At 44.4% G+C, this 69,011-nt stretch overlaps 3 protein-coding genes across 15 annotated transcripts; all 3 read right to left on the minus strand.

The window, feature by feature from the left end:
- Positions 1-1,010: 1,010 nt before the first annotated feature.
- LOC128938436 (myosin-1B-like) lies at positions 1,011-13,982 on the minus strand. Of its 6 annotated transcripts, none has more exons than XM_054278653.1 (38): positions 13,779-13,982; positions 13,548-13,691; positions 13,300-13,456; positions 12,953-12,980; positions 12,740-12,854; positions 12,562-12,654; positions 12,369-12,432; positions 12,174-12,272; positions 11,979-12,082; positions 11,760-11,898; positions 11,399-11,517; positions 11,153-11,302; positions 10,296-10,466; positions 9,767-10,053; positions 9,584-9,674; positions 9,025-9,112; positions 8,814-8,931; positions 8,480-8,603; positions 8,261-8,397; positions 7,904-8,159; positions 6,774-7,016; positions 6,491-6,667; positions 6,260-6,405; positions 6,082-6,172; positions 5,602-5,991; positions 5,364-5,490; positions 5,009-5,127; positions 4,537-4,733; positions 4,101-4,284; positions 3,849-4,014; positions 3,551-3,675; positions 2,969-3,277; positions 2,614-2,817; positions 2,238-2,363; positions 1,973-2,143; positions 1,777-1,881; positions 1,542-1,637; positions 1,011-1,166 (listed from the first exon to the last, which is right to left on the minus strand). In XM_054278653.1, the coding sequence occupies exons 1-38, from the start codon at positions 13,980-13,982 to the stop codon at positions 1,011-1,013; spliced, it is 5,820 nt and encodes a 1,939-aa protein (XP_054134628.1). The 6 variants fall into 6 exon arrangements, with proteins under 6 accessions (XP_054134628.1, XP_054134629.1, XP_054134626.1 ...); XM_054278654.1 differs by having other exon boundaries at positions 9,584-9,661; positions 9,763-10,053; XM_054278651.1 differs by having other exon boundaries at positions 9,584-9,661; positions 9,751-10,053.
- Positions 13,983-24,507: 10,525 nt separating this feature from the next.
- Positions 24,508-37,593, minus strand: LOC128938444 (myosin heavy chain, skeletal muscle, adult-like). Of its 5 annotated transcripts, none has more exons than XM_054278683.1 (38): positions 37,390-37,593; positions 37,159-37,302; positions 36,911-37,067; positions 36,566-36,593; positions 36,353-36,467; positions 36,175-36,267; positions 35,982-36,045; positions 35,787-35,885; positions 35,590-35,693; positions 35,371-35,509; positions 35,010-35,128; positions 34,761-34,910; positions 33,891-34,061; positions 33,363-33,649; positions 33,180-33,270; positions 32,621-32,708; positions 32,410-32,527; positions 32,076-32,199; positions 31,857-31,993; positions 31,501-31,756; positions 30,322-30,564; positions 30,040-30,216; positions 29,818-29,963; positions 29,640-29,730; positions 29,160-29,549; positions 28,923-29,049; positions 28,569-28,687; positions 28,097-28,293; positions 27,644-27,827; positions 27,392-27,557; positions 27,094-27,218; positions 26,512-26,820; positions 26,157-26,360; positions 25,779-25,904; positions 25,514-25,684; positions 25,318-25,422; positions 25,083-25,178; positions 24,508-24,663 (listed from the first exon to the last, which is right to left on the minus strand). In XM_054278683.1, exons 1-38 carry the CDS (start codon positions 37,591-37,593, stop codon positions 24,508-24,510), a joined length of 5,820 nt encoding a protein of 1,939 aa, XP_054134658.1. The 5 variants fall into 5 exon arrangements, with proteins under 5 accessions (XP_054134658.1, XP_054134659.1, XP_054134657.1 ...); XM_054278684.1 differs by having other exon boundaries at positions 33,180-33,257; positions 33,359-33,649; XM_054278682.1 differs by having other exon boundaries at positions 33,180-33,257; positions 33,347-33,649.
- Positions 37,594-53,131: 15,538 nt separating this feature from the next.
- On the minus strand, positions 53,132-68,735 carry LOC128938439 (myosin heavy chain, skeletal muscle, adult-like). 4 transcript variants are annotated; one of them, XM_054278665.1, is made up of 39 exons: positions 68,532-68,735; positions 68,303-68,446; positions 68,055-68,211; positions 67,719-67,746; positions 67,507-67,621; positions 67,321-67,413; positions 66,488-66,551; positions 66,242-66,340; positions 66,037-66,140; positions 65,823-65,961; positions 65,066-65,184; positions 64,817-64,966; positions 63,935-64,105; positions 62,932-63,241; positions 62,874-62,887; positions 62,749-62,802; positions 62,164-62,251; positions 61,953-62,070; positions 61,619-61,742; positions 61,400-61,536; positions 61,043-61,298; positions 59,853-60,095; positions 59,488-59,664; positions 59,257-59,402; positions 59,079-59,169; positions 58,601-58,990; positions 58,235-58,361; positions 58,017-58,135; positions 57,551-57,747; positions 57,005-57,188; positions 56,753-56,918; positions 56,455-56,579; positions 55,995-56,303; positions 55,071-55,274; positions 54,580-54,705; positions 54,315-54,485; positions 54,119-54,223; positions 53,882-53,977; positions 53,132-53,287 (listed from the first exon to the last, which is right to left on the minus strand). In XM_054278665.1, exons 1-39 carry the CDS (start codon positions 68,733-68,735, stop codon positions 53,132-53,134), a joined length of 5,820 nt encoding a protein of 1,939 aa, XP_054134640.1. The 4 variants fall into 4 exon arrangements, with proteins under 4 accessions (XP_054134640.1, XP_054134639.1, XP_054134638.1 ...); XM_054278664.1 differs by lacking the exon at positions 62,874-62,887 and having other exon boundaries at positions 62,749-62,831; positions 62,947-63,241; XM_054278663.1 differs by lacking the exon at positions 62,874-62,887 and having other exon boundaries at positions 62,749-62,829; positions 62,936-63,241.
- Positions 68,736-69,011: the final 276 nt, after the last annotated feature.

Raw genomic sequence — 69,011 nt, forward strand, 5'->3', positions numbered from 1 at the left:
ACATCTGCATGTAGAATCTTCCCTCAGCAGCTTCCTGATGTGCCAGGCTCTGGTGAATGGTGTGTTAAACTGCCTCTTACTGTGCAGGTTGCCTCTAAACACCTATTCCAGACAAAGGAAGCTCCAATGTCAGAGTCAGTGTGATGTCCCAGTGGGCACTGATCGCTTTGCTTCAGGGTGGAGGTACCTGTGCTCTCCAGACTCACCACCTGCTCAGCCCCCATTGGAGCACTGAATGAGAATGCCTGGGAATGGGAAACATCCTTTCTGCCTTGCTCTTCCTCATGGTCAGCTTTTCCTCATTTTTGTCCTGCTCATGCATTATATTTGGCAGTGTTACCCCATGTGGGATGAATAAAGAAAGCCAGGGTCTATCAGCTACTTTTTTCCATCCAGTTTTCAGTTTCCTTATACAACAAAGCTCATGCACTGATGCAAAAGGAAGATAGGAAGCACTGTTTGGCAATGTCGAAACACCATGTTAAGAACTTCTCTGTATTCTCAGGGTGCCAGACTTGTAGATTTCTTCATGGTGATAACAGAGTTGCTCTCAATTCCAGTGTTAAAAAATAAAACCAGTTCCTTTTGATATGCATGATTGTAAATTTGTAAAACACAGGCTTAAAATTTCTCTTCCTAAAAAGCATTATTTATTTAATATTTATTTATTCTAACTTTAAATCACAATTCCATTTCTGGGAAACACTCTAGTACAGTGTAAAATTTTTTGTTTGCTCTCATGTATGTTACTTTTACTGTAGTTGCAGCTTCTGAATCTTACTCCAGAAAATTCAGGAGTTTACTCCTGAATATTGTTTGAATATTGTTTGAACACAATCAGCACCTAAATAACTGCAAAACTAAAATGTAGCTACTGCTTTTCATGCAAAGGAATCTATGGTCTTTGTCTTTAGACATTGACTAATTTATAAAGCCTCGTTGCAGAAAGAAGTGACAGAGGTCTCACATTTTGTGCAGCCCTCAGGTCACTTTGCTGCCTCATGCAATTTTCACTCTTCCTCTGCTATTTTCTTGCCATGAATCTCGCGGCTCTTGGCTCGGAGCTTGTTGACCTGTGACTCTGCAATGTCAGCCCGCTCCTCGGCCTCCTCCAGCTCGTGCTGGATCTTGCGGAACTTGGACAGGTTCACATTGGACAGCTCCTCCTGTGAGAGCAGAGCCAATCAGGGCTCAGGAGCACAGGGCAGGGGTTTCACTCCTGCTGCAAGTCAGCCTTGTGGGGCTGCAAATCTCCATTCCCTTCCCACTACTGCTCACACATCAGCCTCACACACAGCTCCTCATCCTCCCCTTCTCAGGACCCTACTGGGGCAATTTCACCAAGATGATATCCTGGTGTCCTTGCTCCAGGTGAGGAGCAATTTCATAATTTCAATTTGTCATTTCTGTACTTATTCTCCCACTTATTTAATGCTCATGCGCTGGGGGGTATATCTGGATGACACAGTTCCTCTCCTCAGCAGGATACTTGTGTGACACTCAGAGAAAGCAATGATTTTATTTCCCTGAGCAATACTCACAGCTTCCTCAGCTTGTCTCTTGTAGGATTTCACTTTCATTTGCAGCTTGTCCACCAGATCCTGCAGCCTCAGCACATTCTTCCTGTCTTCCTCGGACTAGAGTGTTAGCAGATTGGAAAGAATGAATTATTGCTTTCTGCAAACCACAATAGAGCATTTACCCTTACAGTCCATGAGAATCTCTTTTAATTGATGGAATAAGGGTGCATCAGCCCAAGGAGAGCTCCTGCCTTACCTGGTAGGTGAGTTCCTTCACCCTGCGCTCGTACTTGCGCACACCCTTCACGGCTTCAGCGCTGCGCTTCTGCTCAGCATCCACCTCCCCTTCCAGCTCACGCACCTGCAAGGACAAGCCCAGCCCTGCAGCTGCCCTGCCAATGTCTCTCCAAGGAGGGACACGCTCCCTCAGGCACAGCCCCAGCCCTACACACCCTGGCCTCCAGCTTCTGGATCTGCTTCTTCCCTCCCTTCAGTGCCAGCTGCTCGGCCTCTTCCAGACGGTGCTGCAGGTCCTTCACCGTCTGGTCCAGGTTCTTCTTCATCCTCTCCAGGTGGGCACTGGTGTCCTGCTCCTTCTTCAGCTCTTCTGCCATCATGGCCGCCTGATCAGAGCAAAGGGTCAAAGTCATTTTGGGGCTGGAGATATTTTTGGGAGAGTACATTCATCATCAGCAATGCCAGGATCGCCCCACTCACATCTGTGATGGCCTTCTTGGCCTTCTCCTCAGCATTGCGGGCTTCCTGGATGGTATCCTCCATTTCACCCTGGATCTGGGCAATGTCTGTTTCCAGCTTCTTCTTGGTGTTGATCAGGCTGGTGTTCTGTTGAAGGAAAAAAGCATATTTTTTTTCTCCAATTCCTTCACACTATTCTTAGTAAAATCAAATTGCCTATTTTTATTTCTGTTTTTATTACAGTTGCATATGAAGAATACAAATAACTGATAAATGAAAATGGTAGACTGCTGAAGACTAATTGTGGTACTTCAATTAAAATAGGAAAACAGACCTATTGTTAACTTTAATTCTCTAAATACTGTCGGTGCTATATGTCTTCAATTCTAGAATTTACCTGAGTGTGGAGGAGCTGAACTCTCTCACTGGCATCCAGAAGCTCCTGCTCAGCCAATTTCCTCGACCGCTCCGTCTGCTCCAGGGCTGCCCGGAGCTCCTCAACTTCAGCCTGCAGCAGGTTTGCTCTGCGCTCCACCATGGCCACCTGCTCCTTCAGGTCCTCCTGTGTCCTGAGAGCATCATCCAGGTGCAGCTGGGTGTCCTGGAAAGAAAGGTAAGAGAGATTGGAAGGCATATTCTTCCTATTTACTTTTTTTCCATTTTCATATTAGCAGGGAAAACATGGAACCGTAGAAGAGAAATATTTGCAGCTGTATAAGAAATCCATGAGCACCTGGTCTGTAATGCCATACCTTGAGCACAGCCTGGGTGTTCCTCAGGTTCTTCTGTGCCTCTGCAGCCTGGCGGTTGGCATGGCTCAGTTGGATCTCCATTTCATTCAGGTCTCCCTCCATCTTCTTCTTCAGCCTCAGGGCTTCATTCCTGCTCCTGATCTCAGCATCCAGGGTGCTCTGCATCGAGTCCACAATTCGCAGGTGGTTTCTCTTCATTTGATCAATCTCCTCATCTTTCTCTGCTATCTTCCTGTCAATCTCAGCCTTCACTTGGTTAAGCTCAAGCTGCAGGCGCAGGATCTTCCCCTCCTCATGTTCCAGGGAGGCCTGAAAAAAGCATAAAATCCTGTTAATTATAAAAAATCGCAATGTCAATAACTTTACATGAATTGCTATTTCAAAGAATAATGTATAACCACAGGTCTGAGATTGAAAGAAAGGAAAGAAAAAAGCATACCTGTGGTTTCAAAGATTTTACCGGTGTGAAGAAAACCTGCTTCCTATGCCTCCACTCAATTCTCAGTGCATAGAATTATTTAAATGTTACCTGAAGTTGCTGAGCTGCGTTGTAACTTATCAGGTAAAAACAGAAGGCTTTACCTCAGCTTCCTCTAGGGAGGCTTGCAGTTCAGATTTCTCCTGCTCAATCTGCTTCTTCACTTTCTCCAGCTCATGAATCGCCTTTCCTCCCTCCGCAATCTGCTCCGTGAGGTCGGAAATCTCCTCTGCAAGAAAGGGAGAAAAGCGCCATGGTCAGGCACAGAGCTGAATGGTGAAAGGCTCTGGCCTACCAAGGTGCCAAGCCAGGTCTTATCCCTGCAGGCCCAGAGCTGTTAAATGTGGCAGATAGAGAAGCTTGTGAGAAAGGCCAGGGAGGAGCAGAGGGCCAGGGACTTACGCTGCAAGTTCTTGTTCTCCCGCTTCATTGTTTCCAGGTGGTCCAAGGACTCCTCATAGGCATTCTTCATCTTGAACAGCTCCGTGCTCAGAGAGCGCGACTCCTTCTGCGAGGCCTCCAGCTCGGCCTGCGTTTCCTCATACTTCTGCTTCCATTCTGCCAGGATCTGAAGAGAAACAGGGGGTGAATAGGGCTGTGACCATCACAGGGCCCTGCTCTGGCCAGGAGTGCTGGTGCTGGAGGCCAAATGACCTTGTCAAAGTTCTTCTGCTTCTTATCCAGAGCAGCACAGGCAGCATTGGATCTCTCCACATCAATCATCAGGTCCTCCACTTCATTCTGCAGCCTCTGCTTTGTCTTTTCCAGGGAGGCACATTTGGAATTGACAGCCTCAACATGTTCCTCTGCATCCTGCAGGCGCTGGGCCAGCTTCTTCCTGTGTTAAACGTATCTCATGGTTTAAGAGAAAAGGGAAAGTCGGGGCATGTGGTTGATGGGCTTTTCCCTGTCTTCTACAGATTTGCCTGTGACTTTTTTTCCAACACTACATGCATTATAGAATTTATTTGCTATTCTCCTTTTGCCCCAACCCCAAGAAGAACACTGACTTCTTCCCAATAATGTCACAGTGGTATCCAAGAATTTCTGGTCTTAATCTCTGCTAGCCTTCCTCACTTTCCCCACGTACTTGGCCTCCTCAAGCTCCTCCGTGCGCTGAATCGCGTCCGTCTCGTATTTGGTTCTCCACTGGGCCACTTCACTGTTGGCCTTGGACAGGGCTCGCTGCAGCTCCCCCTTGGCCTCCTGCTCCTCCTCATATTGTTCCCGGAGCAAGTCACAGTCATGGCGAGCGGACTGCAGGGCATGGGCCAGGGCATTCTTGGCCTGGAGCAACAAGGGTATTGGGTCATGGAACAGAATTATCCCAGAAAATCTGACTGAAAATAAAGGGACATTGGACCATGCTTCTATGCAAATGGACAACCATGCAATCAGTGAGGAAGGAAATTGGGACTGAAAAAAGGAATAGTGGATAAACTTGAGGTAAAAATTAGCATGAGACGACTTGCACCAAAAAACATAAGATTTTTTTTCCCTGTCTCATCATATAATTCAGTAGTCACATAAGTGTTTGGAGCACCTCTGAGAGGAGGAATCACCTTTATCTCTTCCTCCAGATGCCTCTTGAGTTCCTCAATCTGCTGGGTGAAAGCCTGTTTGCCTCTTGACAGCTGAGAAACCATAGCATCTTTCTCTTCCACTTGACGTGAATATTCACCTGAGAAAATTTGCAGATACACAACAGTTTTAAGGCCACTGATGGTGACACTGCAAATATTTGGAGATATAAAGCCAGATAGTTGTCATGCAAGCCAAAATTTATTATCTGATTGCAAGCATTTCACATTGGATGTGACACAAAGTGTGCTGAAAAAACCACATGCCCAGAAGTGTAATTTTTGCAATAACTCCGAGACATTATTTTATCTGCATGTGTAGATGTGAGTATCTCACCTGACTCTGTCTGCAGACGAGCTCTTTGAGCAGTGAGGTCATTGATCATGCGCTGATGCTCTTCTTCCTTGGTTTTAATTTCACTCAGCTGATCTTCCAGGGTGCGGCACATCTTCTCCAGGTTGGCCTGTGTTTTAGAATATGGAAAAAAATGTATTAACCATACACAAAAGAAAGCAAGGAGCAAGGGTTGTGCTGTATTCCACTGGGTCAATGAACCAATAACATAATTGTGTACCTTGGCTTTGGAGACAGACTCCATGTTGCTGGCCAAGTCATCAATCTCCATCTTCAGCTCACTCTTCTCCTTCTCCAGCTTCTGCTTCACACGTTGCAGGTTGTCGATCTGCTCGCCCAGCTCAGCTGTGCTGTCCGCGTGCTTCTTGCGCAGGGCGGCAGCCGTGGCTTCGTGCTGCAGCGTGGCCTCTTCCAGGTCACGGCGCATCTTCTGGAACTCTGCCTCACGCTTCTTGTTCATCTCAATCTGAGCTGATGTGGCCCCTCCTGCTTCTTCCAGGCGCTCGCTGATCTCCTCCAGCTCCCTGGACAGGTCAGCGCGATGCTTCTCTGCTTTAGCGCGAGAGGTTCGCTCGGCCTCAATTTCCTCCTCCAGCTCCTCAATGCGGGCCTGCAGAACAGCAGAGACCCTTCACAGCCGTGCCCTCCTCCTGCCTGAGCTGAGCCTGAGCAAGGCAGGGCAAGAGGAACAGAGACTTGCCTGCAGCTCCTTGATCTTCTTCTGAAATTGTATAGCCACTGCTTGTTCATCCTCTATCTTGCCCTGGATCTGGCTGATTTCAAAGTCTTTCCTTTGGGACAAGTGAACCGTGTTAGAGCTCCAAGAAACAAGACAAGTGCTGCAGCCCAGCACTCACGGGCCCCAGAGCCACACTTACTTCTTCAGTTTCTCATCCAGCTGCTGCTTATCATTCTCCAAATCCATGATGCTGTCCTGGGCCAGCTTCAGGTCTCCTTCCAGTTTCCTCTTTGCTCTCTCCAGATCCATGCGCAGTTTCTTCTCTTGCTCCAGGGACCCTTCCAGCTAAACACAACAAGACCATCAGGGCTCTGCCAGCCAGCTTGGACTCCATACCTGTCCTCTTCCTGCTCTATGTCTGTGTGCTTACATCATCCACTTGCTGTTCCAGCTTGGTCTTGGCTTTGGTCAGAGTATTGACTTTGTCTTCCTCCGCCTGCAGGTCATCCAGGGTCTGCTGATGCGCCTCTTGGAGGGCTTTCTTCTCCTTTGTCAGCTTGGCAATGGTCTCGTCCAGAGCTGCCATCTCCTCAGTCAGGTTTTTCACCTTTGAGAAGAAGGGAGCAACTATAAATAAAGCAAGTAGCTATAGATTTCCTGCAGTGGCACATAGTCCATTTTCTTAAATGTGAGTGACAGGTTCTACCTCATACCTTGTTTTCAGTGGCATGTTTTTCCTTCTCCACCTTGGCCAGTGTTAGCTCAAGGTCATCAATATCTTTCTTCAGCTCTGAACATTCATCCTCCAGCTTCCTCTTCTTGGCTGTCAGCTCAGCATTGATTTCTTCTTCATCCTCAGCCCTTTCAGTCACTTCCTTAATTTTGGCTTCCAGCTGGATTTTGGTTTTGATCAGCTGGTCGCACCTTTCCTCTGCATCGGCCAAAGCATCAGCTTCCTAGTAGAGAAATGTTCATTTGTTTATTAATCACAACTGTTTGCAAAATGTGAATAGAGAAATGGTATTTCTCACTGAGAAAAAGAAACATGGAATTACTCTTCTTTGTTTTCTTCTAGGAAGTTGGTTTTTGCATAGGCTCTTTTAAATCAGAGTAGAAGTTCATTCTATTTCATTTTTTGCTTCATCAATTATTCCCTCCTATTTTTCTTATGGATAAGATGATAATATCCAGTAGTATTTTGATTTTCAATAGTTGTGATTATTTTCTCTGAAAGGTAAATACTGTATATAAATGTGTCGGTTTTTTTTTTCTTTATTTTCTTTAAAAGCATTTCTTGGCAAGACTGACATTGAACTAATTTTCTCTGAGCGAGGTAAGTTGATATATAGTCTAGGTGGAATCAGAGGTTTCAATTTGAGCCTGAGTTTATTTTGAATATGCGTAAATACAAAAGGTAATCTTTAAATATTGACCAATTCCCTGATCTCCCAAAGAACTTAGGAGGTACATATAGGGTTGGGACAGAATGCAGAGGGTTTTTTGTTTCCTCCTGGAAAAGTGGTTGCAGAAAGACAGGTGACATAACATGTAGGTCTTTGAGCAACTGACTGAAACAGAGAAAGTTGTCAAATTAATTCCTCCACAGACTCTGCTAACTAAATTCTAAATCTCCAGTGACTGCACTGGATGTTGTATTGTGAGCCTGGATAAACAGACCTATGCGCATACATGCTTCAAAAGCCATTCCCAAGCTAGAACCTCCTATTATAATGGTGACACTGAATGGTCTGAAATAATATTAAAATATTTTCTCAGACAATTGTCTAACATTAGAGTAATGTGCGTTGAGGATACCTGGAAGAAATACACTAATGATACTTACAGATTGCACTTGGAGCTGCAGGTCATTTTTCTCCTTCATCAGTGAGGCCATTTTCTCTTCAATCTCCTTCCGCTTTGCCTCAGACTTTGCAAGCTCCTCCTTGGTTTTCTCAAATTCCTCCTTCATGTTGGCCATCTCCTTCTCAGACTCTGCACTCTTCAGCAAGGGCTTGATCTTGAAGAACAGCTTCATCCATGGCCAGTGTTTGACATTCATGAATGAGCGAACGTTGTACTGGATGCAGAAGATGGACTCTCTGAGGCAAAATTAAAATGTACAATGAATATTCTCAGTCTGACAAGTGTCAACACTTTTCCATGAGCAAAATGACTTTAACTGAAGAAGAGGAAGGTGTACCTTCTCTCCACCCTTCTCTGGTACTCCACCCTTGCCAGGTAGCCCCTACACATGGCCTGGGTGCGAGTGATGAGCTGTGCCAGCTTCTCATCTCTCATCTCCTCCAGGACCCCTATCAGCCCAGCTTTGAAGAACACCTTGAGAGAGACAATATTGCAGGACATCACTGTCAGATGGAGAGAGCAAAGCCCAGGCAGGCAGTGAATGGGGGGTTTGTACCTTGGTGTGTCCAAATTTGTACTGGGTGTGATCCACATCGATTGAACTAAGAAGCTTCTCAGAAGCCTTCTTGCTATCGATGAACTGTCCCTCAGGGATGGCACTGGCATTAAGCACCTTGTATCTGTGGAATTGGAGCAAATAGGAGGAAGACAATGTCCAGTCATAAGAATGTTCTCTTTACTGAAACTAAGAGCAGTGTTTGCAGCAGAACCAGGCTGAGGAAGTTGGAATTTCATCTCTCCATACTTAAAGACCCTGGCAAAGCTCAGTTGTGTGATGGAGAGCAGTTGGTGAGGACACCTGACTTATCTCTTCATTTCATAGCTCTCACCTCTGTTTGAAGTCAGCATAGAGGACTCTGCTGGGGAACCCTTTCCTGCAGATCCTGATCCCTTCCAGCACGCCGTTACAGCGCAGCTGGTGCAGCACCAGCTCGTGCTCCATGGCACCTGGCAATGCAGAGCACAAATGAGGGGCACAGATTGCATTGCAGAGGGGAATGGATGTATCAGAGCAAGGATCTTTCATCTTGGGCTTCTTACCAGGTGTTTTAGTCTCATTGGGGATGATGCAGCGCACAAAGTGGGGGTGGGTGCTTCGCAGATTGGTCATCAGCTTGTTCAGATTCTCCTGTAGGATCATGATTTAGTGTGTATTTATAAGAGAAATGGCAAAAATAACCCAGTGCATTCCTTGAATTTAACATAAAAGACCAATCAATGGAGATACACTGTGCTCAACATTGTCAGCTGAGCATGCCTCAATTGCTCTGTCCCATCTGATTCCCAGCATTTAACCTCACCTTGTAGGTCAAGAAAAAACTTACCATCAACCTAATAAAGGCTAGAAAGTGGGCATGTTTTATGACAAAATTTTATGTTTATATTAAGTGTAAGTTTACAGTTTTACAGTGCTATTTTTCATTCCATAAGATTTGATTTTAATGGCGATCTAAAGACAAGTTATATGTAAAATATTTTTTCGTTGTTTGGTTGGTTGGTTTGTTGATTTTTGGGGGGTTTTTTTGCCATTTTTTTCTGTGTCTGAGCCAGCTAAAAATACAGAATAACTCTCTGCAGAAATGAAAAGTTGTTTACATACCCGGAAAAGAGCTGAGACGGTCTGGAAAGAAGAGCCCTTCTTCTTGCCTCCCTTCTTGCCACCACCACCACCACTAGCCTCTGATAAAGTAAAGATAATGAGACATCTGTTGCTTTGGGGACCAACCACCATGCATCAAAGAGATTAATTTCAGAGAACTGACCTGCCTCTCCTCCAGCAGAGGCAAAGAGTAAAGCCAGGGTCTTCACAGATGATTTCTGGTACAGCCCAATGACAGTTTCATTCAGAGGGTCCTTGTTCTTCTCCAGCCACCCAGAGATGTTGTAATCCACTGTGCCAGCATAGTGCACCAGGGAGAAGTGAGCCTCAGCCTTGCCTTTGCCTGGCTTGGGCTTCTGGAAGTTGTTGGACTTGCCCAGGTGCTGGTCATAGAGCTTGTTCTTGAAAGAGGTGTCAGTTGCCTTGGGGAACATGCACTCCTCTTCCAGGATGGAGAAGATGCCCATGGGCTGGGAGAAATCACAAGGAAAGAGGGACGACAAGGTGAAAAGGTCGAAAGACTCAGAGATGAAAAAACTTCCTGAGTGGGACAATATTGCTGCTCTCAGGGATTGTTCTGTTCAGCAAATTGTAAAATAATTCAAACGGATCTATCTGCACTACCATATTTACCATTTCGAGCAGCATTTAGAAATAGATATAAAATTAATGCCTTTCTGAAAATACCTGACATTGTGAAGTACAGAAATACCTTCTCAATGAGCTCAATGCAGGCAGCCAGGTCCATGCCAAAGTCAATGAACTCCCATTCAATTCCCTCCTTCTTGTACTCCTCCTGCTCCAGCACGAACATGTGGTGGTTGAAGAACTGTTGCAGTTTCTCATTGGTGAAGTTGATGCACAGCTGCTCCAGGCTGTTGAACTGCTCAGTGGAAAAAAACACAACAATCAACCCTCATCAATATGCCCACTTCATCATTCTCCTCCAACCTTTATAAATCTCCGCAGTAAAAACACAACTGTATTACCAGGACCTATGCATAAGAGAACCTATATGCAACTCCAGAAAGAAATACCTACATAATGTGAATGAGGGAATTTTTTTGGCCAGATTTTTTTAGTGAATCTGATAAAATTAATACAATACTTTGGTATTTTTTTATTCAGCAAACAAGATGAGTGCATGCTCTTGTCTCCAAATTGAAAACCCTTGATATCTCTGATTAAATACCTAGCTAATAATTTCTTGGTTCTTTAAACATTTTGAACATCCTTAACTCATTATATATTTGCCAATGCATCTCCTAGATCTGCTCCTGGAGCTCTTTTATAAATTTATTCAAAATATTTTGTGTTCTTTAATCCATAATATTAAGCTCAAACAGTTGTAATATTACAACATATAAAATTCTATTTGCTGCCTCTGCACATTCAAAATGACTCTGTGCTTGTACCGATGGAGCTTTTGAGGATTTTGTTTTCTCCTAGAGAAGAAAATTACTGTAGTTTTTCCTACATAAAATCACAAATGACTAGCCTGTTACTTGCAAGTCCTCTGATATAATAATCTTTCCCTTCAAGAGCAGCCCTCAAACCTGAAATCCTTACATCAAAGATCTCAAAGCCAGCAATGTCCAGGACACCAATGAAGTACTGCCTGGGCTGCTTCGTGTCCAGCTGTTCGTTGATGCGAACAACCATCCACAGGAACATCTTCTCATAGACAGCCTTTGCCAGGGCACCCACTGAGTTGTATACCTAGACCAAAGGAGAATGGAATAGAAGGAAAATAGTACCCAAAAGGAGAGAGTATATCAAGTCAGAGGTTCCCAGTCACCAAGTGGTTGTTGTTACCTGCTGCACATTTTGGCCCTTGGTCACGTATTCATTCCCCACCTTGACTCGGGGGTAGCAGAGGGCCTTGAGCAGGTCTGCTGAGTTCAGACCCATCAGGTAGGCAGCCTTGTCAGCAACTGAACACAAAGAGAGAGGGAGGAAGAAACATGGGAGGAGTGATAATTGAAAGGGGATATCCTCTAAGATGTAGCCGTTGGTCTCAGTACTGAAATGTGATATCCTGAAGGGAAGTTTTGAAGCATGAATAGTCTGGAAGCTGAGATTTATGCATTTGTGGTAGTAAACAGAAGGAAAATACATGATTGCCAACTTCCACCTATCCATATCTGTGATTAGGAGTTCTACAAGGCTTTAATACCTTCGGTGCCATCAGGCTCTGCCTGCTCCTCTCGTTGTTTCTGCTTGAACTTCAGGTTCCCATAGTGCATGACCGCCCCTGTCAGCTTGTAGATGGCCGCCCTTTCATCAGCAGTGAAGCCCAGGATGTCAATGGCACTCTGGCAACAGAAGCACTCAAATAAACCTCCAGGCCATTACAAGGAAATTTCACCAAACCAATATGCTCAGTGACACTTACATCTGTAGCCATCAGCTCCTCCTGGTCATTAATGCTGGCAACAGTGATCTCACCTTGACTCACAAACTGGTAGTCATAGGGGTTGGTGGTGATGAGGAGCATGTCTGTACAGAGGAATAGGATGTATCTGGGTGAGAATGAACATAAATACTTAGCACATTCAGATTTTATCAAACAATTCATAATACTTCATACCAATTAGCTCTGGCTTCTTGTTGGACATGATCTGATAAAAGATGTGGTAGCTCCTTTCCGCCTTGAGCTGGAAAGTGACTCTGGACTTCTCCAGCAGATCTGGCAAGGATGGTAGAAAGAGTTAGGCACTTGTGGGAGTGTACATGGAGATGGGAATTTGGGAAGGGATGGGAGCAGTCCAGGAGAATGTCTTACAAGTTTCAATGTCAGCAGAAGCCAGTTTGCCTGTGGCACCAAAGTGGATTCTGATGAATTTGCCCTGTGAAGCAGAAGCAGCAGCAGGTCAGCCTGGATGTGTTCTGCTGATGTCTCCTTTGCATGAAGAACTCTTCAGGCATCAAGTGTGTTGCCATGAAGGGGAGCGATTTTATGCAGAGCAAGAACTCACAAAGCGTGAGGAGTTGTCATTCCTCACGGTCTTGGCGTTTCCAAAGGCCTCCAGCAGTGGGTTGGCGCTGATGATTTGATCCTCAAGCGTTCCCTGCAGGGACATCATTATTCAGTGACTGTGTTTGGTTGACAGGGCAATGACAGGCCAAGCATTCAGTCTGTCCTTCCTGACTCACCTGCATTTTGCCTGATGACTTCTCCTCTTTCTTCTTCTCTCCACTGGCTGCAATTGTTGCAAAGTACTGGATGACACGCTTGGTGTTCACAGTCTTCCCGGCCCCGGATTCTCCGCTGCCAAAGCCAAGAGAGAAGCAGAGGGTGCGTGGTCAGGCAGGAGGGGCCCTGGATCTGGGCAGCCCCACAGGGACCTGCGCAGGGGGGGTACCTACGTGATCAGGATGGACTGGTTCTCCCGATCTGTGAACAAGGCAGAAAAATGGTATTTAAAACTCAGTGAACAACAGAGGAAGAATGAAACATTGTCAGGTAAGTCTAGTCTTTTGCCTGATGTCAGCTGCAATCAAACAAGCAAACCTTTCCAAAGCACATCCCTGACTACAGAGGAGCCTTTAATTTAAAACAGTAGAAACCACGCTATGACGATAGTAAACTCCAACAGATGTGTGTGTCAGATCCAAGAAAGGTTTGAAAAAGCCTCTTCACTTTGCTGAGAAAGGGGATCCCTTCAGAGCATTTAATGACCCAGTGCCCCTAAAGGCTAGACAGAGCCACTCACCAGTCAGCATGAACTGATAGGCGTTGTCAGAGATGGAGAAGATGTGTGGAGGGGCCTCCTGGCGCTTCTTGCCTCGGTAGGCCAACACCACCTCGGGGTTGTACACCGGCAGCCACTTGTAGGGGTTGACAGTGACGCAGAAGAGACCCGAGTAGGTCTGCAAGGAAGGGACACAGCACGTTGCCTTGCCCTGAGGCTGGCCCAGCAGCTCCTGAGGCTGCCCAGAGGAAGCTGCTGCTGCCACTTACGTAGATCATCCAGGCTGCGTAACGCTCTTTGAGGTTGTACAGCACAGCGGGTTCGTGCAGGTGGGTCATCATGGCCATGTCCTCGATTTTGTCATACTTGGGAGGGTTCATGGAGAAGATTTGATCTTCTTTCACAGTCAGGGTCTGTCAGAGGAAACAAAAGATCCACATGTGTCTCTGAAAAGCTCAGTGTTCTGATAATATTTTCCTTCGGCCTTGTTTTTGACTCACCTCTCCCCCTTCAGTCTTGACAGTGACTTTTCCCGATTCCCTGCTCGTGATTGTCCCTTTCACAAAGGATTCCTTTGCATGTACCACGAAGACAGATGTTTTGGCATCGAAAGGTTTGTTCTGGGCCTCAATTCTCTCCTTCTCCGATTTTCGGAGGTAAGGAGCTGCCTCCCCAAAGATGGCCATCTCAGCGTCCGAGGACATGGCTGCACTTTGTGGAGGGGCTTGTCCGCAGAGATCACTGTGGAGGAGCAGATATGTTGCCCAAATTAGTATTTATTTTTTTTCTTGTCACACACTTTATTGATAGACCCTAAAAGTGTAATAGAAAGTATGATTTGGGAAGAATCTTTGTAGTTCTTTGGTTCACCTTCTTGTGCAACCAGGGCAAATGTTAGAAGCAGGTTCCCACAGCTTTTTCCAGAGTAGTTTTTATTATGTCAAAGAACAGATATTTCTAGTCTCTTTTCATCCCAGTTTCATTTCTGATGACCCTGATGGTGATTTTTTTCCTCTGTTTATTGCCTAATCAAAATTTCTGTGACTGACATCTGTGCTTTTTATTCCTCAGCCTTTCACTCTTCCCATTTGAGAAGTCTATCTCTTTCTATGATATACCCATCTTCTTATTGTTGAACATAGCTATAAGATAACCACTTTTTAATTTCATCCCAGTGTAGACAAATCTCACCTTTGCAGCCTCTTCTCATACATCATTTTTTCCTACTTATTTTGATAGTTCTCCCCTGGATTCCATCCAAAATATCGTTGTTTGGTCACCAGAAAGCACCAAACTGAATGTAGTGCTCCAGATATCAGAGCTGAATGCAGGGAAAGAACCACTTGTCTTTTCCTGCTGACCATGCTTTCATGAGTATGTGACAATGTGCTGCTGATCTTCCTTCCCACAAAGGCACACAGTGACACTTGCACCCAAATTCATGACCCATTTCTGCAAAGTTGTTCTCCAGCCAAAATGAAGTACCACATACTCTTGTCTGGGACTATTCTTTCTCATATTCAGGATTTCTGAGGTTCTTATCAGCTTCAGGATGAAGCTTTCTGAGGATCTTTTCCAGGGTAACATTGCTCTTTAGCATAATTGCAAGTTTCTGTTTGTTGTCAACTATAATTCCTGAGGATGCATTCCATGCATCATTTGGGTTGCTAATGGTCCAGAAGGTGTTCTGAGGACTATCATAATGTCTTTTGCTGATGCTCTGCATCATTCACTATAGTTGTTTGCTTCTCATCCAAAATGATTTCAGTAGTATGTGAGCAAGTGGCATGTAAGGACACCTAATTCATCAGGTTAAAATACTGCACAACCAACTGTTTCTTCTTATGTTAATTGTTTGTGGAAATAACTATAGGCAAAGCTGGAAACCTCAGTTGAAGAATTTATAGATCAAAGCCAGATATCTGAATCCAGTACTGGACTTCCAAAGAAATACCACATAGCCAGTAATAGAAAATATCTGAATTCAAAGGAAGTTAGACAGGCAGCTTGGTAAGATGTCATAACATAACTTTTAGTTAGGTAAATATCCAAAATCTTAACAAACATTTGCAGCTACTCCTAATAGCATGCAGATCTTCCATTTTACTCAGTCTTCTTTCAGAGGAATAGGAGCAGTACCTCCCCCTTTTTTGTTGTTTGGATAGTTAGATAGCTATTTTTGCATTTTTATCAAGTTTACTAGTAGGAGGCCTACATTCAGATTATAACCCTCGAGTATCATTTGGAAAGCATTTTCATAACATTTATTGGCCAGTTTCATATGCAGTAATAATTACAATTCACAAGTCTGTAAGGTTTTGCAACATTCTGTTCTGTTGGCTAGCTCTGTCTGTCTGTCTGGACTTCATGCCAGAATGGATCGTTTACCTCAGTGTTCTATAATTAAACATAAGGAATCCCCAAGAAGCATTTCCTGGCATTACACAGTGGCTGTGTCTTCAAGCACAGTCACTAATGAAAACTTGCTAGCTGTGAGCAGCCTGCCCAGCCATCAGCATGCTTTATTAGTTACAGCAGAGCACTGGCCACAAAAACATACAGCAAATGCCTACAACATTTTACAGGGATTTGTCACCATGAAGAAATCTGTTCTACAGAAATCTTCCATCTTTTTCTATCCCTTAAATGCAAGCAAATGTGGCTCTTACCTCTTATGCTATGAGAATATGCCTTGCAGGCTGGGAGGTGATCAGTGCTGTAAAGCAGAATCATGAGATCGCTCATTATTGCTGCACACAATTCCACAGACAGATCACAAAGTGAAAATGCCAACATGCTTTATGATACAAATATCAAATCTTTGCAAGTACATGTACATACATCAGGACAGCAGGGCTGGAGAGGGACTGCAGGGACAGTGTCCCTTTCTGCCCACCAGAGACGTGCACTTACCATGAATTTCCTCTGCAGACAGAGCAGCCCAGATCCAAGGACTCTTTTATAAGGTCTGGTCAGCGCATGCTGCAGATGCCTCCTCTGTCTTTGGGCAAAGCATTTCTGGCAAACCTTGTTTTTGGCAAAGCATTGTCTGGCAAACTGAATGTACTGAAAACTGGAAAGTGATGTTACTAGATATAATTAGAAAATTTTGGTGTCTTCCTAGCTATGTGAATAAATCGCCTATAAATAATATGAGAAGATTCCTAAGGGGGGAAATACAGCTAATGATGACTAGAGGAATGAGGGTAACCACTAATAACTATAAGGCCGTGGATGCTCCATGAATCTGAGCTAAGGGAGCAAGGCAAAACCATTCCCTGGGCGAGCATAGTGACATTTGGATGCATACTTCAGCTTGTTCTGAGGACATCGTATGTCTGATGACAGTTGTCCTTTCACAGAGCTCTCTACTTACAGATCTTGGATATGATACGTGGATTTCACTGTTGTCTGCATTGCTTACCTTAGTCAGATTATTACATACTACTCTTTATTCATATTACTCTGTATCCATATATCTCTGCAGGGCTGGATTCTATCCGTGCGGAAGCAAAACACAGCCCAGCTGAACAACACAGGGCAGAATGAAGGATGTCTATGGGAACAGTCTGTTCTGCCCAGAAATGCAGCTTGGACAAAGCACTGCAGTGCTGATATTCTCCATTGAGGAAACGGGATTCAGGCATCCTGAAGACAGGCTCTTGATGAGAAGAAGATCACAGAATGAAAGAACCTGGTCCAACTCCTCTTGGACAGGGAAGTTTCTTTAATAAATGAGAATATCTGTATCCAGATCTTCGTAGCTCATTCCTCAGACCCTTGCCAAGAGAGGGTTCCCCGTTAGAATATGTAAATGTAACATGCATGTAGTGATCTTGCTGAGAATGCTTCCACAGCCTCTCTGATGTGTTGCTTAGAGATTTGTCTGAGTCAGTGAAAATGTCTTGTTGTATTTTACGTCTAAACCTAATTTTTATACTACGAATTTGTCCATTGCCTGGCATCAAGTAGTTGTACACCAGAGGGACATGCACATCACTTTGGTGCAAAACCTAGTGTATCCCATAGCAAATTCGATTATTTATCCAAGTCTGAGGCCTACAGACATGTCTTAATAAACAAAAATATATATATAAAAAGAAAGAAAGAAAAAAAAGGGAGCCTGTATTGCTATTGAAGACCTATAAGTGAGCTTCCTGCTCTCATTGGCAGAAAAATCCATAGAGATAAGGGTTGCAGATGGATGAAAAATAGTCATTATTTAGCGTGAGAAATGAATGGAATTTGTCATAAATGTAAACATTACAGATTCAGAGAATGCAACACTGAGGTTGTATTTGCAAAAAACAACTGGAACATGTTAATATCAAGAAATTTGGACTCCCAGGCAGTGGCACATTGCCTCCAGCTTGAAATGAGGACATTTAAAAACTGGGTCGATTGGATGTAAATGTGGCTGCAAACACATTTTTTTATGCATTTTTTTATATTTCCTAGGGAGTGGAATGTTAACAATCATCATGCCTGTAAAGTATGCTGGCACAAATAAGGCACAAATCACTTCCTAGAAGCAAAATTCTGGTTTTCCTGAAGTATGTGTGTACGGAAGGCAAAACTGAGAGATAACTTGATGTTTGATCCATATAAGCTGTGTGACAAGGGGGTAAACATAAATTCTACATAAATCTATAATAGAAATTAAATAACATAAATGTTATATATTATATATTAAATAATAAAAATTTATAATAAATTTATATTCTATATAAATTCTGAGGTGGGATGAGAGCTTGTTGGGAGGAATGGCTGGGAGAGAATTCAGATCATCAGATACTGGTTTCTCGAGGTCAGGAGTGAAGGCACTTGAGACAGTAGTTCGTGTTGGGACTCAGGTGTTTATTATTTCTTATCAGTAAAACAGCCTCAAAACCATGAGTTCTGTGCCTTTTATTAGCAAGGAACAAAATGGCCAACAATCTCTTGTTACAAGATCTTTTAACACTAAACTATCCAATTAAGAAATGACACCTAGATTATTTTCTCTTTTAACCCAATAACTGATTGCAAAGAACCCACAATGCAGACTTTTCTGCCCAATTACAAAACATCATCTAAACCCATGAAGAAGAAGGTGCAGAAGGACGAAGCAGGTAAAGAACAACCTGCCTCCACCCTAAAACCTCCATCTTCCTTCACATTTATTACTAAAATGTTCTAAAACCCCAAACTCTGAGTTTTCCACCCTGTCATATTACACACTTCTAAACAACTACACACCTACAATCCTAGTGCTATTAATCAATTTTGGAAGCCTTCTCAACAGCCTCAGGTCAATTGCAGTGTTTACTGTGGGTCTGTGCCTTTGAGCACAGAAAGTTTGAAAGTCTCAGCATCCAGGGTTCCAACAATCAGAGGAAGTCACAAGAGTGCTGTAAGTCTTCATCAAGAGGCAAGATAATGCTGAGTTCATGAGCTAACACAGTACTAGCATGGGGAAAGACCCTGATGACACAGAAATACCCTGCACAGTCTCAGCCAAGTCTACTGTAGGGGCAAGACATACTTGAGCTTCAACTCACCCAATGCACCAAAGCTTTGCTCTGCTCCAGACCTGAGACAATCTGCTTCAGGGTCACCATGTCTGCCCAGCTGCCACACATTTCTGCCACCCTATTTGCTCCTTTTTCTGATATGGCACCTTGCTGGCCCCTCAAAAACCCCAAAGGCAGCTGAAGGTGTTTGAGGCCTGCCATGAGGCCCACTCATTCGGCTTCTTCCCTCTCCAAAATGTGCCAGGCCTCATGTTCTTCCTTCAGAACTCCTCCTCCCTCTGTCCCTGGCCAGCACCTAAGGGACACCAGTGAGCCACCCACTTGCTTTGAGGTGGGACAGACCTGCCAGGACCTACAGGCCAGCCCAGAGCCTTGTCCTGGCAGTGGCTCAGCCATGATGCTGTCTGAGGCTGTGGGGCAGCAGTGTCTGCCCACACCTTCTCCTGCCTTGAACCAAATGCCCTCCCACCTCTCCTGCCACCTGCACTGCCACCTGAGGGTGAGCTCTGTGTGCAAACACATCTTCATTTCACTCAGGAAAGAACACTTTTCTGTGGTTTGCCCTTTGACAGCCTGTTCTCTTCATTTGGACCTGGGAAAGGTCCCAGATAAACAGATTTGGCTCCCCTGTGCCAAACATTTTACCGATATTTCTCTGAGAACATTCTGAGCTGGACACTTTGATACCAACACCACCATTCTGGTTGGTTACTCTCCCTTTTATTTTGATTTATTTTCTTTCCATCAAACTTCCTCTCTGTCAGCAATGAGCAAGTAACATGTGTGGCTAATACAGAAAAGAAATAGGGAAGTTGGTGCCTTCCAGCAGGTCAGGCAGAGGAATTTACCAAATATGTTTGTCATTCACTCGTTGTCTCAGATACTTCCAGATTATTTTGAGCAGCAAAAGCCCCTGCAGCCCTGCAAGCTGAAGGACATCAGCTGGCAGATTAGCTGTCTGGTGGGAAGTGCTCCTTGCCCTGTTTCCCAGTGCTCAGTGCCTGCCTGGTTTCCAGCTTTACAGAATTTTTCCTGCTGGATTTTTTCCAAATCCTGGCTGTTCTGATCCAGCTAGATCAGCAATGCCACAGCTCCTTTGCCTGGACAGTCTCATCTGCTGAAGATGACAGGTTGATCTGTCTTGGCCTGCTTTTGACAAACTGCCTTTATCCACTCTTCCTTGTAGTGTGGACTCTGTTGCAGGTCTTGCAGAAGGTCACAGCCCTTTGGACAGTCATTCCTTCCCCAGATTTTGTCATTCCCAGTCCTCACTGTAGTCCATACATGGTGTGTGCATGGTGTATGAAGGCAGGTCTGGAAATCCCTCCTGAAGGGGAACTGAGCAGGTATGGTCTCAGTAGAAGAGAATTTCTCCCCAGCTTGTAACCTGATCCCACCAAATGTTGAACTATGGTCTGGTCCCTGCAATGGCCACAGGAGCACTCCATGGCAGCCACTCCAGAATGAGCTTTCAGTGGGCAGAACACGGGAATCTCATGATTCACAGAGTCATCCAGGGCTGGCATGACTGATGGGAGAAACTTCTCCAGCCTCACTGTGACTTCCTCACCATTCTGGATCATTTAGTCAGTCTGTTATAAATTTGAATCAGAATGGCCTTCAGATAGAATAGGGGATATGGATGAACTTCAGCTTTTTGCCTACAGGCAAGTAGCAGAACGAACTGCCTTTGTTATCATGTGGGTTTACTTACATTTTTGATAGAGGGCTTTCACTACATGTGCCTGAGCCTTGGACTACCTAAATATAAATCCCAGTCTCAAGAAAACTCCAAAAAGTAGAATGGGATTAATCTGGAAGGTTTCAGGCAGTGGTGAGCAGTCATGTTCTGTTTTGATGGTGAGTAGATCTTTGTCTTGCCTGAGGAGACCCATCCACATGTAAGTGAGGGGATATGTGGTGGAAGGATTAAGGTGTTTAGTGTCGATGTGCCCTGAAGGAAGATGAAGAATGTTCCCCCCACCTTGCTCCCCACAGCCCCCACATTGTGAAAAGGACCTGCAGGTGCCTCATGGCCATTGATGGACTTTTCTTCCAGAAATTCACTGGCTTCTCCATTTTTTTTCTGAGCTTTCCAAAAACATTGCATGTAACACAGACAAACCTACCACTATTTCCAATTACTACTTTAGATTATCTAATCCATTAGGTATTTTATTCAAAAACCTTCCCCATGGGATCTGCAGCTTTCCAGTGCTGTAGTCAGCCATGCTGTCATATGAACAGGGTGTGCTGGAGGCATCAGCACACCCTGTGGACCCTGATTAACTGTCTGGCAGGGAATATTCACACTGCTGCAGCAGCATTTCTGCTGCCTCTGGGTAAAACGAGAGCACATGCTGAAAACAAATACTGATGCTCTGATCTGCTGGAGCAAAACTTCTCATCCCTACTCTTCTACTAAGACCTGGCTGAGCACTGGACCATTGCAATGGTAAGGACATACTTTGTATATAAAAACCAGTAAGAATCAGATTAGACTACAGTAAAGTGTATTTCTTTCAGGCTGTTTGTGTGTCATACTGTGGCTGGTGCGATGAGCTGCCTAGCAAAGAAACATGGTTTGGAGATCTATTAGGCATCCCTAATCCATGCTGGTGCAGGGAATGAAAAAAAATAAAATAGTAAGAAACATGAACTGACCTTGAAGAAAGTTGTTAATATTCATAATGTAATGACAGACTTGAATGCATCCTTTGGGATGAAAAGCAGTTCAGGATGTTCATTGCATGGGCTGTGAGAGATGAGAGCTAAAATCCAGGGTAGTAGAGCATAAAGCCGTGGGTAATGCTGCTGGTGGAATTTGGGGGCAGAGGCAGCTGTTTAGGTGGGGATTTTTTAGAGGGGGGAGAGGGGAGCAAGGCTGGTTTTTTTCTGTTTGTTAATTTGTATGAATTGGTGTCTTTTCTCTTTCAAGTTCTTTTCCTCTAGTCTTACTGGTTGCTATGCTTGTGATCTTGCACATGGAAATCAAAGTGTTACTTTTCCTGGTATGGACTGTTGAGATTTACATGTTTGTAAAGGTGATGGCATCCTTTTTCAGTGGGGACTCCAAGTGGCTTCCTGAAAAACTGCAGTGGCAGATTATCTGCTGTTAAGAGGAAGGTGTCATTTCACTGAGCAGAGGAAGGTAAAAGCTGTGACCTGGAATGTCAGGATAAACAGTTCTTGAAATTGCATCACAGTTAGTTAATCTTTCTCCTTCTACCAGCAAACATGAGAAGATGACATCTGAGCAGTGTTCTAAATAATATCAGAGTGATGTAGGGGATACTTTTTTCCCCACACACTGGAGCTTTAGTTACAGAGAAGATGAGCAGGGTGGAAGGACTGAGAAGCCAATGGGAGGAAGATTAGTGCCTGGAAATGTCAGAGATGTTGGAAAATGAATCAGAAATGACAGAAATCAGTGTTCAAAGTTCAGTATTAGAAAGAAAAAAAAAGGGCAGCTTGTACTGAGAAAGAAAAGGGAAGGATGATGAGGTATAACTCACATATAATGTCTTAGTGCCTCTTAAAGTGCTGATGCTTTGGTGCCCAGGAGACACAGTTGTCCATGCCCAAGCTGTTGAAGGTCAGAGAACTCCATAGTCCCCATGGGGCAGCAGCTCTGGTGGAGCTGCATCTATTTTAAAACTTCTCTGGCCCATGTTTCTTCAGGCCACTTATGGGCCCATGTTTCTTCCTAGATCAGTTATCTGTGCATCAGCACATTTTATATCACAAGCAGCCTGACTCCAGAAATAGTGTGTTGACGCAAAATGACTCCTTGTCCTCCAGCCAAGGCAGCAAATCAAAAGTGAAGAGAAATTGGTTTTCCTTTCTCATCCCTTTGATATTCCACTCTGATTCCAACAAGTCTCCAGCCCTGCTTTCCAGGCTGGCTGGTGGCAAGGCCAGCTCAGCACAGTGCAATGTGTGTGATTTCTCTCCCACCTGTGCAGTTGGAATTCTGGCCCCAGGTGTTGTCTTTTAAGGAACCTGCAATGTTACCTTTCATTAGCTGAGCATTAGTAACAAATCCTCAGGCCAGAATTTCTTACAGGTGAGAGAGAGAAGAGCCCCAAGAGTCTCAGGTGCTTCAAGTGCATCCTGATTCTTCCACAGCCAGAGCAGCTTGTGCATTTTGGAGAGTGATTATGATATTGTCCAAAGGGAACAGGGAGTTTTGGTATTGAAATATAGTCCCCAAAGTTGTTGTGATACTTACTACTCTGTCAGCAGGTCTATAAAGGTACCCAGGGTTTCTTTTCCTTGTTGCCCATATATCACTGGCACTGATGAAGTTTTCACAGCTTCACACATAGAGATGATGTCTCTGAAGAGCATCACTTACAGTGACACAAGAGTCCACCCGGGGCATCATCTTTTCCTTAAATATATTTAGCTGCTGCCTAGCCAACTACTTCCATATTTGGTTGTAACATGGAAGGATTCTGTGGGTGTAAACCTCAGTGTGTTTGGGAGGAGGAGGACCTCCCAGTTCTGAACATTGCTGCAAACACACTGAGTGCTGTGGTCAGTGCAAAAGGCTCTGCAGTACCTCCAGCTCCCTTCCCCAGCCATTTCACAGCTCTTTGGAGTACTCCCTGTAAATGGAGAGGTGTAGACATAGCCAGGGACCTGGAGAGACCGCTGAGTGTCCCTGCAGTCAAAGCCAAGTCTCATTTACCATTCCCCACATCTGCATGTAGAATCTTCCCTCAGCAGCTTCCTGATGTGCCAGGCTCTGGTGAATGGTGTGTTAAACTGCCTCTTACTGTGCAGGTTGCCTCTAAACACCTATTCCAGACAAAGGAAGCTCCAATGTCAGAGTCAGTGTGATGTCCCAGTGGGCACTGATCGCTTTGCTTCAGGGTGGAGGTACCTGTGCTCTCCAGACTCACCACCTGCTCAGCCCCCATTGGAGCACTGAATGAGAATGCCTGGGAATGGGAAACATCCTTTCTGCCTTGCTCTTCCTCATGGTCAGCTTTTCCTCATTTTTGTCCTGCTCATGCATTATATTTGGCAGTGTTACCCCATGTGGGATGAATAAAGAAAGCCAGGGTCTATCAGCTACTTTTTTCCATCCAGTTTTCAGTTTCCTTATACAACAAAGCTCATGCACTGATGCAAAAGGAAGATAGGAAGCACTGTTTGGCAATGTCGAAACACCATGTTAAGAACTTCTCTGTATTCTCAGGGTGCCAGACTTGTAGATTTCTTCATGGTGTCGTGTTAACAGAGTTGCTCTCAATTCCAGTGTTAAAAAATAAAACCAGTTCCTTTTGATATGCATGATTGTAAATTTGTAAAACACAGGCTTAAAATTTCTCTTCCTAAAAAGCATTATTTATTTAATATTTATTTATTCTAACTTTAAATCACAATTCCATTTCTGGGAAACACTCTAGTACAGTGTAAAATTTTTTGTTTGCTCTCATGCATGTTACTTTTACTGTAGTTGGAGTACTGGAGTTTCTGAATCTTACTCCAGAAAATTCAGGAGTTTAGTCCTGAATATTAATTGTTAGAACACACTCAGCATTTAATAACTGCAGAACTAAAATGTAGCTACTGCTTTTCATGCAAAGGAATCTACGGTCGTTGTCTTTAGACATTGACTAATTTATAAAGCCTCATTGTAGAAAGAAGTGACAGAGAGCTCACATTTTGTGCAGCCCTCAGGTCACTTTGCTGCCTCCTGCAATTTTCACTCTTCCTCTCCTATTTTCTTGCCATGAATCTCGCGGCTCTTGGCTCGGAGCTTGTTGACCTGTGACTCTGCAATGTCAGCCCGCTCCTCGGCCTCCTCCAGCTCGTGCTGGATCTTGCGGAACTTGGACAGGTTCACATTGGACAGCTCCTCCTGTGAGAGCAGAGCCAATCAGGGCTCAGGAGCACAGGGCAGGGGTTTCACTCCTGATTCAAGTCAGCCTTGTGGGGCTGCAAATCTCCATTCCCTTCCCACTACTGCTCACACATCAGCCTCACACACAGCTCCTCATCCTCCCCTTCTCAGGACTCTACTGGGGCAAGTTTCACCAGGATGATATCCTGGTGTCCTTGCTCCAGGTGAGGAGCAATTTCATAATTTCAATTTGTCATTTCTGTACTTATTCTCCCACTTGTTTAGTGCTCATGTGCTGGGGGGTATATCTGGATGACACAGTTCCTCTCCTGAGCAGATGATTTTTGACAATTTAAAAACCTCTGTATTTTCTCTCCTGGATACTTGTGCGACACTCAGAGAAAGCAATGATTTTTATTTCCCTGAGCAATACTCACAGCTTCCTCAGCTTGTCTCTTGTAGGATTTCAATTTCATTTGCAGCTTGTCCACCAGATCCTGCAGCCTGAGAATATTCTTCCTGTCCTCCTCAGACTAGAGTGTTGGCAAATTGGAAAGAGTGAATTATTGCTTTCTGCACACCACAATAGAGCATTTATCCTTGCAGACCATGAAAATCTCTTGTGATAGATGGAATAAGGATGCATCAGCCCAAGGAGAACTCCTGCCTTACCTGGTAGGTGAGTTCCTTCACCCTGCGCTCGTACTTGCGCACGCCCTTCACGGCTTCAGCGCTGCGCTTCTGCTCAGCATCCACCTCCCCTTCCAGCTCACGCACCTGCAAGGACAAGCCCAGCCCTGCAGCATCCCTGCCAATGTCTCTCCAAGGAGGGACACGCTCCCTCAGGCACAGCCCCAGCCCTACACACCCTGGCCTCCAGCTTCTGGATCTGCTTCTTCCCTCCCTTCAGTGCCAGCTGCTCGGCCTCTTCCAGACGAAGCTGCAGGTCCTTCACCGTCTGGTCCAGGTTCTTCTTCATCCTCTCCAGGTGGGCACTGGTGTCCTGCTCCTTCTTCAGCTCTTCTGCCATCATGGCCGCCTGATCAGAGCAAAAGGTCACAGCCATTTTGGGGCTGGAGATATTTTTGGGAGAGTACATTCATCATCAGCAATGCCAGGATCGCCCCACTCACATCTGTGATGGCCTTCTTGGCCTTCTCCTCAGCATTGCGGGCTTCCTGGATGGTATCCTCCATTTCACCCTGGATCTGGGCAATGTCTGTTTCCAGCTTCTTCTTGGTATTGATCAGGCTGGTGTTCTGTTGAAGGAAAAAAGCATAATTTTTTTTTCTCCAATTCCTTCATACTATTCTTAGAAAAATCAAATTACCTATTTTTATTTCTGTTTTTATTACAGTTGCATATGAAGAATACAAATAACTGATAAACGAAAATGGTAGACTGCTGAAGACTAATTGTTGTACTTCAATTAAAAAAGGAAAACAGACCTATTGTTAACTTTAATTCTCTAAATACTGTCGGTGCTATATGTCTTCAATTCTAGAATTTACCTGAGTGTGGAGGAGCTGAACTCTCTCCCTTGCATCCAGAAGCTCCTGCTCAGCCAATTTCCTCGACCGCTCCGTCTGCTCCAGGGCTGCCCGGAGCTCCTCAACTTCAGCCTGCAGCAGGTTTGCTCTGCGCTCCACCATGGCCACCTGCTCCTTCAGGTCATCCTGTGTCCTGAGAGCGTCATCCAGATGGATCTGGGTGTCCTGGAAAGAAAGGTAAGAGTGATTGGAAGGCATATCCTTCCTATTTACTTTTTTTCCATTTTCATATTAATATAGAAAATATAGAACAGTAGAAGAGAAATATTTGCAGCTGTGTATGAAATCCATGAGCACCTGGTCTGTAATGCCATACCTTGAGCGCAGCCTGGGTGTTTCTCAGGTTCTTCTGTGCTTCTGCAGCCACACGGTTGGCATGGCTCAGCTGGATCTCCATTTCATTCAGGTCTCCCTCCATCTTCTTCTTCAGTCTCAGGGCTTCATTTCTGCTCCTGATCTCAGCATCCAGAGTGCTCTGCATGGACTCCACAATTCGCAGGTGGTTTCTCTTCATCTGGTCAATTTCCTCATCTTTCTCTGCTATCTTCCTGTCAATCTCAGCCTTCACTTGGTTAAGCTCAAGCTGCAGGCGCAGGATCTTCCCCTCCTCATGTTCCAGGGAGGCCTGAAAAAAGCATAAAATCCTGTTAATTATAAAAAATCGCAATGTCAATAACTTTACATGAATTGCTATTTCAAAGAATAATGTATAACCACAGGTCTGAGATTGAAAGAAAGGAAAGAAAAAAGCATACTCATGGATTCCAAGTTTTTACCGGTGTGAAGAAAACCTGCTTCCTATGCCTCCACTCAATTCTCAGTGTATAGAATTATTTAAATGTTACCTGATGTTGCTGAGCTGCGTTGTAACTTATCAGGTAAAAACAGAAGGCTTTACCTCAGCTTCCTCCAGGGAGGCTTGCAGTTCAGATTTCTCCTGCTCAATCTGCTTCTTCACTTTCTCCAGCTCATGAATCGCCTTTCCTCCCTCTGCAATCTGCTCTGTGAGATCGGAAATCTCCTCTGCAAGAAAGGGAGAAAAGCGCCATAGTCAGGCACAGAGCTGAATGGTGAAAGGCTCTGGCCCACCAAGGTGCCAAGCCAGGTCTTATCCCTGCAGGCCCAGAGCTGTTAAGCGTGGCAGACAGACAAGCTTGTGAGAAAGGCCAGGGAGGAGCAGAGGGCCAGGGACTTACGCTGCAAGTTCTTGTTCTCCCGCTTCATTGTTTCCAGGTGGTCCAAGGACTCCTCATAGGCATTCTTCATCTTGAACAGCTCCGTGCTCAGAGAGCGCGACTCCTTCTGCGAGGCCTCCAGCTCGGCCTGCGTTTCCTCATACTTCTGCTTCCATTCTGCCAGGATCTGAAGAGAAATGGGGGGTGAGTAGGGCTGTGACCATCACAGGGCCCTGCTCTGGCCAGGAGTGCTGGTGCTGGAGGCCAAAAGACCTTGTCAAAGTTCTTCTGCTTCTTATCCAGAGCAGCACAGGCAGCATTGGATCTCTCCACTTCAATCATCAGGTCCTCCACTTCATTCTGCAGCCTCTGCTTTGTCTTTTCCAGGGAGGCACATTTGGCATTGACAGCCTCAACATGTTCCTCTGCATCCTGCAGGCGCTGGGCCAGCTTCTTCCTGTGTTAAACGTATCTCATGGTTTAAGAGAAAAGGGAAAGTCGGGGCATGTGGTTGATGGGCTTTTCCCTGTCTCTCTGCCAGTCCCTGTCTTCTACAGGTTTGCCTGTGATTTTTTCTCCAGACCACATACGTTATAGAATTTATTTGCCATTCTCCTTTTGCCCCAACCCCAAGAGGAACACCAATGTCTTCCTAATAATATCACAGTGGTCTCCAGGCATTTCTGGTCTTAATCTCTGCTAGCCTTCCTCACTTTCCCCACGTACTTGGCCTCCTCGAGCTCCTCCGTGCGCTGAATCGCGTCCGTCTCGTATTTGGTTCTCCACTGGGCCACTTCACTGTTGGCCTTGGACAGGGCTCGCTGCAACTCCCCCTTGGCCTCCTGCTCCTCCTCATATTGTTCCCGGAGCAAGTCACAGTCGTGGCGAGCGGACTGCAGGGCATGGGCCAAGGAACTCTTGGCCTGGAGCAAAAAGTGCATTGGGACATGGAGCATCAAGATCCCAGGAAATCTGACTGAATATTAATGGGACATTGGACCATGCTTCTATGCAAACGGACAACCATGCAATCAGTGAGGAAAGAAGTTGGGACTGAAAAAAGGAATAGTGGATAAACTTGAGATAAAAGTTAGCATGAGACAACTTGAACCAAATTACATGAGATATTTTTCCCTGTCTCGTCATATTGTTCAGTAGTCACATAAGTGTTTGGAGCACCTCTGAGAGGAGGAATCACCTTTATCTCTTCATCCAGACGCCTCTTGAGTTCCTCAATCTGCTGGGTGAAAGCCTGTTTGCCTCTTGACAGCTGAGAAACCATAGCATCTTTCTCTTCCATCTGACGTGAATATTGACCTGAGAAAATTTGCAGATACACAACAGTTTTAATGCTATTCATGTTGACGCTAAAAACATTCAGAGATATAAAGCCAGATAGTTTTCAGTCCATGCTGAATTTTATGATCCCATTTCAAGCATTTTGCAGTGCATGTGATACAAAGTTGTAGAAAAGATCATGTGCCCAAAAGAGTAATTTTTGCAATAACCCTGAGAGGTTATTGATCTGCACATGTAGATGAGGGTGTCTCACTTGACTCTGTCTGCAGACGAGCTCTTTGCGTATTGAGGTCATTGATCATGCGCTGATGCTCTTCTTCCTTGGACTTAATCTCACTCAGCTGATCTTCCAGAGTACGGCACATCTTCTCCAGGTTGGCCTGTGTTTATGCAGATGGAAAGTGATAAGTTAACCATCCACGTGTTAATGAAGGCAAGGAGAAAGGATTGTCTTTTATTCCACTGTGTCAACGAGCCTATAATTGTGTACCTTGGCTTTGGAGACAGACTCCATGTTGCTGGCCAAGTCATCAATCTCCATCTTCAGCTCACTCTTCTCCTTCTCCAGCTTCTGCTTCACGCGTTGCAGGTTGTCGATCTGCTCGCCCAGCTCGGCTGTGCTGTCCGCGTGCTTCTTGCGCAGGGCGGCAGCCGTGGCTTCGTGCTGCAGCGTGGCCTCTTCCAGGTCACGGCGCATCTTCTGGAACTCTGCCTCACGCTTCTTGTTCATCTCCACCTGAGCTGCTGTGGCCCCTCCTGCTTCTTCCAGGCGCTCGCTGATCTCCTCCAGCTCCCTGGACAGGTCAGCGCGATGCTTCTCTGCTTTAGCGCGAGAGGTTCGCTCGGCCTCAATTTCCTCCTCCAGCTCCTCAATGCGGGCCTGCAGAACAGCAGAGACCCTTCACAGCCGTGCCCTCCTCCTGCCTGAGCTGAGCCTGAGCAAGGCAGGGGAAAAGGCACAGAGACTTGCCTGCAGCTCCTTGATCTTCTTCTGAAATTGCATGCCTAGAAGTTGCTCATCCTCTATCTTACTCTGGATCTGGCTGATTTCAAAGTCTTTCCTTTGGGACAAGTGAACCGTGTTAGAGCACAAAGAAACAAGACAAGTGCTGCAGCCCAGCACTCATGGGCCCCAGAGCCACACTTACTTCTTCAGTTTCTCATCCAGCTGCTGCTTATCATTCTCCAAATCCATGATGCTGTCCTGGGCCAGCTTCAGGTCTCCTTCCAGTTTCCTCTTTGCTCTCTCCAGGTCCATGCGCAGTTTCTTCTCTTGCTCCAGGGACCCTTCCAGCTAAACACAACAAGACCATCAGGGCTCTGCCAGACTCCATACCTGTCCTCTTTCTGCTCTATGTCTGTGTGCTTACATCATCCAATTGCTGTTCCAGCTTGGTCTTGGCTTTGGTCAGAGTATTGACTTTGTCTTCCTCCGCCTGCAGGTCATCCAGGGTCTGCTGATGCACCTCTTGGAGGGCTTTCTTCTCCTTTGTCAGCTTGGCAATGGTCTCGTCCAGAGCTGCCATCTCCTCAGTCAGGTTTTTCACCTTTGAGAAGAAGGGAGCAAATATAAATAAAGGAAGTAGCTACATAAGTCCAGTAATAGCACATGGCTCTTTTCTGGAGTGCGAGTGACAGGTTCTACCTCATACCTTGTTTTCAGTGGCATGTTTTTCCTTCTCCACCTTGGCCAGTGTTAGCTCAAGGTCATCAATATCTTTCTTCAGCTCTGAACATTCATCCTCCAGCTTCCTCTTCTTGGCTGTCAACTCAGCATTAATTTCTTCTTCATCCTCAGCCCTTTCAGTCACTTCCTTTACTTTGGCTTCCAGCTGGATTTTGGTTTTGATCAGCTGGTCGCACCTTTCCTCTGCATCGGCCAAAGCATCTGCTTCCTAGTAGAGAAACATGATTTTTTTTGCAAATCACAAATGTTTGCAAAATGTGAATAGAGAAATGGTGTTTCTCAATGAGGAAAAGAAACATGGAATATTCTTTTTTTTTCCTAGGAATTTTTTTTTTGCACTGACTCTTTTAAATCAGAGTAGATTTTTATTCTATTTCATTTTTTGCTGTCATCAATTATTCCCTATTATTCCCTCTTATTTTTCTTATGGATAAGATGATAATATCCAGCATAACTTTTATTTCCAAGAGTTTAGATTACTTTCTCTGAAAGTTAAGTACTGTATATAAATGTTAGGGTTTTTTTCCTTTATCTTTTTATAAGCTTTTCTTGGCAAGACTGACATTGAACTAATTTTCTCTGAGCGAGGTAAGTTGATACATAGTCTAGGTGGAATCAGAGGTTTCAATTTGAGCCCGAGTTTATTTTGAACCTGTGTAGCAAACATCTAAATACAAAAGCTAATCTTTAAATATTAACCAATCCCCTGATCTCCCAAAGCACTTAGGAGGTACATATAGGGTTGGGACAGAATGCAGAGGATAATTTTGTCCTCCTGGAAAAGTGGTTGCAGAAAGAAAAGTGACATAAAATGTATCATAAAAAATGGCATAGAGGTCTTTGGGCAACTGACTGAAACCAGAGAAAGTTGTCAAATTAATTCCTCCACAGACTCTGCTAACTGTAAATTCTAAATCACCGGTGACTGCACTGGATGTTATATTGCTAACCTGGAGAAACAGCCCCATGTGCATACATGCTTCAAAAGCCATTCCCAAGCTAGTACCTCCTATTATAATGGTTACACTGAATGGTCTGAACTCTACCTTCCATTATTCATATTAAAATATTTTATCAGACAATGTGTAACATGAGAGTTATGTGCTGTGAGAATATCTGGAAGAAATACACTAACGACACTTACAGATTGCACTTGGAGCTGCAGGTCATTTTTCTCCTTCATCAGTGAGGCCATTTTTTCTTCAATCTCCTTCCGCTTTGCCTCAGACTTTGCAAGCTCCTCCTTGGTTTTCTCAAATTCTTCCTTCATGTTGGCCATCTCCTTCTCAGACTCTGCACTCTTCAGCAAGGGCTTGATCTTGAAGAACAGCTTCATCCATGGCCAGTGTTTGACATTCATGAATGCACGAATGTTGAACTGGATGGAGAAGATGGATTCCCTGAGGCAAAATTAAAATGTACAATGAATATTTTCATCTGACAAGTGTCAACACTTTTACATGAGCAAAATGACTTTAACTGAAGAAGAGGAAATTGTACCTGCGTTCCACCATCCTCTGGTACTCCACCCTCCTCAGGTAGCCCCTACATATGGCCTGGGTGCGCGTGATGAGCTGTGCCAGTTTCTCATCCCTCATCTCTTCCAGGAGCCCTATCAGCCCAGCTTTGAAGAACACCTTGAGAGAGACAATATTGCACCACATCACTGTCAGATGGAGAGAGCAAAGCCCAGGCAGGCAGTGAATGGAGGGTTTGTACCTTGGTGTTTCCAAATTTGTACTGGGTGTGATCCACATCGATTGAACTAAGAAGCTTCTCAGAAGCCTTCTTGCTATCGATGAACTGTCCCTCAGGGATGGCACTGGCATTAAGCACCTTGTATCTGTGGAATTGGAGCAAATAGGAGGAAGACAATGTCCAGTCATAAGAATGTTCTCTTTACTGAAACTAAGAGCAGTGTTTGCAGCAGAACCAGGCTGAGGAAGTTGGAATTTCATCTCTCCATACTTAAAGACCCTGGCAAAGCTCAGTTGTGTGATGGAGAGCAGTTGGTGAGGACACCTGACTTATCTCTTCATTTCATAGCTCTCACCTCTGTTTGAAGTCAGCATAGAGGACTCTGCTGGGGAACCCTTTCCTGCAGATCCTGATCCCTTCCAGCACGCCGTTACAGCGCAGCTGGTGCAGCACCAGCTCGTGCTCCATGGCACCTGGCAATGCAGAGCACAAATGAGGGGCACAGATTGCATTGCAGAGGGGAATGGATGTATCAGAGCAAGGATCTTTCATCTTGGGCTTCTTACCAGGTGTTTTAGTCTCATTGGGGATGATGCAGCGCACAAAGTGGGGGTGGGTGCTTCGCAGATTGGTCATCAGCTTATTGAGATTCTCCTGTGGGATCATTATTTAGTGTGTATTTAAAAGAAAAATGGCAAAAATATCCCAGTGAATTCCTTGAATTTAACATGAAAGACCGATCAATGGAGATACACTGGGCTGAACATTGTCAGCTGAGCATGCCTCAATTGCTCTGTCCCATCTGATTCCCAGCATTTAACCTCACCTTGTAGGTCAAGAAAAAACTTACCATCAACCTAATAAAGGCTAGAAAGTGGGCATGTTTTATGACAAAATTTTATGTTTATATTAATTGTAAGTTTTGGTTTTTACAGTGCTATTTTTCATTCCATAGGATTTTTTTTTCAATACCGGTCTAAAGACAAGTTATACGTAAAATATTTTTTGGTTGATTGGTTGGTTGGTTGGTTGTTAGGGTATTTTTGCTTTTTTTTTTTCTGTCTGAGGCAACTAAAACTAGAGAATAATTCTCTGCATATATGAAAAGAAAAGTTGTTTACATACCCGGAAAAGAGCTGAGACGGTCTGGAAAGAAGAGCCCTTCTTCTTGCCGCCCTTCTTGCCACCACCACCACCACTAGCCTCTGATAAAGTAAAGATAATGAGACATCTGTTGCTTTGGGGACCAACCACCATGCATCAAAGAGATTAATTTCAGAGAACTGACCTGCCTCTCCTCCAGCAGAGGCAAAGAGTAAAGCCAGGGTCTTCACAGATGATTTCTGGTACAGCCCAATGACAGTTTCATTCAGAGGGTCCTTGTTCTTCTCCAGCCACCCAGAGATGTTGTAATCCACTGTGCCAGCATAGTGCACCAGGGAGAAGTGAGCCTCAGCCTTGCCTTTGCCTGGCTTGGGCTTCTGGAAGTTGTTGGACTTGCCCAGGTGCTGGTCATAGAGCTTGTTCTTGAAAGAGGTGTCAGTTGCCTTGGGGAACATGCACTCCTCCTCCAGGATGGAGAAAATGCCCATGGGCTGTGAGAAATCACAAGGAAAGAGGGAGGACAAAGTAAAATGGTAGAAAGACTCAGAGATGAAAAAACTTCCTGAGTGGGACAATATTGCTGCTCTCAGGGATTGTTCTGTTCAGCAAATCGTAAAATAATTCAAACGGATCTATCTGCAGTACCATATTTACCATTTCGAGCAGCATTGAAAAAATACATGAAATGAATGCATTTCTGAAAATTCCTCACATTGTGAATTATAGAAATACCTTCTCAATGAGCTCAATGCAGGCAGCCAGGTCCATGCCAAAGTCAATGAATGTCCATTCAATTCCCTCCTTCTTGTACTCCTCCTGCTCCAGCACGAACATGTGGTGGTTGAAGAACTGTTGCAGTTTCTCATTGGTGAAGTTGATGCACAGCTGCTCCAGGCTGTTGAACTGCCCAGTGGAAAAAAAAACAACAATCAACCCTCATCAATATGCCCAGTTCATCATTCTACTCCACCCTGTATAAATCTTCCCAGATAAATCATAACTGTATTATCAGGACTACACCCTAACAGAAGAACCTATATGAAGCTCCAGAAATAAATACCTACATAATGAAAATGACTGAATTTTTTTGACCAGATTTTTTATTGAATCTCCTAATATTAATAAAGCACTTTGGCATTTTTTTTATTCACCAAACAAGATGAGTGCATGCTTTTATATCCAAATTGAAAACCTGTTATATCTGTGATTAAACATCTAGCTAATCATTTCTTGGTTCTTTAAACATTTTGAACATCCTTAACTCATTATATATTTGCCAATGCATCTCCCTGTTGTGCTCCAGAAGCTCTTTTATACATTTATTGGAATTATTTTGGGTGATTTAATCCTTAATATTAGCTTTAAACAGTTGTAATATTACAATAAAAAAAATTCAATTTGCTGCTTCTGCACAAACAACATGACTCGGTGTTTATACTGATGGAGCTTTTGAGGATTTTGTTTTCTCCTAGAGAAGAAAATGACTGAGTTTTTTCCTACATAAAATCACAAATGTTAAACCTTCAGAGGAATATTACTTGCCAGTCCTCTGATATACCCATCCTCCCCTTCAAGAGCAGCCCTCAAACCTGAAATCCTTACATCAAAGATCTCAAAGCCAGCAATGTCCAGGACACCAATGAAGTACTGCCTGGGCTGCTTCGTGTCCAGCTGTTCGTTGATGCGAACAACCATCCACAGGAACATCTTCTCATAGACAGCCTTTGCCAGGGCACCCACTGAATTGTATACCTAAACCAAAGGAGAATGGAGCAGAAGAAATACAATTTCCAGAGCAAAGAGTAAGTGATTCATGTCAGAGATTCCCAGTCACCAAGTAGTTGTTGTTACCTGCTGCACATTTTGGCCCTTGGTCACGTATTCATTCCCCACCTTGACTCGGGGGTAGCAGAGAGCCTTGAGCAGGTCTGCTGAGTTCAGACCCATCAGGTAGGCAGCCTTGTCAGCAACTGAACACAAAGAGAGAGGGAGGAAGAAACATGGGAGGAGTGATAATTGAAAGGGGATATCCTCTAAGATGTAGCCGTTGGTCTCAGTACTGAAATGTGATATCCTGAAGGGAAGTTTTGAAGCATGAATAGTCTGGAAGCTGAGATTTATGCATTTGTGGTAGTAAACAGAAGGAAAATACATGATTGCCAACTTCCACCTATCCATATCTGTGATTAGGAGTTCTACAAGGCTTTAATACCTTCGGTGCCATCAGGCTCTGCCTGCTCCTCTCGTTGTTTCTGCTTGAACTTCAGGTTCCCATAGTGCATGACCGCCCCTGTCAGCTTGTAGATGGCTGTTCTCTCATCAGCAGTGAAGCCCAGGATGTCAATGGCACTCTGGCAACAGAAGCACTCAAATAAACCTCCAGGCCATTACAAGGAAATTTCACCAAACCAATATGCTCAGTGACACTTACATCTGTAGCCATCAGCTCCTCCTGGTCGTTAATGCTGGCAACCGTGACCTCACCTTGACTCACAAACTGGTAGTCATAGGGGTTGGTGGTGATGAGGAGCATGTCTGTACAGAGGAATAGGATGTATCTGGATGTGAGAATGAAGATAAATACTTAGCACATTCAGATTTTATCAAACAATTCATAATACTTCATACCAATTAGCTCTGGCTTCTTGTTGGACATGATCTGATAAAAGATGTGGTAGCTCCTTTCCGCCTTGAGCTGGAAAGTGACTCTGGACTTCTCCAGCAGATCTGGCAAGGATGGTAGAAAGAGTTAGGCACTTGTGGGAATGTATATGGAGATGGGAATTTGGGAAGGGATGGGAGCAGTCCAGGAGAATGTCTTACAAGTTTCAATGTCAGCAGAAGCCAGTTTGCCTGTGGCACCAAAGTGGATTCTGATGAATTTGCCCTGTGAAGCAGAAGCAGCAGCAGGTCAGCCTGGATGTGTTCTGCTGATGTCTCCTTTGCATGAAGAACTCTTCAGGCATCAAGTGTGTTGCCATGAAGGGGAGAGATTTTATGCAAAGCAAGAACTCACAAAGCGTGAGGAGTTGTCGTTCCTCACAGTCTTGGCATTTCCAAAAGCCTCCAGCAGTGGGTTGGCGCTGATGATTTGATCTTCAAGCGTTCCCTGCAGGGACATCATTATTCAGTGACTGTGTTTGGTTGACAGGGAAATGACAGGCCAAGCATTCAGTCTGTCCTTCCTGACTCACCTGCATTTTTCCTGATGACTTCTCCTCCTTTTTCTTGTCTCCACTGGCTGCAATTGTTGCAAAGTACTGGATGACACGCTTGGTGTTCACAGTCTTCCCGGCCCCGGATTCTCCGCTGCCAAAGCCAAGAGAGAAGCAGAGGGTGCGTGGTCAGGCAGGAGGGGCCCTGGCACCGGGCAGCCCTGCAGGGACCTGCACAGGGGGGGTACCTACGTGATCAGGATGGACTGGTTCTCCCGATCTGTGAACAAGGCAGAAACACAGTACTTAAAACGCAGTGAACAACAGAGGAAGAATGAAACATAGTCAGGTAAGTCTAATCTTTTGCCTGATGTCAGCTGCGCTTAAACAAGCAAACCCTCAATGCACATCACTGAGTACAGAGATATCTTTCATTTAAAAGAGTAGAAACAATGCCATGACGATAGTAAACTCCAACAGATGTGTGTGTCAGATCCAAGAAAGGTTTGAAAAAGCCTCTTCACTTTGCTGAAACAGGGGATCCCTTTAGACAATTTAATGAACCAATGCCCCTAAAGGCTAGACAGAGCCACTCACCAGTCAGCATGAACTGATAGGCGTTGTCAGAGATGGAGAAGATGTGTGGAGGGGCCTCCTGGCGCTTCTTGCCTCGGTAGGCCAACACCACCTCGGGGTTGTACACCGGCAGCCACTTGTAGGGGTTGACAGTGACGCAGAAGAGACCCGAGTAGGTCTGCAAGGAAGGGACACAGCACGTTGCCTTGCCCTGAGGCTGGCCCAGCAGCTCCTGAGGCTGCCCAGAGGAAGCTGCTGCTGCCACTTACGTAGATCATCCAGGCTGCGTAACGCTCTTTGAGGTTGTACAGCACAGCGGGTTCGTGCAGGTGGGTCATCATGGCCATGTCCTCGACTTTGTCATACTTGGGAGGATTCATGGAGAAGATTTGATCTTCTTTCACAGTCAGGGTCTGTCAGAGGAAACAAAAGATCCACATGTGTCTCTGAAAAGCTCAGTGTTCTGATAATATTTTCCTTCGGCCTTGTTTTTGACTCACCTCTCCTCCTTCAGTCTTGACAGTGACTTTTCCCGATTCCCTGCTCGTGATTGTCCCTTTCACAAAGGATTCCTTTGCATGTACCACGAAGACAGATGTCTTGGCATCAAAAGGTTTGTTCTGGGCCTCAATTCTCTCCTTCTCCGATTTTCGGAGGTAAGGAGCCGCCTCCCCAAAGATGGCCATCTCCGCATCCGAGGACATGGCTGCACTTTGTGGAGGGGCTTGTCCGCAGAGATCACTGTGGAGGAGCAGATATGTTGCCCAAATTAGTATTTATTTTTTTTCTTGTCACACACTTTATTGATAGACCCTAATAGTGTAATAGAAAGTGCGATTTGGGAAGAATCTTTGTAGTTCTTTGGTTCACCCTCCTGTGCAACCAGGGCAAATTTTGGAAGCAGGTACCCACAGCTTTTTCCAGAGTAGTTTTTATTATGTCAAAGAACAGATATTTCTTAGTCCCTTTGCATCCCTGTTTAATGTCTGATGACCCTGATGGTGATTTTTCCCCCCATTTATTGCCTAATCAAAATTTCTGTGGCTGAAACATGTTTTTTATCCCTCAGCCGTTCACTCTTCCCGTTTGAGAAATCTGCCTCTTTCTATGATATAACCATCTTCTTTTTGTGGAAGATAACAATAAGATAACCACTTTTTAATTTCAGCCAGGTATGGGAGCTGAATGCAGGGAAAGAACCACTTGCTGACCATGCTTTCATGAGTATCTGACAATGTGCTGCGGATCTTCCTTCCCCCAAATGCACGCAGCGATATTTGCACCCAAATTCATGACCCATTTCTGCAAAGAGATTCTCCAGCCAAAATGAAGTACCATATACTCTGTTGTATGGGACTATTCTTTCTCATATGCAGGATTTCTGAGGTTCTTACCAGCTTCAGGATGAAGCTTTCTGAGGATCTTTTCCAGGGTAACATAGCCCTGTAGGATAATTGCAAATTTCTGTTTGTTGTCATCTCTAATTCCTGAGGATGCATTCCATGCATCATTTGGGTTGCTAATGGTCCAGAAGGTGTTCTGAGGACTATCATAACATCTTTTGCTGATGCTCTGCATCATTCACTATAGTTGTTTGCTTCTCGTCCAAAATGATTTCAGTAGTATGTGAGCAAGTGGCATGTAAGGACACCTAATTCATCAGGTTAAAATACTGCACAACCAACTGTTTCTTCTTGTGTTAATTGTTTGTGGAAATAACTATAGGCAAAGCTAGAAACCTCAGTTGACAGTTCAAGAATTTATAAATCAAAGCCAGATATCTGAATCCAGTACTGGACTTCCAAAGAAATACCACATAGCCAGTAATAGAAAATATCTGAATTCAAAGGAAGTTAGACAGGCAGCTTGGTAAGATGTCATAACATAACTTTTAGTTAGGTAAATATCCAAAATCTTAACAAACATTTGCAGCTACTCCTAATAGCATGCAGATCTTCCATTTTACTCAGTCTTCTTTCAGAGGAATAGGAGCAGTACCTCCCCCTTTTTTGTTGTTTGGATAGTTAGATAGCTATTTTTGCATTTTTATCAAGTTTACTAGTAGGAGGCCTACATTCAGATTATAACCCTTGAGTATCATTTGGAAAGCATTTTCATAACATTTATTGGCCAGTTTCATATGCAGTAATAATTACAATTCACAAGTCTGTAAGGTTTTTCAACATTCTGTTCTGTTGGCTAGCTCTGTCTGTCTGTCTGGACTTCATGCCAGAATGGATCGTTTACCTCAGTGTTCTATAATTAAACATAAGGAATCCCCAAGAAGCATTTCCTGGCATTACACAGTGGCTTTGTCTTCAAGCACAGTCACTAATGAAAACTTGCTAGCTGTGAGCAGCCTACCTAACCATCAGCATGCCTTATTAGTTATAGCAGAGCACTGAACACAAAGACATACAGCAATTGCCTACAACATTTTACAGAGATTTGTCACGATAAATTTTCTAGAGAAATTTTCCATCTTTTTCTGTCCCTTAAATGCAAGCAAATGTGGCTCTTACCTCTTATGCTATGAGAATATGCCTTGCAGGCTGGGAGGTGATCAGTGCTGCAAAGCAGAATCATGAGATCGCTCATTATTGCTGCACACAATTCCACAGACAGATCACAAAGTGATAATGCCAACATGCTTTATGATACAAATATCAAATCTTTGCAAGTACATGTAAATACATCAGGACAGCAGGGCTGGAGAGGGACTGCAGGGACAGTGTCCCTTTCTGCCCACCAGAGACGTGCACTTACCATGAATTTCCTCTGCAGACAGAGCAGCCCAGATCCAAGGACTCTTTTATAAGGTCTGGTCAGCGCATGCTGCAGATGCATCCTCTGTCTTTGGGCAAAGAATTTCTGGCAAACCTTGTTTTTGGCAAAGCATTGTCTGGCAAACTGAATGTACTGAAAACTGGAAAGTGATGTTACTAGATATAATTAGAAAATTTTTGTATCTTCCTAGCTATGTGAATAAATCGCCTATAAATAATACCAGAAGATTCCCAAGGGGGAAAATACAGCTAATGATGACTAGAGGAATGAAGGTAAGCACTAATAACTATAAGGCCATGGATGCTCCATGAATCTGAGCTAAGGGAGCAAGGCAAAACCATTCCCTGGGCGAGCATAGTGACATTTGGATGCATACTTCAGCTTGTTCTGAGGACATCGTATGTCTGATGACAGTTGTCCTTTCACAGAGCTCTCTACTTACAGATCTTGGATATGATACGTGGATTTCACTGTTGTCTGCATTGCTTACCTTAGTCAGATTATTACATACTACTCTTTATTCATATTGTTCTGTATACACATATCTCTGCAGGGCTGGATTCTATCGGTGCCGGAAGCAAAACACAGCCCAGCTGAACAAGACAGGGCAGAATGAAGGATGTCTATGGGAACAGTCTGTTCTGCCCAGAAATGCAGCTTGGACAAAGCACTGCAGTGCTGATATTCTCCATTGAGGAAACGGGATTCAGGCATCCTGAAGACAGGCTCTTGATGAGAAGAAGATCACAGAATGACAGAACCTGGTCCAACTCCTCTTGGACAGGAGAATTTCTTCAATAAATGAGCATATGTGTGTCCAGATCTTTGGAGCTCTTTCCTCTGATACTTGCCAAGAGAGGGTTCCCCGTTAGAATATGTAAATGTAACATGCATGTAGTGATCTTGCTGAGAATGCTTCCACAGCCTCTCTGATGTGTTGCTTAGAGATTTGTCTGAGTCAGTGAAAATGTCTTGTTGTATTTTACGTCTAAACCTAATTTTTATACTACGAATTTGTCCACTGCCTGGCATCAAGTAGTTGTACACCAGAGGGACATGCACATCACTTTGGTGCAAAACCTAATGTATCCCATAGCAAATTCGATTATTTATCCAAGTCTTAGGCCTACAGACATGTCTTAATAAATAAATAAATAAATAAATATATAGAAAGAAAGAAAGAAAGAAAGAAAGAAAGAAAGAAAGAAAGAAAGAAAGAAAGGAGAACACATATTGCCGTTGAAGACCTATAAGTGAGCTTCCTGATCTCAATGACAGAAAAATCCACAGAGAACAAGGTTGCCGATAAGATGAAAAATAGTTACAATTTTACTGCAAAAACTGAATGGAAGTTGTCATAAATATAAACATTACAGATTCAGAGAATGCAACACTGAGGTTGTATTTGCAAAAACAACTGGAACATGTTAATATCAAGAAATTTGGACTCCCAGGCAGTGGCACATTGCCTCCAGCTTGAAATGAGGACATTTAAAAACTGGGTCGATTGGATGTAAATGTGGCTGCAAACACATTTTTTTATGCATTTTTTTATATTTCCTAGGGAGTGGAATGTTAACAATCATCATGCCTGTAAAGTATGCTGGCACAAATAAGGCACAAATCACTTCCTAGAAGCAAAATTCTGGTTTTCCTGAAGTATGTGTGTACGGAAGGCAAAAATGAGAGATAACTTGATGTTTGATCCATATAAGCTGTGTGACAAGGGGGTAAATATAAATTCTACATAAATCTATAATAGAAATTAAATAACATAAATGTTATATATTATATATTAAATAATAAAAATTTATAATAAATTTATATTCTATATAAATTCTGAGGTGGGATGAGAGCTTGTTGGGAGGAATGGCTGGGAGAGAATTCAGATCATCAGATACTGGTTTCTCGAGGTCAGGAGTGAAGGCACTTGAGACAGTAGTTCGTGTTGGGACTCAGGTGTTTATTATTTCTTATCAGTAAAACAGCCTCAAAACCATGAGTTCTGTGCCTTTTATTAGCAAGGAACAAAATGGCCAACAATCTCTTGTTACAAGATCTTTTAACACTAAACTATCCAATTAAGAAATGACACCTAGATTATTTTCTCTTTTAACCCAATAACTGATTGCAAAGAACCCACAATGCAGACTTTTCTGCCCAATTACAAAACATCATCTAAACCCATGAAGAAGAAGGTGCAGAAGGACGAAGCAGGTAAAGAACAACCTGCCTCCACCCTAAAACCTCCATCTTCCTTCACATTTATTACTATGTTCTAAAACCCCAAACTCTGAGTTTTCCACCCTGTCATATTACACACTTCTAAACAACTACACACCTACAATCCTAGTGCTATTAATCAATTTTGGAAGCCTTCTCAACAGCCTCAGGTCAATTGCAGTGTTTACTGTGGGTCTGTGCCTTTGAGCACAGAAAGTTTGAAAGTCTCAGCATCCAGGGTTCCAACAATCAGAGGAAGTCACAAGAGTGCTGTAAGTCTTCATCAAGAGGCAAGATAATGCTGAGTTCATGAGCTAACACAGTACTAGCATGGGGAAAGACCCTGATGACACAGAAATACCCTGCACAGTCTCAGCCAAGTCTACTGTAGGGGCAAGACATACTTGAGCTTCAACTCACCCAATGCACCAAAGCTTTGCTCTGCTCCAGACCTGAGACAATCTGCTTCAGGGTCACCATGTCTGCCCAGCTGCCACACATTTCTGCCACCCTATTTGCTCCTTTTTCTGATATGGCACCTTGCTGGCCCCTCAAAAACCCCAAAGGCAGCTGAAGGTGTTTGAGGCCTGCCATGAGGCCCACTCATTCGGCTTCTTCCCTCTCCAAAATGTGCCAGGCCTCATGTTCTTCCTTCAGAACTCCTCCTCCCTCTGTCCCTGGCCAGCACCTAAGGGACACCAGTGAGCCACCCACTTGCTTTGAGGTGGGACAGACCTGCCAGGACCTACAGGCCAGCCCAGAGCCTTGTCCTGGCAGTGGCTCAGCCATGATGCTGTCTGAGGCTGTGGGGCAGCAGTGTCTGCCCACACCTTCTCCTGCCTTGAACCAAATGCACTCCCACCTCTCCTGCCACCTGCACTGCCACCTGAGGGTGAGCTCTGTGTGCAAACACATCTTCATTTCACTCAGGAAAGAACACTTTTCTGTGGTTTGCCCTTTGACAGCCTGTTCTCTTCATTGGGACCTGGGAAAGGTCCCAGATAAACAGATTTGGCTCCCCTGTGCCAAACATTTTACCGATATTTCTCTGAGAACATTCTGAGCTGGACACTTTGATACCAACACCACCATTCTGGTTGGTTACTCTCCCTTTTATTTTGATTTATTTTCTTTCCATCAAACTTCCTCTCTGTCAGCAATGAGCAAGTAACATGTGTGGCTAATACAGAAAAGAAATAGGGAAGTTGGTGCCTTCCAGCAGGTCAGGCAGAGGAATTTACCAAATATGTTTGTCATTCACTCGTTGTCTCAGATACTTCCAGATTATTTTGAGCAGCAAAAGCCCCTGCAGCCCTGCAAGCTGAAGGACATCAGCTGGCAGATTAGCTGTCTGGTGGGAAGTGCTCCTTGCCCTGTTTCCCAGTGCTCAGTGCCTGCCTGGTTTCCAGCTTTACAGAATTTTTCCTGCTGGATTTTTTCCAAATCCTGGCTGTTCTGATCCAGCTAGATCAGCAATGCCACAGCTCCTTTGCCTGGACAGTCTCATCTGCTGAAGATGACAGGTTGATCTGTCTTGGCCTGCTTTTGACAAACTGCCTTTATCCACTCTTCCTTGTAGTGTGGACTCTGTTGCAGGTCTTGCAGAAGGTCACAGCCCTTTGGACAGTCATTCCTTCCCCAGATTTTGTCATTCCCAGTCCTCACTGTAGTCCATACATGGTGTGTGCATGGTGTATGAAGGCAGGTCTGGAAATCCCTCCTGAAGGGGAACTGAGCAGGTATGGTCTCAGTAGAAGAGAATTTCTCCCCAGCTTGTAACCTGATCCCACCAAATGTTGAACTATGGTCTGGTCCCTGCAATGGCCACAGGAGCACTCCATGGCAGCCACTCCAGAATGAGCTTTCAGTGGGCAGAACACGGGAATCTCATGATTCACAGAGTCATCCAGGGCTGGCATGACTGATGGGACAACCTTCTCCAGCCTCACTGCGACTTCCTCACCATTCTGGATCATTTAGTCAGTCTATTATAAATTTGAATCACGATAGCCTTCAGATAGAATAGGGGATATGGATGAACTTCAGCTTTTTGCTTACAGGCAGGCAGTGAAAAGGAACTGCCTTTGTTATCATGTGGGTTTACTTACATTTTTGATAGAGGGCTTTCACTACATGTGCCTGAGCCTTGGACTACCTAAATATAATTCCCAGTCCCGAGGAAACTCCACAAAGTAGAATGCGATTAATCTTGAAGTTTTTGGGGATTGGTGAGCAGTTATATTCTGTTTTGATGGTGAGTAGATCTTTGTCTTGCCAGAGGAGACCCATCCACATGTAAGTGAGGGGATATGTGGTGGAAGGATTAAGGTGTTTAGTGTGGATGTGTCCTGAAGGAAGATGAAGAATGTTCCCCCCACCTTGCTCCCCACAGCCCCCACATTGTGAGAAGGACCTGCAGGTGCCTCATGACCCTTGATGGACTTTTCTTCCAGAAATTCACTGGCTTCTCCATTTTTTTCCTGAGCTTTCCAAAAACCTCACAGGTAACGCAGACAAACCTACCGCTATTTCCATTTCAGCTTTATAGTCCTTCAAATTATCTGATAAACCAGATATTCCATTCAAAACCTTCCCCATGGGATCTGCAGCTTTCCAGTGCTGTAGTCAGCCATGCTGTCATATGAACAGGGTGTGCTGGAGGCATCAGCACACCCTGTGGACCCTGATTAACTGTCTGGCAGGGAATATTCACACTGCTGCAGCAGCATTTCTGCTGCCTCTGGGTAAAACGAGAGCTCCCAGGAGCATTAGCACATGCTGAAAACAAATACTGATGCTCTGATCTGCTGGAGCAAAACTTCTCATCCCTACTCTTCTACTAAGACCTGGCTGAGCACTGGACCATTGCAATGGTAAGGACATACTTTGTATATAAAAACCAGTAAGAATCAGATTAGACTACAGTAAAGTGTATTTCTTTCAGGCTGTTTGTGTGTCATACTGTGGCTGGTGCGATGAGCTGCCCAGCAAAGAAACATGGTTTGGAGATCTACTAGGCATCCCTAATCCATGCTGGTGCAGGGAATGAAAAAAAAAAAAAGTAAGAAACATGAACTGACCTTGAAGAAAGTTGTTAATATTCATAATGTAATGACAGACTTGAACGCATCCTTTGGGATGAAAAGCAGTTCAGGATGTTCATTGCATGGGCTGTGAGAGATGAGAGCTAAAATCCAGGGTAGTAGAGCATAAAGCCGTGGGTAATGCTGCTGGTGGAATTTGGGGGCAGAGGCAGCTGTTTAGGTGGGATTTTTTAGAGGGGGGAGAGGGGAGCGAGGCTGTTTTTTTTCTGTTTGTTAATTTGTATGAATTGGTGTCTTTTCTCTTTCAAGTTCTTTTCCTCTAGTCTTACTGGTTGCTATGCTTGTGATCTTGCACATGGAAATCAAAGTGTTACTTTTCGTGGTATGGACTGTTGAGATTTACATGTTTGTAAAGGTGATGGCATCCTTTTTCAGTGGGGACTCCAAGTGGCTTCCTGAAAAACTGCAGTGGCAGATTATCTGCTGTTAAGAGGAAGGTGTCATTTCACTGAGCAGAGGAAGGTAAAAGCTGTGACCTGGATTGTCAGGATAAACAGTTCTTGAAATTGCATCACAGTTAGCTAATCATTCTCCTTCTACCAGCAAACATGAGAAGATGACATCTGAGCAGTGTTCTAAATAATATCAGAGTGATGTAGGGGATACTTTTTTCCCCACACACTGGAGCTTTAGTTACAGAGAAGATGAGCAGGGTGGAAGGACTGAGAAGCCAATGGGAGGAAGATTAGTGCCTGGAAATGTCAGAGATGTTGGAAAGTGAATCAGAAATGACAGAAATCAGTGTTCAAAGTTCAGTATTAGAAAGAAAAAAAAAGGGCAGCTTGTGCTGAGAAAGGAAAAGGAGAGGATGATGAGGTATAACTCACATATAATGTCTTAGTGCCTCTTAAAGTGCTGATGCTTTGGTGCCCAGGAGACCCAGCTGTCCATGCCCAAGCTGTTGAAGGTCAGTGAACTCCATAGTCCCCATGGGGCAGCAGCTCTGGTGGAGCTCATCAGCTGCATCTATTTTAAAAATCCTCTGGGACTTGTTTCTTTAGGCCACTTATGGGCCCATGTTTCTTCCTAGATCAGTTACCTGTGCATCAGCACATTTTATATCACAAGCAGCCTGACTCCAGAAATAGTGTGTTGATGCAAAATGACTCCTTGTCCTCCAGCCAAGGCAGCAAATCAAAAGTGAAGAGAAATTGGTTTTCCTTTCTCATCCCTTTGATATTCCACTCTGATTCCAACAAGTCTCCAGCCCTGCTTTCCAGGCTGGCTGGTGGCAAGGCCAGCTCAGCACAGTGCAATGTGTGTGATTTCTCTCCCTCTCCCACCTGTGCAGTTGGAATTCTGGCCCCAGGTGTTGTCTCTATAGGAACCTGCAATGTTACCTTTCATTAGCTGAGCATTAGCAAGAAATCCTCAGGCCAGAATTTCTTACAGGTGAGAGAGAGAGGAGCCACAAGAATCTCAGGTGCTTCATGTGCATCCTGATTCTTCCACAGTCAGAGCAGCTTGTGCATTTTGGCGGATGCTTGTAATATTGTCCAAAGGGAACAGGGATTTTGGGCATTGAAATACCTCCCCAAAGTTGTGGTATTTACTGCTCTGTCAGCAGCTCTAAAGCGGTACAGATGGAGCTGGAAATACTTGTCCATATGTTCACTGAGCCACAGTTGTAACACACTGATTTTTGAATTAAGTTTTTGGGGTTTGTTGATTTGTTTGTTTAAAGAAAGATGTTCTGTAGAACAAAGAAATTCTACTGCTTTCTTTCAAGTTGTGGCAGGTAAGGATTTGTCTGGAAAAAAGATACCACTTAAGTCTTAGGAGCATATTGTTTGAAGGGAAAAGGAGAGGAGTCATTTCCCTTCTTTGTTGCCCAGATATCACTGGCACTGGAGAAGTTTTCACAGCTTCACACATAGAGATGATGTCTCTGAAGTGCATCACTTACAGTGACACAAGAGTCAACACAGAGTGTCATCTTTTCCTTAAATATATTTAACTGCTGCCTAGAAGACTACTTCCATATTTAGTTATAAAATGGGAGGATTCTATGGGTGTAAATCTCAGTGTATTTGGGAGGAGGAGGTCCTCCCTGTCCAGAACACTGTCTGCTGTGGTGCAGTGCAAAAGGCTTCAATACTGCTCTTTTCTCATCATCTCCTTTCCAACATCTTCAGCTCCTTTCCCCAACAGTTTCACAGCTCCTTGAAACACTCTCCATAAATAAAGAGGTGTAGAGCTAGCTAGGAACCTTGAGGGACCCACAAATGCTCTTGTAGTTTGATGGAACCAAGTCTCCTTTACAATGGTAAATGGAGAATGGTATCTGCATGTGGAATCTGCCCTTGGCAGCTGTGCAATGTGCCTGGGTCCAGTAGTGCTACAAGGGGGGGGGGGGGGGGGGGGGGTCTATTTTTTTCTATTTTAAATATTGCCTCTTGCCTTGCAGGAAACAGCCCATCATTTAAGACTTCAGACCAGTATACCTTATGTAGATGTTTTGTTTCTTTTCTGTTCAGCTGAAATACAGTTGGTATCAACATTGCGCTCCAGTGCTGCAAGTCAGACAGGTAGGACACAGTTTGTCATCATCTATGAATTTTTGTCTCTGTAAAGTGTTAGATTTTATGATTCCTTTCAAGTTGTAATGCTCTCAGTATTATTTTCACTTGAAGACTTACAGTGCATGATGAAAACCAGCTCTTTTAGCTTTTTGTATTTGTACATTACTCTTAATTATTCCTTAGCACAAAAACTCATACATTTCAGTACTGGAAACACTATACAGTAGTGCAGCTGTTCCCACTTGTTCTGGTGGCTCTGCATGTTACAGTGCTTGGGGTTTGTCTTCTTATTCACACTTCTACCAAGCTGTTCATTAAGTTCAATTTAATTTACAACTGGAACATATTAGTATTGGCTATTCTGCCTCACAGAGGAAGTAAGGCACTGCAATATCCTCTTATCCAAATAATACATTATTTGTTTTTCTTTGAAACTTAATGTTAACAGCATATTTGTGAAGTTATTAACAAGGTTGCATGATCTTTAAATTTCCTCAGTAACAAGCCACTTTCTAGAGTTACTGGCCTTCACTTGCCTTGTTCTAAGGCACAGATCTGTGGGATTTCTCGGCTGTTCAGATGGTCTGGGGAAAAGCCCAAAGATGGCCTTGGGCCCCCGGGTTCGAAAGGACGAGAGGAAGCTTCAGATTTGTTCTTGGTCTTGGTGTTTATTAATTGCTTATCTAAAAGATTTTCTCTTGGCCTGACAGAGTTCTGCTCAGCAGTCAGCCATGGGCACACACTGAAAGCCCCTGGGGCGGTCACCTATCTTTATACCCGGAGTTACGTATACAATATTTATCATTTTTCTCCAATACCCTCTACCCTTATTAACCAGTGTTCCCTTAGTAAGGTCCAATCCCGGAGTGCCAACATCACCACAGAAGATGGAGGTCTAGAGGAAGAAGAAGAAGGAGAAGGGCACGCCCCAATTCCTCCATCTTACTTCTCTAGACCCCCCTGTACAGAAATCTTAAGCCCTGTATCTCACACTCCAATTAACTTGTCCCTTCACCATTCACCCCAGTGAAATCCTCCCGTCCTCATACTGATGTCATCTCCCATGTGGGATCAAAGTCCAGCCACCAGACATCTCTGGCAGCATTCCAGGACTCCCGAGCCCCCCAGGGGCAGTCTTGTTCACCCTGCACCCCAGTTCTGAGAGACTGAGATCCCACATCTCCCCCTTCTGTTTGCACCAAAAAGATCTTTTTCGCCATCCGATTCATTGCATGTTTTAAACATGCAAATATGCATGGGACCACAAGTATGAGGACTAGGAGAACTATTAAAACATAAAACCCTATTTTTAAGATTCCTCTCCAAATGGGAGAGATGTCAAAGAATTCTGCCAATTGATCGATCCATGATCCTGTGATCTCACCAAGCTTATTTATGCTGTCCTTTATATTTTTGATATTTTCATGAATTGACTTTGAATGATCTGAGAGATTCATGCAGCACATCCCTTCGAACTCTTCACACCCATGTCCATGAGCGAGCAATAGATAATCGATTGCTGCTCTATTTTGAAGAGTCGCCTGTCTCACACTACCGACGTCTTTTAACATATCATCCAATGTGACAGACACAGACCGCGCATGTTTGCTCAACCAACAACCCATGCGGTCGATCTGAGTCAAGGCCACCCCCGATGCTGTCTGAGGTGAGAAGATTGCTGTAGCAATACTCGTTTTCTTGTCCCAAGAAAACATTTCATCATTGCAATCTGCTGCATATTGCTGTATTGATCTTTTTTCTCTGTGCCTTCCCTCTCTTAACATGTTCAAATCAGGCGATAGCATTGAAATTTCCCCAATGCTGCATGGACCTCCCGTGGCATTAGCAGGAATGCCGTGCCAAATTCTGTCCCCGCAAATTAAGAACAGACCCCGCGGCAATTGCACCGGAACTTGGATCGATCCTTTGGTAGTTCTCTTTGTATATTTACACCAAGCTGAGGCATTCTTATAAAATTCATGAGTAGGAGTTAAATCAATAGTTTTCACCTTTGTGACTTTCGGAGCTTCAAACTGCATGCAGAGTTTCATTGTCATGGACCCAAAAATCTCCAATTCCTGAGGTTCTGTAGAAGCCACAGGAAGCAGGTGTGTCCAAGCACACCACTCTTTTATAGGATTTTTAATGACCTGCGAAATGTTAATTGCAGAGTGCCCTGGAACTGGCCATTGGTCCACTGGCAATCCAACCATGCATGCTGAAAACGGTTTACCTGGTCTTGAATGTGTCAGGCAGATGCTGTCTAAATTCGCTGCCCGAGCTAAAGCCTCCCATACATTTTGCCTTGGTTGACTAACAGGTAAATCTCCCCCACTGCTTACTGCAATGAATGAAAAAACAATGCACATAAGCATCATGAAACCCATTACTTTGCTTTTGTGTGAAAACCCCCCAAGGTCCTTGGTTTCTTTTTTTTATTTCTCTTCTGGGTCGTTTTTCGCAGTCTGAGTCTCGACTTCTGTCTGAGTACTCGTCTCTTTGTTTCTTGGATCAGCGTTCTCGTGCTCTCGTGTTCGGAATGGCTTCACATGCCGCACCGACACCCACTTCAGACCTCGATCTGTGGAGATACAAGCGAAACCCTTTCCCCAAGAGATTAGTCTGAAAGGACCCTCTATTTGACCTGTTTCTGGGTTTCTGACCAAAACTAAAGGATTTTCCCTTAGCTTTGCCTGTGTGTTGTTTAGAAAATGTCTCACGATCGGTGGATCAGATGGATAATCCCTTTGTTGTGTTAACATTGTCTTCTTCGAGGTGCTTTTCTTTTTATATATTGTTGGAAAAAATTGCTGCATTGTTGCAGTCTCGCCACGAGATGGCGCTGTGGCTCCGCCGAGCCGACCCGGCATGTCGTGCACTTCTGCCCTCCTGCCACTAGGTGGCGCTGTCACCGGCCTCCCTGGCTCGGATGACGAAGCAAGCTCGACTACCCTACTTCCTCTTCCGGCTCGGCGTCTCCCGTGAGGGGAAGGAACTGAAACTCCGAGGCTCGAGACTAAAGGCACCAGATCTGGAGACGGTGTGGAGCCGCGGGACGTAGAATCCCTAACACGGCCCCTCCTCACCCGCGACGTCGCAGGGGACCGGGCTCGGGCCCGCCCGCGTCTTACTCTCTGCGCGTGCGTGCTCTCTGAGCTACTTCCGGTGTCCCCCAGGGTGACGTCATCATCGTCTCCCCCCTGTTTCACCTCCGAAGTTCCCGCCCCTCGGTCTGTCCCAGAATCCGACCCCTCCTCCTCTGACGTTGTGTTCGCCTCCCCCGCCGGCACCCCGGCTCTACCCGCGATTCGAGCTGATCGTCGCACCGGCTCTGACATCACACCCGCGCGCCTCCTGCGTCCCGCCGCGGCGGCCCTCCGGGGCTGCGCGTTTTCCCTCAGCCCGCCTTGCGCGCTCGCCGCCCCCGCGCTGGTATGTGAGTCTATCCCCCGGTTTTTGCGAGTTTCGCCCTCCGCGGGCGTGTCCTCATCCTCACCGGCGCTGCTCGCGCCCGCCGCCGCCGCCGCGTCGCCGCTTTCGCCGCGAGCAGGCCCCCCCCCCGATCCCTTATCTTCCTGCTCCCCCCCTTCTGCTCCTGACTCCTCCACACTCTCTGGAGTTTCAGGACGCCCTTGGGGTTTGTTGCATTTTTTGATCGGGGGTTTTAATATTTTTTCCTGCTCTCTTTTTTCGAGAGCCTTTTCCCCCTGGCCTTTTAAAGCCAGAGCTAATTTTTTCCCGGAGCTCTGCCGCTCCGCCCCCTGCTCTGAGGGTGCCGCAGCTTCTCGCTGCTTCTCCAGTTTTTTAGACTGGACTGCAATACCTTGTAACATGATTCTTGCCGGCGAGAGTAGCTTTAACGCTGTCTCATCTTTTTTTGTTGCTAAAATATATAAATGCCTATTAATCTCTTGCCAAAACCCGACTTCGAACAACAGACAAGTCTCTGCAAGTGGGTAATTGAGCCTTGCCCATAATAACAGCTGTTTTAATTCTTTCTTTGGGATCCCTTCTGTATATAATTCTGCTACACTTTGTAAGGTGGATAAGATTTCCCGTTGTTCTTGGGAGAGTGTTGCCCCCATAATATTATTTTGGCCTTCTTACCGAATCTGTCGCCAGCGTGGTCTGGAGGCCCTTGTTCTCCGTCCAGCAGATTACGAGGGATGGATCAGAGGCGCCTTTCTGGTCCCAGTCCAGGCCGCTCTGCTACGAGCTGTCTTCAGCAGAAGCTGAGAGATGGGATTTCTCAGTGACTGCTGATTTTTGCAGCTTCTCCCGGCCGGTTTTTTCTTTTTCTTCTTTCTTTCTTCAGGCTTCCCTCCTCTGGAGTTATCAGTGCTGTTCTCTTGGCTCTTCAGCTCTTCAGGGCTTTCCCCCCCCCGAAAGGTTTGGTGGGAGATAGCCCGCACAGCGGACACCAGTTGTGGGATTTCTCCGCTGTTCAGATGGTCTGGGGAAAAGCCCAAAGATGGCCTTGGGCCCCCGGGTTCGAAAGGACGAGAGGAAGCTTCAGATTTGTTCTTGGTCTTGGTGTTTATTAATTGCTTATCTAAAAGATTTTCTCTTGGCCTGACAGAGTTCTGCTCAGCAGTCAGCCATGGGCACACACTGAAAGCCCCTGGGGCGGTCACCTATCTTTATACCCGGAGTTACGTATACAATATTTATCATTTTTCTCCAATACCCTCTACCCTTATTAACCAGTGTTCCCTTAGTAAGGTCCAATCCCGGAGTGCCAACATCACCACAGAAGATGGAGGTCTAGAGGAAGAAGAAGAAGGAGAAGGGCACGCCCCAATTCCTCCATCTTACTTCTCTAGACCCCCCTGTACAGAAATCTTAAGCCCTGTATCTCACACTCCAATTAACTTGTCCCTTCACCATTCACCCCAGTGAAATCCTCCCGTCCTCATACTGATGTCATCTCCCATGTGGGATCAAAGTCCAGCCACCAGACATCTCTGGCAGCATTCCAGGACTCCCGAGCCCCCCAGGGGCAGTCTTGTTCACCCTGCACCCCAGTTCTGAGAGACTGAGATCCCACACAGATCATTCCTTGCCTAACGTCCTCTATAAAGACTCGGAGACATACAGATGCTTTTGGGACTACAGATGTTTTCCCTTGGGGAAACTTCCCTCTCAATACCATTTGCCCAAGTGATAATGGGACCATCAATGAGAACCTCTGAGTACTGTACCCATGGAGGAACACGATGCACAAAGGAAAACCAATTTTTCTATGCCAGGACAGAAAAGGTGCTTGTCCTGCCTTTGTCTTGATCCTCTCCCAGAATGGAAATTAAATTAGTCTTATTCCCATCTTGGTAATGCGAGTAAGACAGAGTGGAGAAATACTGGAGATGGGATAAGTAAAGCTGTACTGTTACGCAAGGCTTAAAGTGAAATAAATATTTCATTTGAAAATGCCCCAAAGTTGTGTAACTGCAGAATTGAATTGACCAAAATTACGGATACTGCTGTGTATGCGACTAAATCTACATTCTTTATTCGCTACATATACACATGTTTATGAACACTTGAAGAAGGACAGAGGGCTCACATTTTGTGCAGCCCTCAGGTCACTTTGATGCCTCATGCAATTTTCACTCTTCCTCTCCTATTTTCTTGCCATGAATCTCGCGGCTCTTGGCTCGGAGCTTGTTGACCTGTGACTCTGCAATGTCAGCCCGCTCCTCGGCCTCCTCCAGCTCGTGCTGGATCTTGCGGAACTTGGACAGGTTCACATTGGACAGCTCCTCCTGTGAGAGCAGAGCCAATCAGGGCTCAGGAGCACAGGGCAGGGGTTTCACTCCTGATTCAAGTCAGCCTTGTGGGGCTGCAAATCTCCATTCCCTTCCCACCACTGCTCACACATCAGCCTCACACACAGCTCCTCATTCCTTCTCAGGACCCTACTGGGACAAGCTCCACCAGGACTGTGTCACACAGGAGAATCAATTTCACCCCTTTGATTTATCATTTCTGTACTTATTCTCACACTACTTCCTGCCCAATTGTCAGCGCAACTTACTGGGCTGGGAAGACCAGGAAGCCTTCTGCTGCTGATTAGTAGCAGAGATTCAGGAACTTGTCAGTCACTGGGTGTGGCCCCTGGTTTGTTTACTCAAGACTCCTGTGTGAAACAGGCTGCAGATCTTCCCTTAATGAATGTCCCTGACTAGAGGGTGCCCAGAGCTCACCAAGGCCTCCTGACAGGATAGCAAAGCAGCATGGCCAAAACAGTTGCGTCTTGGGAGTTTCTTTAATACCCTTCCTCCTGGTATTCAGCTTCATTCAATGTGTGTCCTGCCCTAATGGAATTATTCCCATTCCATTCTCCAAGCAATACTTACAGCCTCCTCAGCTTGTCTCTTGTAGGATTTCACTTTCATTTGCAGCTTGTCCACCAGATCCTGCAGCCTCAGAATATTCTTCCTGTCTTCCTCAGACTAAAATGTTTGGCAAATGAAAAGGAGAGTAAATTCTTGGTTCTGCATCACGTGAGGTTAACCATACCCCTTGGGATGGTGTGTGCAAAATGTGACTCACTGTGAGAAAGCCCAGTGAGAGCAGGAGAGCTCCTGCCTTACCTGGTAGGTGAGTTCCTTCACCCTGCGCTCGTACTTGCGCACACCCTTCACGGCTTCAGCGCTGCGCTTCTGCTCAGCATCCACCTCCCCTTCCAGCTCACGCACCTGCAAGGACAAGCCCAGCCCTGCAGCTGCCCTGCCAATGTCTCTCCAAGGAGGGACACGCTCCCTCAGGCACAGCCCCAGCCCTACACACCCTGGCCTCCAGCTTCTGGATCTGCTTCTTCCCTCCCTTCAGTGCCAGCTGCTCGGCCTCATCCAGACGAAGCTGCAGGTCCTTCACCGTCTGGTCCAGGTTCTTCTTCATCCTCTCCAGGTGGGCACTGGTGTCCTGCTCCTTCTTCAGCTCTTCTGCCATCATGGCCGCCTGATCAGAACAAAAGGTCAAAGCCATTTTGGGGCTGGAGATATTTTGGGCAGAGTACATTCACCATCAGCAATGCCAGGAGCGCCCCACTCACATCTGTGATGGCCTTCTTGGCCTTCTCCTCAGCATTGCGGGCTTCCTGGATGGTATCCTCCATTTCACTCTGGATCTGGGCAATGTCTGTTTCCAGCTTCTTCTTGGTGTTGATCAGGCTGGTGTTCTGTTGAACAATAAAATTATGTGCAGTTATTTCCAAAAGACAACAATTACTTAACAAATTTACTGTTTCGATGTAAAGTTATCCTCTAAATATCTAATATTAGATATATATCTGATAAATATCTGATATCTTCCTGATGTATCTTGTCAGGTCATACACAGCTAGATAGCAGAGGATTATTGATATTTGAAGCAACTCTTCTGACTGCTCATGCACTCCTACTCATTTTGCCATAATCCATTTCTTTGTACGAGTGTAATAATTCTAGTTCAGATAAAGTACTTTATTACAGGAGTTGATTTAGGAATTTACACAGAAGAAAAACTATAAAGGAAGAAAATTGCCCATGAGATTTTGAATCTAACCTGAGTGTGGAGGAGCTGAACTCTCTCACTTGCATCCAGAAGCTCCTGCTCAGCCACTTTTCTTGACCGCTCTGTCTGCTCCAGGGCTGCCCGGAGCTCCTCAATTTCAGCCTGCAGCAGGTTTGCTCTGCGCTCCACCATGGCCACCTGCTCCTTCAGGTCATCCTGTGTCCTGATAGCATCATCCAAGTGTATCTGGGTGTCCTGTAGAGAATAAAGAGAAATTATAAGGCAAAGAATCAAGAGAAATTATAAGATGATGCAGCATTGTCGCACAATGGCATTTGCCACCAGTCCCATAATAATTATGGCAGTATAATATATATAATTATAGGGATATATTTATATGTGGACTTATTGTCCATCTATGCACAGTATCTTAGAAAAGTCAGTTGGAGGTTGATTCATGAGAATCTGGGACAGCTGAAGAGTAAGGTTAAGTCCCTGAATTTTAGGAGACTGGACTTGGGTTTCTCAAGGAATTTCTGGATGGTAAACCCTTGAGAAAGTCCTCTCAAGAATAAAGAAGCAAAAACCGATTTAAGAATGCTTTTCCTGGAGTGCAGGAGCTCTCAATTCACATGTGTAAGCAATCAGGAAAGAGAGGCAGATCAGCATGGCTGAGCAAGGACCTTCAGGTCAAACTGAAGTGTAAAAAGGAAACGCATTGATGGTAGAACAAGCAGCAACTGTCTTTGGAAGAATATAAGGATGCTACCAGGATGTGTGAGGATAGTGTTATGAAAGCCAAGGCAGAGCTGGAGCTCAATTCCTGTTTTGTGTGGCCTCACATTGAGTACTGCATCCAGTTCTGGGCTCTTCAGTTAAGGAGAGTCATTAAGGAACTAGAATGTATCTAGAGGACTGCAGCAGCTAGTATTGGACAAAGTAAAACCCAAAGTGCACATTCTTAGTGTAACATACCTTAAGCACAGCCTGGGTGTTTCTCAGATTCTTCTGTGCCTCTGCAGCCACACGGTTGGCATGGCTCAGCTGGATCTCCATTTCATTCAGGTCTCCCTCCATCTTCTTCTTCAGCCTCAGGGCTTCATTTCTGCTCCTGATCTCAGCATCCAGGGTGCTCTGCATGGACTCCACAATTCGCAGGTGGTTTCTCTTCATCTGGTCAATCTCCTCATCTTTCTCTGCTATCTTCCTGTCAATCTCAGCCTTCACCTGGTTGAGCTCAAGTTGCAGGCGCAGGATCTTCCCCTCCTCATGTTCCAGGGAGGCCTGGAAAAGTGGAAACAAACATTGATAAAATCAAAAATATTTTCAGAAATCTCAACTGCACTCCTCAGCCAGAACAGAGTGTAACTGTTCCAGGCCTTTTCAGCCCTATTTCCTCATTTATTTACTACAGATGCCAGTGGTTGTCATGTACCTCAGCTTCCTCCAGAGCAGCCTGGATTTCAGATTTCTCCTGCTCAATCTGCTTCTTCACTTTCTCCAGCTCATGAATCGCCTTTCCTCCCTCCGCAATCTGCTCCGTGAGGTCAGAAATCTCCTCTGCAAGGAAGGGAGAAAAGCGCCATAGTCAGGCAGAGAGCTGAATGGTGAAAGGCTCTGGTGCATCAAGGTGCCAGGCAAGATCTTATCCCTGCAGGCCCAGAGCTGTTAAATGTGGCAGATAGAGAAGCTTGTGAGAAAGGCCAGGGAGGAGCAGAGGGCCAGGGACTTACGCTGCAAGTTCTTGTTCTCCCGCTTCATTGTTTCCAGGTGGTCCAAGGACTCCTCATAGGCATTCTTCATCTTGAACAGCTCCGTGCTCAGAGAGCGCGACTCCTTCTGCGAGGCCTCCAGCTCGGCCTGCGTTTCCTCATACTTCTGCTTCCATTCTGCCAGGATCTGAAGAGAAACGGGGGGTGAGTAGGGCTGTGACCATCACAGGGCCCTGCTCTGGCCAGGAGTGCTGGTGCTGGAGGCCAAAAGACCTTGTCAAAGTTCTTCTGCTTCTTATCCAGAGCAGCACAGGCAGCATTGGATCTCTCCACATCAATCATCAGGTCCTCCACTTCATTCTGCAGCCTCTGCTTTGTCTTTTCCAGGGAGGCACATTTGGCATTGACAGCCTCAACATGTTCCTCTGCATCCTGCAGGCGCTGGGCCAGCTTCTTCCTGGGAGGAGACAAGCACAGTTGCACATCAGAGCTTGGAAGGACATCAGTTCTATACTTGTCATGAGAGGTTAGCTGGTCACTTTAAGGGTTTTGAACTGCACACTTTTCACAGATATGTAAGGATCCATACTTTGCTGTGTCCTATCACCTATTAGGCCTGTCTTAGCACTTCTAGTCCTAAAGCCTATATTTTCCCTTCCTATCCGCACTTTTTCTCTGCCTTCCTCTCTCTCCTTTTTTTTACAAATCTATATTATTGCCTTCATCCCATTCTTGACTTAGCCCACTCTCAGAGATTCAAATTTCCCATGACCAGTTTCAGTCTTCTCCCGTCATTTCCCATTCTGCTTCCCCACGTACTTGGCCTCCTCGAGCTCTTCTGTGCGCTGAATCGCGTCCGTCTCGTATTTGGTTCTCCACTGGGCCACTTCACTGTTGGCCTTGGACAGGGCTCGCTGCAGCTCCCCCTTGGCCTCCTGCTCCTCCTCATATTGTTCCCGGAGCAAGTCACAGTCGTGGCGAGCGGACTGCAGGGCATGGGCCAGGGCATTCTTGGCCTAGATAGAGAGTGGGGTTGCATCAAGGAGTGGTAATATCTCGTGAAATCTCTTCCAATTAATTAACTTCACACTACAAACATGACAGCTGGAGGAATGTTTGCAATGAAGAACAGATGTAAGACTGGTGACAAAATCCATTAATCAAACTTATTGCACAAAGAAAAGTGATCCTCCAGGATGGCTTACGCTAAGCAGATCCTGTCCCCACTAGGCTGTGTAAAGCTACAAGCATAGTCAGTGCCCAGTGGTAAGAAATCAGGAATAACCTTAATTTCTTCTTCTAGATGCCTCTTCAGTTCCTCAATCTGTTGTGTGAAAGCCTGTTTGCCTCTTGACAGCTGAGAAATCAGAGCATCTTTCTCATCTACCTGGCGTGAAAATTCACCTGGGGAAGCAAACATAAAAGAAAATATTCTAATTGTTATTTATGACCCAAAGAAGCTGGTTTAGGAGTCATGCAAAAACATACTGGAGTCTCTCTAACCTGCTTCTGTCTGCAGACGAGCTCTTTGAGCATTGAGGTCATTGATCATGCGCTGATGTTCTTCTTCTTTGGTCTTAATCTCACTCAGCTGATCTTCCAGAGTGCGGCACATCTTCTCCAGGTTGGCCTGTGGGGATCACAGAGAATGAAAGAAGATTAGTATCTAGATGCCTTCTTATTATGAACAGCAGGATTCTAACCAGAAAAAAGTGAAACAACTTGCAAGTTATAGACTTTTTCTTGGAGTTAGAAGGTTAGAAAAAAGTTCCATACAGAGGCATGAGTTAGTTGGTAATCTATCCATAATTTTAAAGGATATACTTCAACATTATTTATATTCATGGTTTTTTTAATATTTTTCCATACCTTGGCTTTGGAGACAGACTCCATGTTGCTGGCCAAGTCATCAATCTCCATCTTCATCTCACTTTTCTCCTTCTCCAGCTTCTGCTTCACACGTTGCAGGTTGTCGATCTGCTCGCCCAGCTCGGCTGTGCTGTCCGCGTGCTTCTTGCGCAGGGCGGCAGCCGTGGCTTCGTGCTGCAGCGTGGCCTCTTCCAGGTCACGGCGCATCTTCTGGAACTCTGCCTCACGCTTCTTGTTCATCTCCACCTGAGCTGCTGTGGCCCCTCCTGCTTCTTCCAGGCGCTCGCTGATCTCCTCCAGCTCCCTGGACAGGTCAGCGCGATGCTTCTCTGCTTTAGCACGAGAGGTTCGCTCGGCCTCAATTTCCTCCTCCAGCTCCTCAATGCGGGCCTGCAGAACAGCAGGGACCCTTCACAGCCGTGCCCTCCTCCTGCCTGAGCTGAGCCTGAGCAAGGCAGGGCAAGGAACAGAGACTTGCCTGCAGCTCCTTGATCTTCTTCTGAAATTGCATGCCCAGGGCCTGTTCATCCTCTATCTTGCCCTGGATCTGGCTGATTTCAAAGTCTTTCCTTTGGGACAAGTGAACCGTGTTAGAGCACAAAGAAACAAGACAAGTGCTGCAGCCCAGCACTCACGGGCCCCAGAGGCACACTTACTTCTTCAGTTTCTCATCCAGCTGCTGCTTATCATTCTCCAAATCCATGATGCTGTCCTGGGCCAGCTTCAGGTCTCCTTCCAGTTTCCTCTTTGCTCTCTCCAGGTCCATGCGCAGTTTCTTCTCTTGCTCCAGGGACCCTTCCAGCTAAACACAACAAGACCATCAGGGCTCTGCCAGCCAGCTTAGACTCCATACCTGTCCTCTTCCTGCTCTATGTCTGTGTGCTTACATCATCCACTTGCTGTTCCAGCTTGGTCTTGGCTTTGGTCAGAGTATTGACTTTGTCTTCCTCTGCCTGCAGGTCATCCAGGGTCTGCTGATGCGCCTCTTGGAGGGCTTTCTTCTCCTTTGTCAGCTTGGCAATGGTCTCGTCCAGAGCTGCCATCTCCTCAGTCAGGTTTTTCACCTACAAATATATGCATGTTTTAAAATTTGGAAGAAAACATGTTCACTGGTTTTATGTCTGATTTATATTTTGGATGCTCATAGACGCACTGCTCAAGATTTTCCAAAATCAGCATGTCTTTTGTTAAGTTGCCTTTTACTCTGAGTCTGTAATTTCATGACCCTTTATGTGACTGCCAATGTGTGTACCTTGTTTTCAGTGGCATGTTTTTCCTTCTCCACCTTGGCCAGTGTTAGCTCAAGGTCATCAATATCTTTCTTCAGCTCTGAACATTCATCCTCCAGTTTCCTCTTCTTGGCTGTCAACTCAGCATTAATTTCTTCTTCATCCTCAGCCCTTTCAGTCACTTCCTTGACTTTGGCTTCCAGCTGGATTTTGGTTTTGATCAGCTGGTCGCACCTTTCCTCAGCATCTGCCAAAGCATCAGCTTCCTGGTGGGAAAATCCAGAAAATATCATTTAGTACTGTAAGAAGCTATGGGAATTGCCAAGACTTTCAAATTACTTTTAGGGAAAAACACACTGTGCAATTACCTTGGAAATTACAAATCTAGAAAAAGGTTTTAGTTAGTTTTCTTGTTGGACCTTTTGTATCTTTAGTACAGCTCTGTTTAGCTACATTTTATTTCAACTTATTTATTTTGGGTATATAAGAAAGTCACTTAGATTTAACTGATGTTTTCCTTTTCTCCTTTAGAAAGTGGTTGTGTCTTATTATACAAAACTCAGATTTATGTGGAAGTGTTGAGACATGTAAATACCTCTACCTCCAAGGAAATATTTGAAACTCCCTTTAGTGGCTTTATACTCATTGTTGTCAGTGGACAATAGAATGAGATTCATCATTCCCTGAAACAGACATTTCAGCTCCAGGGTATTGCCAAAATATTTTTCATGGTTGTGGGAGGCCAAAAGACATTGGAGACAGACATATGGTGATGATGCTTGTGTTATAAGGTGTTATGGGTATCTCTGTTTTCTGGAATAATTGCAGGAATTGAGGTGACATCTGCGATAAGAAATGGTAAACCGGTCTTCATTTTGATGAAAGTTAAGGCAGAGTAGTAGATCAGTCAAGATACTGTCTCTGGTCCACTAGATAAACTACAGTGACCACAATAAGGCTTTATGTCTCACATAATGTCCCTCATGTAGCTTTATGAACTCACACGGACACATGTAGGTATGAAGACTAAAACCTCATACTTTTAAAATTACAGCTCGCAATAGTAAGATTGAGTGGAGAAAGAATGTGGTCTTTAGTTACATGGTATTAGGCTTAAAGTATTTTAGAAGTCTTAGTATATAATTTGAGAATGTATTAAGAAAGGAGAGTTAGATCATATTTACTTATAAAAGTATAGAAATATGTTACTCACAGCCTGCACTTGGAGCTGCAGGTCATTCTTCTCCTTCATCAGTGAGGCCATTTTCTCCTCCATCTCCTTCCTCTTTGCCTCAGACTTTGCAAGCTCTTCCTTGGTTTTCTCAAATTCTTCCTTCATGTTGGCCATCTCCTTCTCAGACTCTGCACTCTTCAGCAAGGGCTTGATCTTGAAGAACAGCTTCATCCATGGCCAGTGTTTGACATTCATGAATGCACGAATGTTGTACTGTATGCAGAAGATGGACTCTCTGAGGCAAAATTAAAATGTACAATGAATATTCTCAGTCTGACAAGTGTCAAAATTTTTCCATGAGCAAAATGACTTTAACTGAAGAAGGGGAAGGTGTACCTGCGCTCCACCATCCTCTGGTACTCCACCCTCGCCAGGAAGCCTCTACACCTGGCCTGGGTGCGAGTGATGAGCTGTGCCAGCTTCTCATCCCTCATCTCTTCCAGGACCCCTATCAGCCCAGCTTTGAAGAACACCTTGAGAGAGACAATATTGCACCACATCACTGCCAGGTAGAGAGAGCAAAGCCCAGGCAGGCAGTGAATGGGGGGTTTGTACCTTGGTGTGTCCAAATTTGTACTGGGTGTGATCCACATCGATTGAACTAAGAAGCTTCTCAGAAGCCTTCTTGCTATCGATGAACTGTCCCTCAGGGATGGCACTGGCATTAAGCACCTTGTATCTGTGGAATTGGAGCAAATAGGAGGAAGACAATGTCCAGTCATAAGAATGTTCTCTTTACTGAAACTAAGAGCAGTGTTTGCAGCAGAACCAGGCTGAGAAAGTTGGAATTTCATCTCTCCATTCTTAGAGACCCTGGCAAAGCTCAGTTGTGTGATGGAGAACAGTTGGTGAGGACACCTGACTTATCTCTTCATTTCATAGCTCTCACCTCTGTTTGAAGTCAGCATAGAGGACTCTGCTGGGGAACCCTTTCCTGCAGATCCTGATCCCTTCCAGCACGCCGTTACAGCGCAGCTGGTGCAGCACCAGCTCGTGCTCCATGGCACCTGGCAATGCAGAGCACAAATGAGGGGCACAGATTGCATTGCAGAGGGGAATGGATGTATCAGAGCAAGGATCTTTCATCTTGGGCTTCTTACCAGGTGTTTTAGTCTCATTGGGGATGATGCAGCGCACAAAGTGGGGGTGGGTGCTTCGCAGATTGGTCATCAGCTTGTTGAGATTCTCCTGTAGTAGTAGTTTAGATGAAGGAAATTTACTTTTGCATACTTTGTACCTAGATGTCAAGAAACTAATATAATAAATATTAGCAGAAGCTTAAAATTTGACATCTAGATTTAATGAAACCTTCTATATACTTTTTGTTGAGAAGTATTCTCATTAAAAAAATGTTTAAAATTCTTCGTCTTTTTCTGGAAGAAGTAAAACACTACTCTACAAATATATTAACACAAACCCTTTTGGGATAAATATTTACATTTATATTACATGACAGATTCTGAAAAAAAAAATTTCCCAAAAAACGGGAGTGAACTTTTACAAGAAATTCAAAGAGCCAAATGAATACTGAATCCTAAATTTGAACAAAAAATCACTATGGAATGCACTTCAGACTTAGTATCGCTTCTCTATAAAACCAATGCAAGAACACAAACCTAAGTGCATTTAGCTCAGTTTTGACATTTTGTCCATGTTACTTTATAGAAAATTAATCCATACTTTACCCGGAAAAGAGCTGAGACAGTCTGGAAAGAAGAACCCTTCTTCTTGCCTCCCTTCTTGCCACCACCACCACCACCACTAGCCTCTTAAAATGAAAAAAATAGTTTTTTTAATATACCCATATAACCTTTTTTGTTATAACTTTACATATCCCAATTGTTGAAAAAGAAAATTAAAAAAATAACCTGCTTCTCCTCCACCATAAGAAGCAAAGAGTAAAGCCAGGGTCTTCACAGATGATTTCTGGTACAGCCCAATGACAGTTTCATTCAGAGGGTCCTTGTTCTTCTCCAGCCACCCAGTGATGTTGTAATCCACTGTGCCAGCATAGTGCACCAGGGAGAAGTGGGCCTCAGCCTTGCCTTTGGCAGGCTTGGGCTTCTGGAAATTGCTGGACTTGCCCAGGTGCTGGTCATAGAGCTTGTTCTTGAAAGAGGTGTCAGTTGCCTTGGGGAACATGCACTCCTCTTCCAGGATGGAGAAAATGCCCATGGGCTGGAAGATAGTTCAATAAACAAGAGAGAATGCCTGTAGAATATATGATTATGGCTTGGTCTCAAAGCAAATGTAGTAAAAGACAGGAAGCTGAAAAATAAACTTTGCCATGTAGAAAATTTATTTCTAAAAAGTGAGTTTAAAAGATTCACCTGCTTGATTTACACTTTAGCATTGTGATTCGGAATGTTTTCTATGCCAATGACGATGTTAAAGTTCATGAGGAGAAAGAATCTTTTAAAGATTTTTCACAAATGTGTCCATGACATATTAACTTGTGTATTTGAATTTTCAATCAGCGCCTCAAATTATAAGGAACTACAAGAAATCTCTGTTTCTTCCTCTCAGAGGTCAGACACTGTACTCGCTTTGGTGTGAACCATACAGAACCATTACAGATAACTGTATTCATTTCCAGATAACTTTATTCCAGAACCCAAAGAAAATGTTTTAAATTTACTTTAGGAACTGCCCTGTGCTTTTGAAAATAATATCCTTTAGCCAAACAAATGAGATGCCTTCCATGCAGAGAATCTGTGAGAATTACTTCTATAGTTTTCAGTGGATTTTCTAATATCTATAATGCATAATTAGCAATAGTACAGGTCAAGATGTATTTCTGCACTTAAAACCAAATACAAGAATCCAACTACTGGAAATTTAAATCAATGAGATCTTGAATTAAAAATATACCTTCTCAATGAGCTCAATGCAGGCAGCCAGATCCATGCCAAAGTCAATGAACTCCCATTCAATGCCCTCCTTCTTGTACTCCTCCTGCTCCAGCACAAACATGTGGTGGTTGAAGAACTGTTGCAGTTTCTCATTGGTGAAGTTGATGCACAGCTGCTCCAGGCTGTTGAACTGCCCAGTGGAAAAAACCACAACAACAAACCCTCATCAATATGCAAAATTTTTCATCATTCTCCTCCACCCTGTATAAATATCCCCAGTCAAAACACAACCGTATTACCAGGACCTCACCATAACAGAACTTATATGCAGCTCCAGAAAGAAAAACCAGTATAATGAAAATCAGGGCTTTTTTTCAGAGCAGACTTTTTAGTGAATCTGATAAAATTAATAAAATACTTTGGCATTTTTTTATTCAACAAACAAGATGAGTGCATGCTCTTGTCTCCAAATTGAAAACCCTTGATATCTCTGATTAAACAAATAACTATTCATTCCTTGGTTCTGTAAACATTTTGAACATCTTTAACTCATTATATATTTGCAAATGCATCTCCTAGCTCTGCTACAGAAGCTCTTTTATAAATTTATTTGAAATATTTTGGATTATTTAATCCTTAGCATTAAGCTCAAACAATTGTAATATTACAACATATAAAATTCTATTTGCTGCTTCTGCACAAACAACATGACTCTATGCTTGTACTGATGGAGCTTTTGAGGATTTTGTTTTCTCCTAGAGAAGAAAATGACTGAGTTTTTTCCTACATAAAATCACAAATGACTAGCATGTTAAATATTCAGAGAAGTATTACTTGCAAGTCCTCTGATATAACCATCCTTCCCTTCAAGAGCAGCCCTCAAACCTAAAATCTTACTTACATCAAAGATCTCAAAGCCAGCAATGTCCAGGACACCGATGAAGTACTGCCTGGGCTGCTTCGTGTCCAGCTGTTCGTTGATGCGAACAACCATCCACAGGAACATCTTCTCATAGACAGCCTTTGCCAGGGCACCCACTGAGTTGTATACCTAAACCAAAGGAGAATGGAGTGGAAAAAATACAATTTCCAGAGCAAAGAGTAAGTGATTCATGTCAGAGATTCCCAGTCACCAAGTGGTTGTTGTTACCTGCTGCACAGTTTGGCCCTTGGTCACATATTCATTCCCCACCTTGACTCGGGGGTAGCAGAGAGCCTTGAGCAGGTCTGCTGAGTTCAGACCCATCAGGTAGGCAGCCTTGTCAGCAACTAAGTACAAGAACAAGGAGATAGAAAAATTAAGGCCAGCAAGACATGCAGCACTTTGAGTGATGAACCCTTCGCAAAACAGCTGCAATATTTAATATTCTTGTGATCAAATTTTGCTTACTGGCTCTCAGAGGAACCATGACATAATTATTCAATTGAAATCATCTTTGCATGGAATGTTTTATATCTAAAGAGTATATTTGTCTTTAAAAATCTTCACAGAAACTTCTAGAAACAATGTATTTATGAAAAATTATTCCAGGAATTAATGAGTAATTTTGCCCTAAAAAGTGATTTAAGAAGTAGAAGTTCTAAAATGAAATGTAATACCTTTATTTTCTTTAAGTATCAAGCAGAAACAAGTTTTTTTTCAAAAAAATCTTTTCTTTCTCAGTGGGTCTCAGCACATAAGCAAGTTATGCTGGTTCAGAATGGTAGCTCAGGAGAGGTTTTTGGACATATATGCAGTTGGTAGTGCAGATAATGATGAGCGGTAATTGAAGAAAGAGTGCATTTTGGATGACAGTTTCATACCTATGCACCATCTCACCTAAACACATTTCTACTCCATCTTCCAAATACATATTTATTATTGCCACTTCTATTTCTAACAGGTCAGTGAAAGATTTTGCTGATACCTTCGGTGCCATCAGGCTCTGCCTGCTCCTCTCGTTGCTTCTGCTTGAACTTCAGGTTCCCATAGTGCATGACAGCCCCTGTCAGCTTGTAGATGGCTGTTTTCTCATCAGCACTGAAGCCCAGGATGTCAATGGCACTCTGAAATAGGAACAGTAAAGTAAAACATTTGTCTGGGAGATTTCAATTGTTGCAATACTCTGAATTGCTACTTACATCTGTAGCCATCAGCTCCTCCTGGTCATTAATGCTGGCGACAGTGATCTCGCCTTGACTCACAAACTGGTAGTCATAGGGGTTGGTGGTGATGAGGAGCATGTCTGAAAATAAGAGGATGGGTCATGTAGGCTTAGTTTAGCCTACAAGTAACAGCGTGAGCAGAAACTCAGCAATCTTCCTTCAAGTTAGTAATTCTTCCTACCAATTAGCTCCGGCTTCTTGTTGGACATGATCTGATAAAAGATGTGGTAGCTCCTTTCCGCCTTGAGCTGGAAAGTGACTCTGGACTTCTCCAGCAGATCTGGAGGGAAAATTTGGTTAGAAACAAGAAGAAATAGCAGAAGAAAAAGAAAAGAGAGAAGATGGGAAGAAAACAGGGAAGGCAGTATAGATGATGTTGTATGGATGGGGGAATGGATGGATTGGGAGCTGCTGTGAAGTGTCTTACATGTTTCGATATCTGCAGAAGCCAGTTTTCCTGTGGCACCAAAATGGATTCTGATGAATTTTCCCTTTAAAGGAATAAAAAAGTTTTAAGATTTACAACATAGAAACTATATCTGAAATAAAGAAGTTGGTACAAGTTTTCTACTTAGAGACATTTTCTTAAAATCTCTGTATTTGCACCATAACATAAAGGTATCTTTTTCATTTTTGACCATGAAAAAAATCAGCAGTGGCAAAACTGTATTTTAAGTATGCTGAGTGTACAAATGAGAAGGAATGTGTGAAATTAATTCAACAAATTATTCTAACTATATCCCTGCATACAGAGAGGAGTTACCTTAATGACACGGAAATATCAATTTAAGTAGTTGAGCTGCTTATATCTGAATTGTGATCTAATAAACAACTTCATTTCTGATTAATTAAATCTGAAATACAGCAAATATTCAGTTAGAAAATCTCTTTCTCTTTCTTTCTTTCTTTCTCTCTCTTTCTTTCTTTCATCTCTCCTAGCCTCATTCCCTTTTTTCCTGCAATTTATCTGGCTCTTAGAAAATAAGTATAAATGTAAGTAAAAATAAACAGAGCTCTTTTTTAACATTACAGTATGTTCTAGGAGAAACACCACATAACATGGTATTATTTGCATTTTAATGTAAAACAGAATTAATTTTTTGTGTTGTGAAATCTGGAGAATGATCTTTAGTATAAGCGGCAAAGCTGTGGTAAGAAATTTCAGTTTTACTCTTGAAAACATGATGGCTGAACAGAAAACAATACTGACATAAACTCCTGTTTACTATGTTACAGGAATTATTTTGTTAATCAACTCACAAAGCGTGAGGAGTTGTCGTTCCTCACGGTCTTTGCATTTCCAAAGGCCTCCAGCAGTGGGTTGGCACTGATGATTTGATCCTCAAGCGTTCCCTGCAGGTTGATAATCATTGCTAGTTATCCTTTCCAAAAATCATGTCAGGAAGAAAGGAAAGCATTGATCCCAACATGTATCTACTAAATTACCTGCATTTTGCCTGATGATTGTTCTTCCTTTTTCTTGTCTCCACTGGCTGCAATTGTTGCAAAGTACTGGATGACACGCTTGGTGTTCACAGTCTTCCCGGCCCCGGATTCTCCGCTGCCAAAGCCAAGAGAGAAGCAGAGGGTGCGTGGTCAGGCAGGAGGGGCCCTGGCACCGGGCAGCCCCGCAGGGACCTGCGCAGGGGGGTACCTACGTGATCAGGATGGACTGGTTCTCCCGATCTGTGAACAAGGCAGAAACACAGTACTTAAAACTCAGTGAACAACAGAGGAAGAATGAAACATAGTCAGGTAAGTCTAATCTTTTGCCTGATGTCAGCTGCGCTTAAACAAGCGAAGCACATCACTGAGTGCAGAGATATCTTTCATTTAAAACAGTAGGAAGAACACTGTGAAGATAGCAAACTCCAACAGATGCGTATGTCAGATCTAAGAAAACTTTGAAAAAGTCTCTTCACTTTGCTGAGATAGGGTATCCCTTAAAAGAATTTAATGGTCCAATGCCTCTGAGACTAGACAGAGTCACTCACCAGTCAGCATGAACTGATAGGCGTTGTCAGAGATGGAGAAGATGTGTGGAGGGGCCTCCTGGCGCTTCTTGCCTCGGTAGGCCAACACCACCTCGGGGTTGTACACCGGCAGCCACTTGTAGGGGTTGACAGTGACGCAGAAGAGACCCGAGTAGGTCTGCAAGGAAGGGACACAGCACGTTGCCTTGCCCTGAGCCTGGCCCAGCAGCTCCTGAGGCTGCCCAGAGGAAGCTGCTGCTGCCACTTACGTAGATCATCCAGGCTGCGTAACGCTCTTTGAGGTTGTACAGCACAGCGGGTTCGTGCAGGTGGGTCATCATGGCCATGTCCTCGATTTTGTCATACTTGGGAGGGTTCATGGAGAAGATTTGATCTTCTTTCACAGTCAGGGTCTGTCAGAGGAAGAAGGATACACATGTCAGCTAAAAATCCAGAGTGGGGATCATATGATTTCCTTGACTCTTATTTTTGACTCACCTCTCCCCCTTCAGTCTTGACAGTGACTTTGCCTGATTCCTTGCTCGTGATTGTCCCTTTCACAAAGGATTCCTTTGCATGTACCACGAAGACAGATGTCTTGGCATCGAAAGGTTTGTTCTGGGCTGCAATTCTCTCCTTCTCTGACTTTCGGAGGTAAGGAGCCGCCTCCCCAAAGATGGCCATCTCCGCGTCCGTAGACATGGCTGCGGTTTATGGAGGGGCTTGTCCGCAGAGAAAACTCTGGAAGAGCAGATATGTTACTCAAATTTGCCAGAAAGTAAGCACTTGTTAGGAGAAGAAAAGAGAAGTTGTGGAGAAAAAGTAACTATATTAATACAGCTTGTAGCCTTTTGGAAGGAATTGTGAATTTTTCATTGGTGCAATTCAAAAGTTTTGGAAAACATCAAAATTATATTTAAGGAGATTATTTGGTCTTTACTGAAGCCACATTTAAATAATTTATAGATACTTAGAATT

The sequence above is a fragment of the Melozone crissalis genome, unplaced genomic scaffold, assembly GCF_028551555.1.
Source record: "Melozone crissalis strain CALT ecotype California unplaced genomic scaffold, PUWL_Pcris_2 ptg000026l_1, whole genome shotgun sequence".
Lineage (NCBI taxonomy): Eukaryota > Metazoa > Chordata > Aves > Passeriformes > Passerellidae > Melozone > Melozone crissalis.

What these genes read in the sequence shown, in the direction of transcription:
- LOC128938436 (XM_054278649.1), bottom strand. Translation starts at nt 13,982, where the DNA reads ATGTCCTCGGACGCTGAGATGGCCATCTTTGGGGAGGCAGCTCCTTAC. An exon ending in CTCTGCTGGAGGAGAGGCAG is followed by an intron (nt 9,664 to 9,746) that starts GTCAGTTCTCTG and finishes TTACTTTATCAG; the next exon opens with AGGCTAGTGGTGGTGGTGGT. An exon ending in TATGCTGACTTCAAACAGAG is followed by an intron (nt 8,604 to 8,813) that starts GTGAGAGCTATG and finishes CCAATTCCACAG; the next exon opens with ATACAAGGTGCTTAATGCCA.
- LOC128938444 (XM_054278679.1), bottom strand. Translation starts at nt 37,593, where the DNA reads ATGTCCTCGGATGCGGAGATGGCCATCTTTGGGGAGGCGGCTCCTTAC. An exon ending in TTCTGCTGACATTGAAACTT is followed by an intron (nt 35,886 to 35,981) that starts GTAAGACATTCT and finishes CATCCTTGCCAG; the next exon opens with ATCTGCTGGAGAAGTCCAGA. An exon ending in AGAGCCTGATGGCACCGAAG is followed by an intron (nt 35,129 to 35,370) that starts GTATTAAAGCCT and finishes CTTTGTGTTCAG; the next exon opens with TTGCTGACAAGGCTGCCTAC.
- LOC128938439 (XM_054278662.1), bottom strand. Translation starts at nt 68,735, where the DNA reads ATGTCTACGGACGCGGAGATGGCCATCTTTGGGGAGGCGGCTCCTTAC. An exon ending in ACAAATTTGGACACACCAAG is followed by an intron (nt 61,537 to 61,618) that starts GTACAAACCCCC and finishes GTCTCTCTCAAG; the next exon opens with GTGTTCTTCAAAGCTGGGCT. An exon ending in GAAGAGCTCGAGGAGGCCAA is followed by an intron (nt 57,189 to 57,550) that starts GTACGTGGGGAA and finishes GTCTCCTCCCAG; the next exon opens with GAAGAAGCTGGCCCAGCGCC.